Source organism: Diadema setosum (genome assembly GCF_964275005.1).
Source record: "Diadema setosum chromosome 20 unlocalized genomic scaffold, eeDiaSeto1 Scaffold_20_unloc_1, whole genome shotgun sequence".
NCBI lineage: Eukaryota > Metazoa > Echinodermata > Echinoidea > Diadematoida > Diadematidae > Diadema > Diadema setosum.
This window is the reverse complement of record NW_027307649.1, coordinates 299,393-371,481: the sequence shown is the minus strand read 5'-3', so window position 1 is coordinate 371,481 and position 72,089 is coordinate 299,393. Positions and strand designations below refer to the sequence as shown.

At 38.0% G+C, this 72,089-nt stretch overlaps 2 protein-coding genes and 1 long non-coding RNA gene across 3 annotated transcripts in view; 1 reads left to right on the top strand and 2 right to left on the bottom strand.

Moving 5' to 3' along the window:
- The window catches only part of LOC140245676 (uncharacterized), a 5,492-nt gene extending 4,089 nt beyond the window's left edge, over positions 1 to 1,403 (bottom strand). The window contains exon 1 of the mRNA XM_072325220.1: positions 530 to 1,403. Coding sequence (XP_072181321.1) covers positions 530 to 1,403 — 874 coding nt within the window. The remainder of the gene's footprint in view (positions 1 to 529) is intronic.
- Positions 1,404 to 14,815: 13,412 nt separating this feature from the next.
- LOC140245660 (uncharacterized) lies at positions 14,816 to 21,567 on the bottom strand. The gene is made up of 2 exons (XM_072325207.1): positions 20,916 to 21,567; positions 14,816 to 15,264 (listed from the first exon to the last, which is right to left on the bottom strand). The coding sequence occupies exons 1-2, from the start codon at positions 21,565 to 21,567 to the stop codon at positions 14,816 to 14,818; spliced, it is 1,101 nt and encodes a 366-aa protein (XP_072181308.1).
- Positions 21,568 to 42,620: 21,053 nt separating this feature from the next.
- LOC140245664 (uncharacterized) lies at positions 42,621 to 68,649 on the top strand. Its single transcript, XR_011902358.1, has 3 exons — positions 42,621 to 42,850; positions 61,772 to 61,993; positions 67,736 to 68,649. It is a non-coding gene; the product is annotated as an uncharacterized lncRNA (long non-coding RNA).
- The last annotated feature ends 3,440 nt before the right edge of the window (positions 68,650 to 72,089 follow it).

The following is a 72,089-nucleotide window of genomic DNA, read 5'->3' as shown; positions in this document are numbered from 1 at the left end:
GTACTGTCCAAAATTCCTTGAGTGCTGAAAGTTTGACATGATGTACTGTCAAAATAACATTAGTGCCAAGGAGAAGAGGAAGAGGAAGAGGAAGGAAATCGAGCGGTTGTAGCAGTTGATTTATATCTTCTACAACTCAACAATTGCACAAAATCCTTTCGAGCGGCTTACGAACGTCTTGTGGACGTTATGAGTCGTTCGTATGAACACCGTACGTACCAATCTCCGATCGTAAGACTATCTTACGAACGGCGTAAGAGCTCTTTGTGAACAACTTAAACGTTCGTACGATCTTCTCAGAATTGAGGATTCTAGACTTGTCTCGAGACCCTACGAAATCTACAAAAATCTTGCCTGGTTCTTACGTTGTTCTTACGACGTCCATACGGTTTCTTAGGATGTGAAAAAAAAAATGGACAAGACCGTCGACCAGGCTGCGGGCATAATACGAACGGCTTAAGAAAGGTCTTACTGGTTTTGTACGACGTACTAATGATGTACAGTATGCAACCCTTGTTATTCATCTTACCTGACAGAACTTCTTCAAGTTTTCTAAGATGAATAAGGCAAGTGCGAGCTGTGTCTTTCATAGCCTTGGACTCCCTGTCCATACTCGGGTTCGCCGACACTCGTAGATCATTAGCCTTCATCTCGTCTGACCACTGCCGGAAGTTTGTGATGATTTCCACCTCATTACACCGGGCCAGCATATCCCTTCCTCGCTTCAAGGATTTAGAAAACGCAACAGACTTCTTTGTCTCGACGTCCATCATCGTCTGCATCTGACCGTTCCATTCTTGCAGCTGGGTTGAAAGAGTACTGATTGACTCGTCGAATTCGCTCTTGCTTTCTTTGATAGATTCTTCAGATTTTCCCGTACTGTATTTCTTCTGCAGACCAAAGATGATTTCTTTATGTTGCCTTTGCTTGGTCTTACTGTCGCAAAGAATCTGTTTCATTTCCTGGGTTCTCGCAGAGACAATTTTCTTCACGCTACTAACTTTGCTTGCATGCTTTTTATGATTTTCTAAAGCACACTCACTGCAGATGAATTCCTTACATTCCTCACAGAAATGTTTTTTGCGGACTGGTCGATGCTTCTCGCAGACTGGTTCTTTCTCGTTTGTACTCTTATAATTAGTGGTGATATTCTTCTGTTTCAATGCCTCGGCCATCTTATTAACCAAATAATTTGGCTTGAGCATGGATATCCCGTAATACCCATCGATAATCGTTACTTGGCGGCACACTGGACATGTAATCTTATTTCCACCACTGGCAAGGTTTTGTATACACTTTACACAAAGGGTGTGGCGACATTTCAGGTCCCTGGCGTCTTCAAAAGTTTCCAGGCATACGGGACATTCGAGGTATCCTGCTATCACGTCGTCGTTGGCCGCCATATTGCAACTGCGAGATTTTCAGTAGGACGGCACATTTTGTCGTCAGACCGGTGGATCGTTGTAATCAGAGCACTAGAAATGGCTACTAACAATTAACATCTATAAATTAACATCTTTCAATACGAAGCATATAACACTAAAAACCGCTGCCACGAGACGTCTCCTTGCTAGCAGTGAACATTTTGAAGGGCTTGGTTTCGCCCTGTCCTCTACTCAATGAAGAGAATATCTGGAGATAGCGGGGTTTTTTTTCTCTCTCTCTCTCTTTCTCTCTTTTCTTTGCATACTGACGTACAAAGGGAATAGGCGTAGAGCCAATATATTGAAATCGGATTGGTTCAAGCACATGACGACATAGAACACCAAGGAGGAAAATGTGTGGTGTGAAACAACGTTGGGATTCCCCACAAATTTAATACTATATCGATCGAATAATGATCGCAGCAGCGATGATGTCTGGGAAGGGTCAAAGTCCAAGACTAACGATTTTTCACATTGATACTGTGTCGGTTTCGTTTCTCGACGTTTATGTGTGTGTGTGTGTGTGTGTATGTGTGTGTGTTTGTGTTTATGTGTATGTTTGGAGTGAATGGATCGGTGCAAGTGAGGAACAGGAGTGAAAATAGAGAGTTTTCGCAAGCACGACTCGGACGGGAGTTGAGCGTGTCGTGTGCAAAATTTGCTTCTGCGCATGATCAAATCCGAGAAAGCGTCTCTTTTTTTTATGTATACGGGGTCTATGTCTTAGACCCCATTTACACTGCCGGGCTCGGCCGCGCTTTTGATTCAAACCTTTCAATATTTTGTCGTAGTGGCGCTCTGCTTGTAAGCAAACGCAATTTGATATTGTCTGGTTTTCAGACCCTTCGCCAACTGAATTCCGTGGCGATGAAGTCGCCGTTCTTGCAAAGGCCTTTGCCGAAGGAAAAAATCCTTTGCAGCACAAAACCACCTTTAACTATACTAGTTTTCGACGTTGAGGGGTGTCACAAATGTACACACTAGTAGTTATGTACATGTATCAAGGCTGTATGCATGGTTGTTTTAATGTGTATGTACACGGGTGACCACATTAATGGAGAACATTCTATATGATATAGATATAGTACACACAGACTGACCAGATCAGTGGAGAATTTTCTACGTGGTATACAATGTAGATACAGTACATGTATGCATGTGGATGTGGATTTTACCTCACATTTCATGTGGAAATGTGGATTTTACCTCACATTCATTGTAAATAACAATGAGAAATTGTGAAGGTAAAAGAAACCCTTGCTACGGCAAGGCTTTCTTTTTCCCATGGGGGATGGTGTCACAAATGTACACACTAGTAGTTATGTACATGTATCAAGGCTGTATGCATGGTTGTTTTAATGTGTATGTACACGGGTGACCACATTAATGGAGAACATTCTATATGATATAGATATAGTACATACAGACTGACCAGATCAGTGGAGAATTTTCTACGTGGTATACAATGTAGCTACAGTACATGTATGCATGTGACAGGAAATACATTAGACGTTTATAGCTCACTCAATCTAGAATGATTTAACCCATTCCAGAATATTCTGGGAAGTGCTTACATATTTAGCTGAGTGAGGCACTGTCCCTGTAGCCCAATGTGATTGGTAGTTAATTTTGGCAATGATGTTATGCACATAGAATAGGCAGTGAGTCATCCAGGATTCCTGGAATTTGGACTTGCTAGTATGTTCATGTATGTGGCCCCAGGTTGGAGAAAATTACAGAATGTACTAGAAAGGGGTGAATGGATAGTATATAAGCAGGAGAAATTCTGAGGTAGGCAGAGTACCCAACACATCTGCTCTGAGAGTTACGTCACTTCTGTCTCTGAAGCGACTTGTTATAGTCAGTCCTGTGTTACCTGCTGACCTGCTATACAAATTGTGTTTGTGGAGATAAGGCCCGGGAGACATTTTGCCTGCAGAGAATTAATTTGCCTACGTTAGAGATAGACTCCATATTTTAGAGTCAACGGACATTATTACGGCAAAGCTGTGACGGGCTGGATTCTTTGCTGGACATTGTAAAGTGAATCATCATTCAACGCATCAACTGGACGTGGTCGTCATAACGTTTGGATTCTACACGTTTCCCTGTGAACATTATGCCGTGGACATATATCGCGGATTTTACCCCGGATTTATAATGTGGATTAATGCAACCTGCGTCTCTGGAATTACGCCGGAGGAATCATTCATCGGCACGTCAAGGATTATTCATTTGTGCATCGAACGTCGCAGTTGGACCTTTTCAATTAAAGGATTACCTGATTTCAGACACGTGTAAGTGATTCCATTACCGATTTTTAATTGTTTCTATTGATCATTATTGTACTGATGTGAAAACCGATTACGAGTCTGTACCCACAATATCACTGTTAATAAACCGCCTGAACATTAGTTGATTGTTTCTTTTGTGCGATCATTCTCAGAGTGATTTTGGTCGTAACAAAATTGGGGGCTTGTCCGGGAAGTGAATTTAAAGCCAAAACTTAGAATTTGGAACGTTCCGGAATCTAGTATATTGGTACAGACAAAATACCAGTGAGTTGATTGTTCAATTGTACATTGTGTGTAATACATTGTCAAAATGTCAATCAGTACAATGGATGTTCAGGCATTTGTTCAGAGGACAGATTTGTCCCTCAAAGATTTGCAAAGGTTACGCAAATGTGATTTGACTGCTATTGCACAGCATTTAAGTGTAGATGTTCCACAAGGTGTAAGAAAGGCAGAGATTCTTGATTTAGTAGCTGGTCACATGGAGCTCAAAGAAGAAATTGACACTCCAGCTCAAGCTCAAATATCAGATCAAACACGGCTTGATCTTGCTAAATTGCAAATGAAGGAGAAAGAAATGGAACTGGAGAAAGAGAAGATGAGGTTAGAAATAGAAAGAGAGCAAAGGGCTAGAGAAATGGAAATGAAGGAAAAAGAAAGAGAAAGAGAAAGAGAGAGGGAGAAAGAACAAATGGAAATGAAGAAATTCGAAATGGAGCAGCAAATGAAATTGCATGAGATGGAAATGGCTCATGCACAGACTGTTGGAAATCGTGAAAGGGCTCCCTCTGAATTTGATTTGGCCAAAAAACATTCGATTGGTGCCAAAGTCTGAGGAAAACAGAGTTGATGCATACTTTGTGTCATTTGAGAAGGTGGCTAACAGTTTGAGATGGCCACAGGAATTTTGGCCCATGCTCCTTCAAAGTGTGTTTGTCGGCAAAGCCGCTGATGTGTACTCATCTCTCTCTGAAGAGCAATCACGTGACTATGCTACAGTCAAGAAAGCAGTGTTGAATGCTTATGAGTTGGTGCCAGAGGCATACAGACACAAGTTCAGAAATTCGCACCGCAAACCAGGCCAGACACATGTTGAGTTTGCTCGTGAAAAAGAAATGATGTTTGATAGGTGGTACAGATCCCTGAAAGTGGATCAGGACTTTGATAACCTACGTGAGGTTGTTCTCTTGGAAGAATTCAAAAAGAGTGTTGCTTTCAGTGTGAGGTCACATTTGGATGATCACAAAGTGACAAGTTTGCATAAAGCAGCCTTGATGGCTGATGAGTATGAACTGACCCACAGAAATGACAACAGACCACCTTTCAGGAGTTTCTCTGGAAATAAGAGAGACAAAAATCAGTCGAGCAATCCAAAGAATGCTGGTTCTGAAAAAGGCACGAGTTCTGAAACTTCATTGGTACCAAAGCCTCAATCTGACAAAGGGTCCAGTACAAGTGCAAATGTCATCAAATGTTTTTACTGTAACAAGACAGGGCATGTGAAGTCACAGTGTTGGAAGTTGCAAAACAAAACAAAGAAGGACATGGGATTTGTCATGTCAAAAAGTGTCCTGCCCGAAAATAGTGTCCCGTTCAGTGAAACACAGGCCATTGAAAGTCGATCTCCCAAATTCAAAGATAGGCTGAAGCAGGTGGATGAGAGCTATCGTAGCTTTTTGTTTGATGGTGAGGTGACCCCATGTACTTCTGGTGAGGCAGGTAAACCAGAAGTCATCCTGCGGGATACGGGGGCCTCTCAGTCGTTAATGGTGGATGGTGGTATGACTTTTCCACCAGATAGTGCAGTGAATGCAAAAGTCTTGATTCAGACTGTTGATGGCAGTTATATGTCAGTTCCACTGTACAGAGTGGATTTGAAGTGTGACCTAGTTTCTGGTCCTGTGACTGTTGGAGTTGTTCCTGAGTTGCCCATGGCAGGCATTGACTTCCTGTTGGGGAATGACTTGGCTGGGGACAAGGTGGTTGCGTCTCCAGTTGTTTCGGATAAACCAGTGGTGGTTGCTGAAACTGAGCAGTTGCAGGAGGAGTTTCCTGGGATTTTCCTGGATTGTGTTGTGACTAGGTCTCAGGCCCGCAGAGCTGTTCAAGATGATGCGGATTCTGTTGATGTGGAGGAGAATTCCGGTGTTTGGTTGGCAGAAACCTTTTTCAAGGATTTGAATGATGGGGTTGCTGTATTAGGCTCCGAGGCTAACAGTGATGGGCTGTTTAGCAAGTCTTCCTTGGTTGAAGCACAGCAGGCAGACTCTGAGTTGAAAGGCTTGTCTCAGACGGCGTGTTCTGAGGCTGAGGCTGAAGAGGTCCCTGAGTGCTATTATGTCAAAGATGGCATTTTGATGAGGAAGTGGAGACCTCCCCATAGGCCAGCTGATGAGGATTGGACGGTGGTCCGTCAAGTTGTTGTCCCTCCCAGTTACCGCGGTGAGATCTTGAGGATTGCTCACGAGTTACCAGTTGGCGGCCATTTAGGCGTCAGAAAGACAAAGGATCGGATCATGAGGCATTTCTATTGGCCAGGGTTGAATGTGGATGTGGCTGAGTTTTGCAAGACTTGTCACACATGTCAGGTGGCTGGTAAACCACAGCATTCAGTGAAGCCGGCGCCGTTGATTCCGATACCTGCGTTTGAAGAACCATTCAGTCGGGTTCTGACTGTGTTGGACCTTTGCCTAGGACTAGGTCGGGTCATTAGTACCTCTTGACAATCATGGATATGTCTACACGGTTTCCAGAGGCTATCCCATTGCGAAATATCACTGCTCAGACTGTGGTAGATGCTCTAGTGCAGTTTTTCACTAAGTATGGGTTGCCCAAGGAAGTGCAGTCTGACCAAGGGTCAAATTTCATGTCAGGCATATTTCAAGAGATGATGTATCGTTTGGGTGTGAAGCAGCTGAAGTCGTCAGCTTATCATCCCCAATCCCAAGGTGCGTTGGAGTGCTACCACCAGACCCTGAAGACAATGATTAGGGCATTCTGTGAGGAGTATCCCGAGGATTGGGATAAGGGCATCCCTTTCCTCCTGTTTGCAACGAGGGACTCCCCAAATGAGTCGACGGGTTTCAGCCCATTTGAGTTGGTGTACGGTCATGAAGTTAGGGGCCCACTGAAGCTCATCAAAGAGAAATTCATGACTGAGGATGATGAGGTCCACCTACTTGACTATGTGTCAAAGTTTCGTGAAAGGCTTTCAAAGGCTTGTGAGGTAGCTAGGGAACACTCGAAAGTGTCACAAGACTCAATGAAGAGAAAGGCAGACAAAAATGCCAAAGCCCGAACCTTGACAAAGTTCTTGTACTGCTGCCCATACAAGGTGAACCACTGAAAGCCAAGTTCAGTGGCCCATACTGTGTCAAAAAGAAATTCAATGATGTGAACTATGTGATCAGCACACCAGACAGATGCAAAGAACAGAAAATGTGTCATGTCAACATGCTGAAAGAATGCTATGACCGAAAGTCAGTTGGTGTGACATAGGTAGTGGATACAGTAGCACAGTAGAATTCAAGGGTGAAAAGTTTTCACCGCATATCACTTACAGTGTATGTGCTTAGCATATCCATTAATGTATGCAAAACAGTTTGACATGATTACATGTGGCTAAGAAAATCCAAGCAATATCAATGTAACTGGTATCCATGAAAAGAGAACATGGAATTAATGCAGCTATTCAAAAGACATGTGATAGTATGTGATTATTGTTGCTTGACTTGGATTTTACCTCACATTCATTGTAAATAACAATGAGAAATTGTGGAGGTAAAAGAAACCCTTGCTACGGCAAGGCTTTCTTTTTCCCATGGGGGATGGTGTCACAAATGTACACACTAGTAGTTATGTACATGTATCAAGGCTGTATGCATGGTTGTTTTAATGTGTATGTACACGGGTGACCACATTAATGGAGAACATTCTATATGATATAGATATAGTACATACAGACTGACCAGATCAGTGGAGATTTTCTACGTGGTATACAATGTAGATACAGTACATGTATGCATGTGACAGAAAAATACATTAGACGTTTATAGCTCACTCAATCTATAATGATTTAACCCATTCCAGAATGTTCTTGGAAGTGCTTACATATTTAGCTGAGTGAGGCACTGTCCCTGTAGCCCAATGTGATTGGTAGTTAATTTTGGCAATGATGTTATGCACATAGTTAGGCAGTGAGTCATCCAGGATTCCTGGAATTTGGACTTGCTAGTATGTTCATGTATGTGGCCCCAGGTTGGAGAAAATTACAGAATGTACTAGAAAGGGGTGAATGGATAGTATATAAGCAGGAGAAATTCTGAGGTAGGCAGAGTACCCAACACCTCTGCTCTGAGAGTTACGTCACTTCTGGCTCTGAAGCGACTTGTTATAGTCAGTCCTGTGTTACCTGCTGACCTGCTATACAAATTGTGTTTGTGGAGATAAGGCCTGAGAGACATTTTGCCTGCAGAGAATTAATTTGCCTACGTTAGAGATAGACTCCATATTTTAGAGTCAACGGACATTATTACGGCAAAGCTGTGACGGGCTGGATTCTTTGCTGGACATTGTAAAGTGAATCATCATTCAACGCATCAACTGGACGTGGTCGTCATAACGTTTGGATTCTACACGTTTCCCTGTGAACATTATACCGTGGACATATATCGCGGATTTTACCCCGGATTTATAATGTGGATTAAAGGGAAGGTAAACCCAAAGAGCAATGTGGATTGAGTGAAAGCAGCAACATTAGTAGAACACATCAGTGAAAGTTTGAGGAAAATCGGACAATCGATGCAAAAGTTATGAATTTTTTAAGTTTTGGTGTTGGAACCGCTGGATGAGGAGACTACTAGAGGATATGACGTATGAGTGGACAACAATACAAAGAAAATATAAAGGAAATTCAACAAAAATTCACTTTTCTAGAATTATGAAAGAGCAGTGGACCAACCGCTTTCAGAAAGCAGGGGGAATAATTGCTACCCTTAACATATGTCAATATCAAGTTGATGGAATTTGTAATTTTCATGAAAAATGGATTTTTGTAGTATTTTCTTCATATTTTCTTGGTATTGTTGTCCACTCATACGTCATAACCTCTAGTAGTCTCCTCATCCAGTGGTTCCAACACCAAAACTTTAAAAATTCATAACTTTTGCATCGATTGTCTGATTTTCCTCAAACTTTCACTGATGTGTTCTACTAAAGTTGCTGTTTTCACTCAATCCACATTGTTCTTGGGGTTTATCTTCCCTTTAATGCAACCTGTGTCTCTGGAATTACGCCGGAGGAATCATTCATCGGCACGTCAAGGATTATTCATTTGTGCATCGAACGTCGCAGTTGGACCTTTTCAATTAAAGGATTACCTGATTTCAGACACGTGTAAGTGATTCCATTACCGATTTTTAATTGTTTCTATTGATCATTATTGTACTGATGTGAAAACCGATTACGAGTCTGTACCCACAATATCACTGTTAATAAACCGCCTGAACATTAGTTGATTGTTTCTTTTGTGCGATCATTCTCAGAGTGATTTTGGTCGTAACAGGGGGTTAATATCCTGAATAGCGAAATAGTACAGGCAGAGGGTTTCGAGCCATACTAAAATTGGCCGCGCATTTGGCCCAGTTTGCGTTTACACTGAGAAAAGGCCGGGCTCGGCCGCGGCCGCGACCACCTCCAGAGCGTGGCCAAATGCGAGGCCAATTTTGGCCTCGCATTTGGCCTTTTGTGCGTTTACACTGAAATGAAGGAGGGCTCGGCCGCGGCCGAGCCTCGCACTGTAAACGGGGTCTAGGACCCCGTTCACAGTGCGGGGCTGGGCCGAGCCGCGGCCGAGCCCCGCAATTTTGTCCGTTTACACTGCCGGGCTCGGCCGCGCTTTTAATATAACCTTTCAATATTTTGTCGTAGTGGCGCTCTGCTCGTAAAGAAACGCAATTTGGTATTGTCTGGTTTTCAGACCCTTTGTCAACTGAATTCTGTGGCGACGAAGTCGCCGTTCGGGTAAAGGCATTTGCCGAATGAAAAAATCCTTTGCAGGACAGAGGAGCATTTCAAGGGAAAGTGGTTCAAAAGCTTACCGTAACAGAACGCGCATAAGAAGAATGCGCGTAACACACTTCACGTCATGCCACAATTTGTGTGTGTGTGTGTGTGTGCTTTTTTCCCCTTTGTTTTTAGGGCCTACTAGGAAAACCTGGGACTTAAATTGTAGACAGAAACAATGCAGCAAGAGCACATAAGTGAAGTTTGAGGAAAATCAGGCAGTCTGTTCAAACGTTATAAATTTTTAAGATTTCTGTGCCGCCATCGTTGGATGAAAACACTACACTATTTTGTGACATCAAGACAAAACAACGATATAAAGAAATACAAAGAAAAAGAGAATTCCCTAGAGAACATGTTACTTACCTCTTTCAGAAACCACAGGAAATGATATCACACTTTGTCATAATATTATTGTAACAAGTCAAAGTAATGTTTACTTTTCATAAGGAAAAGAAATTTTGTGGAAGCTAAAGTTTTATAACTTTTAAAAAGGATTGCCTGATTTTCATGTTAGTTGATGTGTTCTAGCAATATTACTGCATTCATTATATCTACAAGTAAACTGTTGGGGGAACTTCTACTGCAAAACGTGAGTATCACGCAATACGCACACAGTATAAAGTAGACCAGGGCTAAAAAATCTTCGGATAATGAACCCTATAGAACATCTAGCCGGCCAAAGGGTAGATCTTTAAACACTTCCGCATACTTGTTTTTCGTTTTCCCCAAATATGCATGGATTATTATTTGAGTGTGTTTGTAAAGCCGATTGTCGCCATTTTTATGGGTTTCGTAAACGGTGCTCACACTCCCGCGTCCACACCAACTTACAAACATCAGGTGTGTGTTTTTTTTTCATGAAATACGACCAAAAAAGCAGGAATAATGTCATATATCAAAACTTTAGTATCGCAAATTATTACGACCTGCTTATCTTTTCATTCAATATATCCACGTGTCGAGAAAAGGACAGAACATAGGGGCCTACAATATGGAATTACTTAGTTCCGGATTAAAGAATCTTGGGAAGAACGAACATTGCCCTAAAGCACAGTTAGTCGATCAAGTTTGCTGGATATTCGTTCAGAACATATGATCCAAAATATAGGAATAGTGTCATGCTCAAGCATTTAAATCATAATTTAAAACAAACCTGTACAATTCCGAAGTGGTCCTTTCCATCTCATAGCTTTGTACTGTAGGCCCTACATCGTAGTAGGCCCTATTTCTTAATACATTTTCCGTAGTATTTCCACGGATGGGGCTTACTACGAATTTTCATGCATTACTAGTATCTACTTTCATACAATATTGTGCAAGGTTTTGTGTAATTCATGGCGTAGGCCTATTGCTAAGATTTGTCATCTCCGCAGCATTAAAGATAAAAGAAGAAATTTCACTCATCTATATGGTTTTGATTCACCATATCCCCTCTAATCACGATACTCTTTAGTTACATTATATGTGTATATATTCATATATATATATATATATATATATATATATATATTATGCGTGTGTATGTGTGTGTGTTTGTAAGTGTGTTGAAAATACATAAAGGCCTACATAAGTATATTATTGCAACGTTGTCAGTTTATCCATGGCCGTAATGCCACCTGATACATAAATCATAAATACATAAATCGGGAGAGGGCGTGACTGAAATTTAAACACTAGTGCTCAGCCATTAAACTCTTTATAAGGTTTGTAATGTCAGGAGTCTGTAATGAAGGAATATCCAAAAGCATTGCGGCTGCCGACAAACGTTGTCATTACAATCCTCTCCACCGTAATGCATGTAGTCTCAATTTTCATTTTCGTCATCGCCGTTAAAAAGTTTGTATCATATTATCGTCATACGTTTAAATTTTATTTCATAATCATGTTCCCTTTATTTTGGATAATACTAATTCCCTTTACCGATTACTGCGCATTACCTCTGCCATTTCCTTGAACAAGATCTGACAGACGAAATAAAAAAAAGAAAAAAAAGAAATTTGTACTTTTGACATGACAACAAAGACTAAACTTTCATTTTATTGCATAACCATGTTCCCTTTATTTTGGATATTACTATTCCTTTTACCGATTACTGCGCAATACATCATTTATTTTCTTGAACAAGATCTGACAAATGAAATGAAAAAAAAAAACGAAAACAAAAAGACATTTTAACTATTGACATGACAACCAAGAATAAATCAACCTGTCTTATGCACAGAGGAATCTGTGCTTCACTTGTTACATACGAATGTCTCATATTTCTCTGTTGTTTTTTATTCCAAGCGGTTTTGTAAATTAGTTTTAAATGAGAAGATCAAGCACAAGACAGGATCAGTTTCTGAACATGATGTGCTTGTTATAAAAATAGTCAACTGTGACGAATTTACGATACATGACTTGAAATAAGCTCAACACTTGCACTCCGCAACGTTAAATCTCTGTTCTATAGGGCCCCAGTATTAATGAAATACTCACGGGAACAACAACTCAAAGATAATCATGATGACTCAAGACGAGATAAAAATTTATTTTACAGGGTATCAAAACAGCTAAAGCTTGAAATACATTTTTAAAGAACACAAGGAGAATGAACTTAAGCGAAAGCAAATCTAATCTTAGGGAGAGTCGAAAGAATGAGAACTTTTCACCGAAATTATGACACTCTCATGAAATTATTTATATATATATTTTCAAAAACTTTTGTTTTGTTGTGACGGCACTACGTTGTGGTAAAATCTTATTCTACAGAGGGCGGCAGGCGTTTGAACATGGAATTCATCAACATTTTTGAAATCCTCCGATGTACTGTGGTGTGCTCATGGATGTGTGTGTTTTTCGGTTGAGATGGGGTTTGAGGTTTTCAACGATTTTTTGATGATTTGTTGAGATAACAAGAAACATCCTCAGATGTATGAAAAAGCATATAATTCTAACATCTTTGTCTAAGAGGAATTCAAAGCTTACTTGATGAAAATTAGTTTTTAAACGGCTAAGGTATCCAAAACAAAGCGATCCCAATAAAAGTGGCACCCAACTTTTGTCAGGATCGCTTTGTTTTACTTTGTTTTTGGATATCTCAGCCATTTCAAAACTGATATTCATCAAATAAACTTTGAATTCCTCTTAGAATTGTAGACTTCCTAACATTTCATAGAGTGATTTCTAAATATCTCGCAAAAGTTAAAAGCTTATTCTCACCTCAACCAATACCATTCCATCCCTTTAAATTCTCACCGAGCGGCTTACCCTCAGTAGTAATTGTCAGTGGTAACAGCATGCGAATCTTTATAGGCTGCTAACACTAGTTAGTGGCAGGAGTGGCAGGCAGCGTGAGCCATTTTTAGATTTGTCGTGTATTCCCGAAAAGGATGCCGTAAAATATATTCCCAAATAGGTTGGGACACTGGTATGATACACCTTTACTACTGCCATAAATTATTTTAGCGCTGAGCTGTCCCGCTGCATATTTCCCCACAGCCAATTATGACTTAACTGTCGAGCTGTTGTCAATAATTATTTTCATTAAAATTGTATTCTATGGGGTGTTTTAAGCTGTTGTCTATCTAGATTTTTATCTTTAGTAATTTTCATTCATGTAAAGATACGTGGATTGTTGTATGGTTTGAAATATAATTATTACTTGACAGGAGGTAACATTACTATAACTGACTAACCTATCAAGTTTAGATATTCTTTTAAAAGGTAACAGTGGGTGTTTTGTTTTGTTTTTTTTTTCACTTGAAAAGATGGCTGGAGTGCCCATTATTTAGCTGCCCGAGCTGGTCTTACATGGGGTCCAGTTGTATGCACTTTCCCCTGATTATATACCCCACCCTTTGCGAAGCCAAGAATGAAGCAGGATCTTTTGCGTGCATGAGTTGTGACTCTCTCACACACTGAACCTCCATTTTGATGTCCTATCCGAGGGATAGAGTGTGTGCCTCTATTAAATTATTTGCTTGCAGCATAAGTGAAGGAGCATTTCTTATATTCAGTTCTAGGTTTGGGTATATGTAATTGGCAAGAAAGGGCATATCGAGTGCTATAAGTAGTAGGGCGTTTGGTCACAAGTTTGACTATGTACGATGGGGCTAAATGAAAAGTGTAACAATTTGTACGCCAGGACACAGTAATGATATTGAATTCTTTGTTCAATTGACTGCCATTTGAGAGCATGAGTAAGGGGACGGCAAAATGACACACAACATTGCAAAAGTAAGGCTCACTGGGATTGGAACCCACACCCGAAACCGAGCCTTTCGATTGCAAACCAGACTCGCGCTCCCAAATGAGCCACCTTGCTCCTTAGAAACACTGAAAACGGTAACATAGTTCGAACTTTTATATGGCGGTGAGAGGTACCGGCCCTTCTCAATTTCGTGGAGAATACTGGGGGAGTTTCAAATAGCCAAACGAACAAATGGAATTAATAAATAAGTACCAAAGTGAACAAATAGATAGATTAATAAATAAACACACACACACACACACACACACGCATTCTTTAGTGAGAGTAAATCCCCTAGTCTGTCGTTGTTGAATATACAACGGCAAACGATAGTTGTCATGTCATCAAGCGCTGCTAATCAAAATTATCGGATCTTGAACTATGCACTTAAATTCAATTTATGCGTACAAAATTATATCCATGACAAAGTCCTAGCTTCAACATTATTCAGCTAGAGTATCATATCTTTTGACTTTTCACATGCCCCCCCCCCCCATACAAAAAAAAAATGTTTCACTTTACATTAAAAAAAAAAAAACTTGCAATAAGACATTTTGTAAACGTTTTCGAATAGGGGCAGTTGCCTGGGATGGTGAGATGGAGTTGGTAAAACTGACTTTCAATCCTGACTCATAGACATGGTGTCTGTGCGAGCTGTGTTCCTTACTCGATAAGGATGGCTCCGTTTGGCAGTGATATTTTAGGGTGAACGGAAACTTGACGATTTACTCGATAAAGCTTGAGATTCACCTTCATCAATACTTCTCGTTCTTGTCTGTGAAAGACTTGGGACCTGCTTTCTACGACGAGTTGGATTCGGAATGCTCAGCCAAGGCAGCTTTCATGCGCATGAACAGGCGATTCGTATAAATCTCACCTACGGGTTCCACAACAGTTTGCGCGGATACTGGGCTACCTGATGCATTTTTCGGTGGTTTCGTTGTAGAAGGGCGGATCTGCTTCCCATAACTTGACGGGGATGTCGATTGACTCGATAAAGCTTGGCGTGTACCTCCATAGATATTTCTAAATTGTGGCCTTACGGGTCTCTTTGTAGATGGGCGGGTCTCCCTCAAACTTGACGGAGATGTTGAATGATTCGATAATGCTTGAGGTGTACTTCCATCGATATTTCTCAGTTCTGGCAGTTGGTGCTGCTTGATGAGTGGCGATGATTTTGCCTCCTGCAAACCTTCTCCATTCCCGTCGTCTAGTACTCGCAATGGAGGGGTGTCGTTTGGTTCCAGATCTGAAAGAGTGGAACATACAAAATATATAACGGCTATGTTATGTCCCTGGATGTTATTTTATTTTTATTTTTTCATATAATATATTCCATGTGTCACCCAAAATTTTGCACCGGATTGTTGAATTTCAGTTCTATAGTCGCAAAAGCTCCCTGGTGTGGGGGGAGGATACCTCCTCCTACAGCCTATACCAACCTAGCAGGGGCACATATTCAGGCTGGATGAAAACGTCGTTAACTCACATAACAACAAAGATAATAATTATTTCATCCCATAGTTGCCGATGTTGGAATAATCATGGATTCTGTCGGAAAGTCATAGTTTTGTAGTCCTTAAGTAGGTTTTTTTTTATTACTTTGCTTGTTTTTTGCTCATTTGAATCTATTTTTTTTTTTATTCAGTACTAGTTTTTGTGGTCACAAGTGCCTTTTCCACTTCTGCAGTAGCCCAGTTACCGTATATTAAAGACTCTGTAGCTTGTGGACCAAAAGTTTACTCCAATGAATCGATCTGCATTCGCACCCTGCTGAAATGGAAACGCTCGTCGTCATCGGATTTTGGCGAACTTTAGATCGCTCTTGACGACATAGCCTCCTGGATTGGACAATGTAAAAAGCTGCGTCTCACGTGTGTGCAAAACATCTCTTGGGTTGTTATTCTTTACCCATTTTAAAATAAAGTTCGCGTCGCATAGCTTAAACTCGCTTTTATGTGAAACTCTCATTCTGTTTGACTTAAGTTGAGATTCTTTGCCAGTGTGCTTACTTTCATAGAAATAATTACAAAGCTGTACACACGTAGTTATGGGGATTTCAGAATATACTAAGTGTTCATGTTGGATCAGCATCCCAATACTTGGTCTACCCCGAGTCTTTCATTTCAGTAGTACGCTAGTAATTTTCGCGCATATGCAGGACATCTACGTAGTGGAAACGTTCAGCGATTGGATAGAATCCGTTCCCCTGAATTCCGAAAGTGACACAGCGCACCCTTTATTTGCACCGGTTATTAGTTGGATTCACATAATCTCTTATTGAAATTATTTATCGGACATCAAATTCAAGTTCAAAATCAAATGCAATTACACTTAAATACAGCTATATCAAAAATACGAAATAGTATACATAACGCTTACATGACCACATTTTTAAGGAATTTCAATCATACAAGCTTCAACAATACATTGTGTGCAATTATATCAGAACTATAATTTCAGTATGTCGTTAATTGAACAAGTAAGCAACTATACAATTTTATTTTTTTACCCTATATACTATGGAAAATAGGAATTAAAAAAAAAAGCATATGACTTGTAAATTTTGCGAATCATGAGGGCGTATCTTGCGAAAAGATGAGGGCGTATCAAGATCCGTCGAGGACTCTATGTAAGAAAATTTGATATTACGACGTCCCATGAAACGGACAGAAAAAAGGGACTAAGACAAGGACAAGAACAAAAGCAAGCACGGAACAGGAAGGAAAACAAACGAAAAGGTAGAGGTAACAAAGAAAGAAATGTAAACAAAAATAAGTGGTGTACAATCAGGTCTTAACCAAAGGGCGCAAATCAGGGGTAGAAACTTGAAATTCCATGAAAATGATGTGCCGAATCATAGAACGCGGGCTCTTGGAATCGGCCGGAACTCCCATTCTGACTTGTGATTGGGTGATGTGCTACTGCTATAGGACAGGACATGACGTCATGTTAGGACAGTGGTGAGGGTGATCTATCACTTGGTCTACTCCCACTTCGTCCAATATCCGTTTCATCTCAACCCATGTGGTCTAATAGTTCGACTACAACCAATTTGTCTGGTTACCATATAAAACTTCAAACTTTATTTTCACTTTGTTTTTTCAACAGAATGTACAAGAAACAATAATATGATAAATTTGACATTTGAGTCGTTGATAATATACATAGCCAGACAGGGATAACAACATGTTCATGTCTACATGTCCAGTACATAAAGAAACACACACTCTATTTATACACTCTGCAAAAAAAAAAAAAAAAAAAAAAGTGGAGGTACCCACTCAAAAGACTATGCTTGTAACATGTGAGTACCTCTGAGGGAAAGGGGAAAATAAGGGGGGGTGGTGAAAGCTCACAACTACACAGAGTACGGGAAACTGGGAAAGTCGGGAATAGAAAAAGAAAGAAAGCAAAAGTGTGAAAAAAGGGAACAGAAAATAGGTTCGTCCAATTATACATCTAAGTCTAATTACAAGTCCGTCTACTTACTAGTTGGGCTATGTCCATTTCGTTTAATATCCATTTGGTCTATTATCATTTGGTCTATACATTACATGTTATCATCACCTATTCGTCTTATAATAGCTTCGTCTATTTCCACTATGTCTAATACCAACGTTGTCTACCATTTTGTCTAATTTGCACTTGGGCTCCACTCACTTAGTCTATATTCACTTCGGCAATATATCGATTAGTCTAATAACCAGTTTGGCTACTTATGTATTAGTCTATCGACCATTTGGTCTAATGACCATATGCACTTAGTCTATAAATATCCAACTGGTCTACCACCATTTAGTCTAATGACCACTTAGTCTAATACCCAAATTGTCTACTACCATTTACACTCCGATGTTCACATGGGCTAACTACTATACGCATACCCGGCCAGATTTGAGCGGTTGTGTTTTTCAAATTGAATGCAAACGTTTAGTATTGATCTTTTTTAGATACGTCACATGCGGAGTGCAAGTCACAGAGAGAAATTATTATTTGTAGGATCTAGTTCGGTTGTATATCGATGATTTGATGGCAATTTATAACAACTAAAACTTCTAATATCTTAGGCATATAGTATTTTCATTACCTTTCCTCCTTTTTTCATTATTTCTGTACAACTTTGCTGTATACATGAGATATTATACTAAACATACAGAAAGAAGAGATTATTCATAAAATCCAGCGACAACAAAAGGATGAAACATGAAGCTTTCGTTTCTATTGCGCCGTGGTTCAAGATATAGTTTCTTTCTACCTCGAGTCCTTGATCTTGCAGGATTGAAATTGATGGCGCCCAAGTGTTTTCGTCAAAGAAAATCAGGTGGCAAGACTCCAAAGCTAAATTTGCTTCCGCAGTTATTGTATAATACATGTATATTTCGCATCTAAGGGTGCGTTCGAGCGCTGTAAAGCGAACCAAAGCGAACTGAACTAAAGCGTGCCGTACCGTACCATGCCAGTTTGGGAGCGTTCGAGCGCTCTGTTGAGAAAGCGAACCTCACGAGTTTTTTTTTAGAAAAGGTCACGTATTTTTGAATTAAAGAATGTCATCCACCTGGCGCTTGAACTAAAGTACTTACAGCTGTCCCGAACAAAGATAATGATGTATTTGCATTGTGACGTATGCGCATGATACGCGCATGCTTTACAGCGAACTTTTGGTACGCTTTTGGTACGCTTTTGGAGCACATCGGGAAGTGGTCCACTTTTGGCTCGGTACAGTAAGGTACGGTACACGTTCATGACGTTAGGAGCGTTCGAGCGCTCCTCTGGCGCGGGTACGGTACGGTACAGTTCGCTTTCGGAGATGGCTCGAACGCACCCTTTCCAATTGGTTTATCGTGGGGCTACATTTGTAGCTCCATGGTCATAAAATATGAACCCTACCATGGTCACATACTCGTATGAGTATTCATTCTTATATCACTCACAGAGATTTAGGCCTGAATTGTAAGACTGATATTAACTGACAGCTATTTCACTCTTTTGTTTGAAGCTCATTAGTTATGCATGATTCCATAGATTCCATGATTATACGATTGCGCTGAAACTATCAACAATTTAGACGCGGGGGCACAAACTACACAGGCACTTGTAGAATATAAGACGGAAGAAATCACAATTTGGTTACATATACCTCACATGAAATGTATTTCAGTAAAAGCAAAATGTATTTCAGTAAAAGCAAAGTTGGTAATATAAATATTTTGTGATAGCCCTATTTCTATCTTGTCTGTAGACGAAACGAGAGTGGCCCTATTGGAAGTTGCACCACATGAAAATTAGACTAAACAGTGTAGATGAAATGCTTATTGGACGAAATGGCTAGTGATCTAACCGGAAATTAGACGAATTGGAAGGAGACTAACTGTCTATTATAGACCTAGTGAAATATAGACCAAGCGGGCAGGGGACCAAGTGATATTAGCCGAAATGTCCATAGACCAATTGATGAAGAGACTAAATGGAATTTAGACGAACTTACAATAGACCAAATTATATTAGACGAGGTGGGAAAAAATTCGCGTAGACTTAGTGACAATTATACCGTCTGGTCATTAGACAAAAACACTTAATGATAACTATCCAAACCGGGCATTAGACCTAGTGAGGATTAGACCACGTGAGCATTAGACGAAATTGATATTATACCAAATGAGTTTAACCGTTGTGATGTTAGACGAACTGGGAAGTAGAACATCTGATAGTAGACCAAGTGGCAAATAAATCGTGGTGAGTCGCCACCAAACTCTTGAAGAGAATGAACGTATTTGCTCAGTTTGCCGAACACGTTTGAAGGAGGAAAATTGGGTTTATCGTCTCGTTCGACTGAGAGTCCCCCTCCCTATCCATCCTCGATACACATATACTGAAGAATTATTTGGGGTTACGCGTATTCTCTGAAAGCACCCCTATCTCGTCGCTGCCAGAATTTCAGACTCAACACTCGTGTCGAAGGTATAGATTTTCTGCCTTTGAGGTTCCTCTAAGTACGAAACGCTGCTCAACGCACCCTCTTTCTCAGGTGAACTTTGAGACCAGCTCTTCCCAGTGCCAGTCAGACAACCCACCATACATTGTTAGACATTCTGCCGAATAAAGGAAGCCGTCTTTTTGAAGACTGTAGGATAAATTGCTAATATTTTGCCATGTCATTGATTGTGATATATTGCCTTTCAAGAATTAGAGAATTATGTACTAATGGAATACCTCTGCATTTGGGAAAAAGATTCGTGACCTCAGTTCCTCAAACTATGGCTTGGTGTCGTACCATTCTATGCTGTACCGCCCCTTTTGATGGTGGTCTCTTCTTTAACGACCATGTAGGCCTATATGTACTTTGTTTACGTCTGACGAAGTTTCATCATTAATCATATTTCACCAATGAAATTTCAATCACCATAAATGATTGGATCACATAACCAAACGCTTCGTATATGAAATCGTATTTTTTTAAGTTAATCTTTTAACGTGATCACGTGCGTGAGCCCACGTGAGCTTAGATAAGAATTAGGTTAAATCAAAGAAAGAGAGTGGAAACAATTTCGTCAAAGTCTGATGTTACAATAAGAAAGCTCCACGTGTTTTCACAAAACATCTTCTCATAAGTGTCATACTAAGCAAAACGAAGGCTAAACAGTGCATCAAAGGTACTAAGAGATAATAAAGTGAGGAGCACTTGTCGGTAGGGTGCGCTCCACAAGTATTTTTTTCTTAAATTGAGGTAACGTGATGTTTTAAGAGGAAACATGATCCATCAGGTTGCACATTTTGCAATCTTTGGCTGTCCGTCAAGCAAGGTATAAGGATGACTGAAAATGTAATCGCTCAGTCATTAATACTTGAAACGTATTTCAAAGTGCCCATGAATGTATGTTACCTTGTTTTTCATCTTACCTGTTAATTGTGCTTCAATTTTTCTGAGGTGATAAAGGCAAATGCGAACAGTGTCTTCAATAGCTCTGAACTCTCTTCCCATACTCGGGATAATAGACTCTCGTAGGTCATTGCCCTTCATCTCTTCTGACCACTGCTGAAAGTTTGTGATGATTTCTTCCTCATTACCACGGGCCACCAAATCCCTTCCTCGCTGGTAAGATTTAGAAAATTTAGCCAGTTCCTCTGTTTTCACCTTCTGAAATTTACCGTGGAATTCCCGTTGCAGAATCGCAAAAGATCTGAACGACTCGTCAAATTTGCTCTTGCTGTCCATGATAGATGATTCGAGGAGAGATAGTGCCATAAGGCATTTATGTTGGAGATCATTGATCATCTGCTTGGTTTCATCACTGTCGTCAAGAATCTTTTGCATTGCCCTTGTTAAGCCAATTTTCTTTGCTGGCTTAACACCTTTGTGGTTGTAGTGATCTTCCATCAAACACTCGCTGCAGACAAGTTCCTGGCATTTTCCGCAAAAATACTTCATACGGTTGGGTCGATGCTTCTGGCAAACTGGTCCTGTCTCCTTTGTTCTTCCGTGATCAATGGTAGCAATATTATTTTTCATTGCCTCAACCATCCTATCAGCCAAGTTATTCGACTTAAGCATGGATATTGCCACTTTCTTTTCGATAAAGGTCTCTTGGCGACATTCTGAGCAAACAACCTTACATTCATCGTCAGCAATCTTTTCTATGCAGTTTGCACAGAATGTGTGTCCACACGCCAGGTCTTTGGCTTTCGAAAAAGTTTCCATGCATATGGGACATTCAAGTTGTTGAGCTATCGCATCCTGGTAAGCCGCCATATTGAAAATGTGATATTTTCAGTACGGTGGCACAGCCGGCGTCAGATGGATTTTTGTAATCAGGACACGTACAGATGACTGTTATAAAACATCAAATGTACTCTTGGCAAGGGCTTCCGAAGAGTTTGAGTGTTTTGTAGCTGTCCTCTCTTCCTTTCTCTGTGAACACAATGCCTGGTGCTTCTCTTTCGTGCGCACATGCTCAGAGTAAATACTAAACCATGATCCCATTTGTTGTTTTTTTTTTTCTTTTTTGTAATCTGCATTTACATTCCACATAGCAAAGAATTAAAGGGCATGTAAACAATAGTGGGATTCCCCACCGATTTGACACTGCGATGTTTAGGGAAGGTCAAAGTCCAGTGGTATATTAAGGTAATTTCATTTTAAATTTATTTTCATACATCTCTATGAAAAAAAACAACAACACATAAGATATAACAAAGTAAAGTGATACCAAATATCCGGCAAGGATGCACAATAAATCATTACAAGCATATAGAATGTGGCTGCCAATCTTTGTGAATTTGGCTCTGTGTATAATGTTTGAGACGTATGATGGAACTTCCTTTTATTATTGACAGTGCAGAATTCCCCATAGGGCACCCCTGAACCCCCGGCCCAAGACAACTGCTCAGAGGCAGTTCTGTCTGGGATGAAAGGTCATGGAGTAGCCGCAATATCCCATAATTACGTCTAGTTATAGACCCACATATATTACATTTATGTCATAAATTCATGAATACATTACTCTATCTATTTCGACAATGCCCATCACTGCCTCAAGATGTGTCTAAGGCTGCGTTCACATAGAAGTATACTATTCGGGCATACAGTGCTCGTTTTCGAGGGCACGCGAATAGCTTGAATCGAACGATAGGATTTCCTAACTGACATTCTGATGCAGTTTGGAAATTGTTAATAATATTGCTGGGATGGTTGGGTAGGAGGAAGAAATCCGGATGGTGCGGGTGATGGTGTACTGGGTCGACTTGGCGGCGCATAGCAAACAGCGAATAACGAATAACGAATAGCGAATAGCGAATAGCGAATACCGTATACCGAATACTTGTATGTGAACGCAGCCTAAGAGATTTTTTATGCTTTTTTCTGTTTATACCGTAGCATTCATTTCAGTATTGCCCTGCTGCATCATTTTGCATTAACCTCTATGATAGATTTTTAGCTACCACAGAACATAATTTCCGTTGAAAATTGCCCTTTTCTAAAATTAGGCCCCACACAATCACATGATTTCACATCATGTAGTATAGCATAAATCAACAGCCCCATGTATAGATTTGTGGAATTTATTGTGGCTCTTGAGCAAACAATACTTTGAAAAACCTTAAACAAATTACACTGAACAAGGATGATGACATTGAGGCTCAGTTATTTAAAAAAAATGCAGCAGGGTAATGACATTACAATGCCGCTTGCAGGGGCGGATTCAGGAATTCTGTAAAGGGGGGGGGGCGTGACTAATATTTCTGGTGCCACTTCCGGGTTTCATTTCATTTCATTTTTTTTTATTTCTTTTGTTTTTAACGAAAAATAAGGGGGCGTGCGCCGGTTGCGCCCCCCTCTGGATCCGCCACTGGCTTGCTTGCGAGTTCACCTGTGTATAATCCATGCATGCCTTCTTTTGTGCTGCTTCCCTGAGCCCTAACTCATGCATTCTCTGGTGACTCTGCCATGTCATCAGCTGTGTTCAGACGGAGGCAGTTTTGGTTGGAGTGCCTTCGGAGGAAGGGTCGGAGGAAGCTTGGTCGGAGTAACTTCGGAGGATAGGTCGGAGTAGTGCCAGTCTGAACAAGGTCGTGGTAACTTCCTCCGATCGGAGGAACTTACCACGACCTCTTCCTCCGAACGAGATATTCCTGAGTTTTCTCAGGAGTATCTTGCTACTACGACTAGCCGGTCGGAGTATATTGCCCGTGCGGACAAGCCCTCGGAGTATCTATGAACTTACATACCTTACGACCTAGGTAAAACTTCCTGGGTCAAATCGCAATGTTGACATTTTGCGAGTACACGTGCTCGATCGCGACGAAGATGCTAGCGCTCATGCAGAAATTTCCATCAACAAGAATGGAGAAGACAAATGCCACTGGTAAAAAAAAACAAAAACAAAAACAAAAACAATCGCATGGTCGACGTGCGCCGCGCTACCACTTCCTGAAGTTATACTGACCCTCGCACATAAATTGGTCGGAGTCTCTTCCCACGACCGTCGTGAGGACACAAGGGTCGTGGTAAGATATGCATTAATTTGAATTTCAATTGCCGTCCCATAAATTTTTACTCCGACTAGAAATACGTCTGAACATGGCTATTATCTTTGTTCACTGCAATTTGCAATTAGTTTCGAAAATATCCTTGTTATTCATTACAATTTTCGTAAATTCTGAAACTCTGTCCTCAGTATAACTAATTTATGGTTGTTCAAATGTTAAAATCTGAAATCATCGGGAGGTTTCCTTTAATTCTTAGTTTCTCTTCAATGATTTTGGTATTTCCGAGCCGCATCCGAGTCGATAATACATTCATTGTCTGTGTTTTTGTCTTGTCCTTTGCTTGCTTATTTGTTCGCTTGCTTGCTTTGCGGCCGTGGTGGTCATCAAAGGTTAACGCTCAGAGAACCCTATTTCTGCATTCAGGTCTAGGAATGCAATAGTGAAAGCTTGCTTGCTTTACAAATAATAATGATGGTACTAATATTAGTAATGATAATAATAATGACAATAGTAATAATAGTAATGGTGGCTATACTTGTGCAGCGCGCAGGTCCATTTTTTTTTTTCGATGCTCATGGCGTTTAAAAAAATCTAAAAAAGAAATATATATACAGTATCATACATGTTCAAACATGAAAAGACAGTAGAAAATGACCAGCAACAACAACAACAAAAAAAAAAACAAACAAATACCAGATAAAGAATGCAATTGTTCCAAATATTAAAGATTGCAGTTTTAGTCGTCAGTGTGAGGAGAAAAGATACGTTTTAAGGTTGGATTTAAATATTTTGTAGAAGACAGTTGCATCCATGCTACCTCTGGATTTTTGGAAAAACAACACATCTGCTGGTGAACGTATATAGACTTCGTGTCGGATTGTATTTTGGAATAGAGTTAGGTATACGGGATAAAGGGAATGAAGCGAATGATGTACTAATAACAAGGTCTTGAAAATGACTTCTGTTTCACCACAGGAAGCCAATGTAAAGAACGGATAATTGGTGATATGGAATGAAACTTAGTATAGTAAAAGTTAACAACCGGGCGGCAGCATGTTGCAACCGTTGAAGTTTTGTGACATCTTTTTTAGAAGATTGCACAACAGCGAATTCAAAAAAACCCAACCGAGAAGAAGACAACAGCTGCAGATTTCGACAAAAAAAAAAATCATATGAAATTTAAATTACCCGATTTATATCTAATATTCCGCTGAACTTGAGTTATATGACTTTGAAAAGAGATTTCGTGATCAACTATAACACCTAATTTAAGGGCTGTTTTTGAAGAAGTATACAGGTGCTACAGACAGGACCGATGTGGACATGACATCATTGACTTTACTTAACATATAATTCTTTAAACCAATGTATATTAAAAAAAAACAACTCAAGATTTATCATCATTCAGTTTAAGGCCATTGGATGTAGGCAAGATTCTGCAGGTCTTGCCAACATGCTTCAAGTTTTGCAATGGTGGATGACAGTGAGACACAGCAGGATTAAAAGATAATTAAGTTGTGTATCATATGCATAACAATGATAATCACAGGCGCGGTGGAGCACCCCAATTATCTCGCAGAAATCCATCGGCAGCCGAGCCTCATTTGCATAAAGTAAACAACATGTACTCGCGTAGTTGAGAAAAAGTAAACAACTTCTCACGCTAATAACAATTTAAGGAAACCTATTTTTGGATTAAAATTGAGTTAGTTTGAATTTGAAAACATGTCCGAATATTCACATATAACATATCAAAGGATTTGACAATGATAAAATGTAAAATTTTAGCGAAAACCTGGCGAGCAAAATTACCAAAAATATGCCTCGAAAATCATCCTAAGATTCACGAAGTGTGATTGCGGAACAAAAGCGCCGTTCGGACAAAGTACACCGACATTTATTTATCTGCTTGCATTTTAAATGTCATACCGTAATATTCCCGGCCATGGTTGTGTCGGAAAAAACCAGAAGGTGATGTCAAAAATGACACGAACGCTAAGCGTACAGGTCGGTCCCATGTATATATAATCGCGTCACTGTAGCGTTGCATGTCACAGCACACACAACGCATTGCTGCATGCAGCGTGCGCGGCAGCAGCTCAGCAGTCACCGCCGTGCGACACTCGGCCACTGCACTTTTATTTGATTGAATAAATGTAATTTCTTACCTTCTACGAAGGAGATATTTTAACAGAAACAAAAACACGAGAAAGTAGAAGTATGCAGACTGAACTGAGCTGACATGTTAATCTAAAAACTGAGAACTGTGTTCTGAGACAATATAGATCTAAATGCAAAAAATCTACTCCTGTGTCACATTACATGGCATGTGTGTGAGGAAGAAGAAAATTTGGCCTAGGGAAGGGGGAGGGGGGAGGAGGAAAAACTATTTGTTCATAAATATTCGATGACACAGAAAATCCAATCTTTATCATTTTTTTTTTAATTTATATGATTATTATTTAAATTATTATTTTTTTTGATTACCTTCTACTGGGTGGATGGCATAGTTGGACGAAAGCAGATGGGGGGCCAGTTTATGTAAATCTGAATTATTTTCAGCGGCATGTTCTTTATTGATGTACATGCAGGTAGGCATTAATTTTGTGTGTGTGTGTGTGTTTATCACTATCATGTGTGTGGTACTGTCTTTCTTCCTATGTACATTGTTTTAAAGTGTTTTTATGTATTAAGTACTAGTAATTTTTGCTACAATTATGTGTATGCACCTTCTTCCAACAAATCCTTCCATATTTCCTCTCAGATGTTGTCCACATTTACAAAATCATGTATCATCTCGAAGATCCTTCTCACACATTCCAATAGCAGCATCACTTTCCTCAATGATTGCCTCTTCCAACTCGGTGCACATCAATCGTACAGAAACGCATAAACAGAAGTATGCATCCCACTGAAGCTACGGTCACAGAAGTCCTTACGAACACTGTAAAAATGACCGATTTGTACAGCCCCAAATGGACAAAAATCTTTGTACGGCATTTGCAGGGATATCTGTGACCGTAGCTCTAATTCCGAGAGAAGTAATATTAGATTCTAGTTCACAAGTTAACAGAGGGATGATCTGCATGATTGAGTGCTTTGATTTCTACTTGAATTTTATTATAATTTAGAGTTTAAATGTTAGTGTTACTTAAATACGGTGTTATTCATTCAGCTTTGCTGGCCATGGTCATTGCTGAATTCATAACTAGGAATAGAAAATTTCATAACAAACACATTCCTGCTTATGATTTTTATGAAGAAGTTAATCGCATGTGCTACCAAAATCGCAAAAACAACGCGCAAAATCACAAGCTTCACACCCGGGCCTCACACATTCACAAACACAATCACAGGCTCCGCTCAGCTTTCTACCAACTGCTAAGGTCCACCGCCCGGGCCGGCCTGGCCGGGCCGAACCTCGAGCTCGGCCTCGACAGAGACGCGCCGCAGAGTCCGATCAAAACCACATCATGTCAGACCGTTACATTATTATGATTATTTTACTCATTTAAACGAAACATTAAGATGTTTGTAAGAAATACAACATTCAAATATGATTATCACGAATGAAATTTCATCAAACTTCCTACTTACCAAATCACACAGCACGAGAATCCCAGCTGGCAAAATTGACTGCGGCCGCACAGCGTCACATGCAAACCAACAACAACGCACGAAATCCTGAATCTCACGTATCCACGCACGCATCCCCATGTTACGGGAAAAGAAATGACGTCATTTTCAAATGTTTCGCTGACTACAATTTTCTATTCCAAACCCTGTAGAAACAAGTTGATTTCTCAAAAAGTACAGGTGGAATCAAGCGAAAACTTTCACCATACATGGATTGAGGCCTGATGAACTTATGTTGCCAATTTCGGACACATTGGAGCCCGGCCATGGTCCAGTCGTAAAAAAACAGAGAGCATGTTTTGCGAGAGGTGATTTTCAAAAAGCTTTAATATCTCAAGTTCTAGTGCAGCAAATTTCATAATTTTTTCATCAAAAGGAAGATTTTTAAAAACTTAGATAGTGTGGGAAGTTTGAGTTTACTAGCGGCACGCATAGCGGCACAAGGAGAAGGTAAAGATTTGACTTTTTCATGCACTCAGTTTCGGGCAGCCGTGGATGCCCGTTGGAAATTCAAATAGAACGGGGCGATAATGAGATGCAAATTGGGGTGCTCCACCGCGCCTGATCAATGCAATGTTTGCGGAATATTTTACTGATTAGTTACATAAACAGACCAAACATGAAAACAAAAACAACTAGAAATGTCGCTATATGGCGACTGGTATGCCTCCCCCACAATGCATGATTCTCCTAATAGGTCTAGATAGTACATGTGGACAACGTGTGATTACATTTTCACAAAATTGGCAAAATATTAAAATGACAAGTTTGTCACAAATGTGTTGAATGTCCACCTTCCTCGACCTAGGTTTGATTGGATGAATAGGAGAGCATGTATTTGGGATTTAATGATTTTAACTTGACTTTGACCCATTCATACGTTTATGCACTGAGTAATTTTCAAGGTATGGAGAAAAACTGAAATTTCTGAATTGAACAGTAAATTGTTATGATTTTCGTCTGGCCTTTGACCCTAAAATTCAGAAGACAATCACTGTCAGGCAGAACATGCATAAATATGCAACACGTTTCAAGATAACTTGAGCCCCTTCCGAGATATGGAGGAAAAAATTAGTTCAGCACTTTCACTTGAGCTTTGACGTTTTTAAAAAAAATGATACGCATTTTGCAGTGGGCACAAGTAATGAATGTTACCTTGTTCTTCAGCTTACCTGACAATACTACTTCAAGTTTTCTTAGGTGAGTAAGGCAAGTGCGAGCCTCGTCTTTAATAGCTCTGTACTCTTTATCCATACTTGGAATAGTCGACACCAGTAGGTCAGTAGCCTTCATCTCTTCTGACCATTGCTTGATATTTGCGATGATTTCCACCGAATTACCACGGGCTATCATATCGCTTCCTCGCTGGTAAGATTTAGACAATTTAGCCAGTTCATCTGTCTTCACCTCGTGCAATTTACCACTGAATCTGCGCTGTAGGATCGCAAGTGATGTGAACGACTCGTCGAATTTGCTCTTGCTGTCTGTGACAGATGATTCCAGGAGAGAGTGTCCCTTGGAGTATTTCTTTGGCAGATCATGGATGATCTGCTTGGTTTCATCGCTGACACGTCAAGAATATGCTGCATCGTCGTGCACAGCGCAACATGCTGCTCTGAAGTACGAGTTCAGGTCAACACTAAGCTCGATTCATTTTCAGTTCAGAATAAAAACAAATCTTACCAATCTAAATTTTGAAGCATATCTGGCATTTGTCCTGCGTCACCAACATTGTCCCCTGGCCTGCCGTGTGACAAGGGCTCGTATTGCCAATCTCCACTAAGTCCGTCCGCTTCAACCGGACCGCCCTGAGCCTTCCCCACTAGCTCGCCCGCAGCGTCTCCCTCCTGCGCCCCGCCGTGCGGCTCGTCATCAACATCTATCTCTCCAACTTCACCAGGGTCATCATCACTAGTTTTTCATCGCTATCATCACTCGTGTGTACTGTATCACTCAGTTCATCACCGCTTCCACATTCAAATTCCACCAAGAAATCATCCTGATCATCACTGGCCTTAACGTACGATGTCGCGCATTATCGAAAAATAAACTCTCAAAACTTATGGAAATACTCTCTACAAGAACTTGTATAACACAATGCATGCACTATGCGCGCGGGGGCCTGCGGCGCTCGAGACCTTGCGCGATTCCCTTCAACCCATGACGTCATCGGCAAAGCCTCGAAATTTACGGGGGGGGGGGTGACAGGTGTATATCTTCAATATCCTCTAACTCCACTTCAAAAAGGCAATTTTAAACGATGTAAACGACAAATTGTTCTACGTGTCCCACTCTTTGACTTCATATGTGACCCTGCACCTCAAAACAAACAAAAAGTCGCCAGACATGGATTTTTAGTTAAGACCATAATCTGAAAGAGCAGACTTTAAGCTTTAAAATGATGTATAACTCAAATCAAATGGACTCCTAACCTATGTAAATATTGGAAAGAAAGCACAAACTCAGGAAAAGTGTGAACTGAGAAAAGAGGCTCAGAAGTACAATGTCTATTCAAGCGCTTAATCTTTACCAAACCGTGCTGGCTGTGCGATGAATGGGACAAAAAAACAGGAAGTAAACCACCAGAGTAACAACAATGAAGGGATTATCAGATTAAACTGAAATTAAACATGCCTCATTAACACATTCTGTCCATAATTAATGCCAACTTCCAAAGCAGTAGCACTATCCTTCCAAAAGTTATTAGAGTTGAAATTGAAGAGTGTGGACAAGGTTTTTCAGAAATGAAAAAGGGATTCTAAAGACACACCTAATCACACTATTCTACCAAAAATGTTCGAGATAATCTGCTAAAAAAAACCACACACTTTCCTGCCCGTTTTATGATACCAAATTTTAGCATAATGTAAAAGAAGACCCGCTCTTTCAGAAAATATGAAAAAGTCAAGTTCGGCTAGGTTGACCCATTTCACTTATTTTCAGTCCTCACGCAAAATCAGTGTGTGCGACTTTATGTTCGTTTTGAGGTGCACGGTCACATATATAATTTTATTTTTTCAATATTCCCCTTTAAGCAATAAATGGGTTTTTGAATGCAGGCCCCTTTTTTGCCCCTAAAATTAATCACATCTTATAAGCAGGAATATAGTGCTAAGTCACACTTTTCAAGATGGCGACCACTATGGTAGTAAACAGAAGGGTGTCTGAAAAATATCTAAACGTGAACAGTGAGGAAACTTTTTCATCTACAAAAATGAGTGATTCTGATTCATCACATAACTTGTACTATTCTGCCAGTTATAAAAATGGAGATGAGATAAATATTAATGAAACTGGATGCATTTAATGAGTGTTTTTTGTTAATATTTGTACTATTGGGGTTAGCACTATTTTCATTCTAATTCTACTGATCATGAAATTTTTCACCAGTTCACAGGAAAATACCACAATCACTGGTTTTAGGAGTATTTTAGCATTCTGCCATATGACCTACTAGAAAATTAATCAACGCTCATATCCTGTCTCAGGACCTTTAAGTTTCATTAGTGGGTTAGCACTTTATTCATGCTGACATTTTGATTCAAAAGGAAACCTTCCTCAAAATTAATTGGTAGTTAAATGACTGATGAAAGATTTGTGGAAATACAAATCTTCATAAATTTTTATCATCAAAAAGGTGTATTGTAATAAATGTATTGTCTGTAAATGATTTTTTTTTTTTAAATTCCAAGTGTGATCAGAAAACTTTCATATCCGGGTGAAAAAAAAAATACTGATAGCTAGATACTTGGACATGTGCCTTATCTGTTAGTAATTCTTACAAGGTTAGATAGCTAGTGTAACATTTGAAATTGTCATTGATTAATTTGTAACTTCGTTTGAATAAAATGCAATTTTGCTATGCTTTCACAGCCATATTTTGGGGGGTTAGCTGTAGACAGTAGAAAATGGATGAAAACAAAAAGCATTTTAATATCTATTAATTTACCTCAAATTTGCAAACAATCCCCGCCGCTCTCAATGCAGCAGTGCTTCCTTGTAGTTTCTTATATAACAGAGACACGATATTTGCATGTTTAACATCCTTTGAAAGGATGTTACCTTTATGATATAACTACAAACATTATTTTCAAATCTGAATAAAATGTAAGGCGTTGTTCCACGTTGTGGATACCTCTACGGTTTCTCAATTTAAATCAATAAATGTTGAAAGCAATCAAAGCGGAATTTAAAACATCAGTTCTGATAGTAGAGTGTTTTTTTTTTCTCAAACGTAATTTACTTTTGAGTCAATAGCTTCCTTTTTCCACTGCTGAATTAACCTTTTAAACTCGGTACATATCATGCATTTTTATGAAGAAGTTTCAAGTTTCTTTATTTCACCAAAGCAAGGGACATATTAAAAAAAAAATACATACATCAATATTCGGATACGATTACAAACATATCAATAATAGAGTGAAAAGGAAAAGAATACAACAGAAATAGATTGATAATTACACATACATAGGTTTAACAGATATGCTTTGGTAGGTAGCAGCCAGAAAGGAAATGTCCCTTATTTTTAGCTGACCTAAAATCATTCGTTCAATTTCAAAGAAGTCTCCATGTTGGAAATAACATTTCTTTGCTGTATTCTGTTTCAAATTTCGGAGTTAATTTTTTCACATGGTTTTTTTCAAGATTAATTTACAAAAAGAAATTTTCCTTTAAATTAATTTGGAAATTTGTGATTGATGAAACTAATGAAAGCATAGATTTGCCAGTTTTTCGTGTGTGCTTTTTGTCATAACAGCTTTGACATGAAAACATTTTTTTCCTAAACAATATTCATGATCCAAATGTTGTCTGAAAATGTGCATATGTGACCGTGCACCACAAAACGAACATAAAGTCGCACACGCTGATTTTGCGTGAGGACTGAAAATAAGTGAAATGGGCCAACCTAGTCGATCTTGACTTTTTCATATTTTCTGAAAGAGCAGGTCTTCTTTTGCATTATGCTAAAACTTGGTATCATAAAAGGGGCGGAAAAGTGTCTTTTCTGGCAATTTATCTCGAACATTTTTGGTCGAATAGTGTGATAAGGTGTGTCGTTTGAGTCCCTTTTTCATTTCTGAAAAACCTTGAACACACTCTTCACTTTCAACTCTAATAAATTTTGAAAGGATAGTGCTACTACTTTGAAATTTGGCATTAATTATGGACAGAATGTGTTAATGAGGCATGCTTAATTTCAGTTTAATCTGATAATCCCTGTATTGTTGTTACTCTGGTGGTTTACTTCCTGTTTATTGTCCCATTCATCGCACAGCCAGCACAGTTTGGTAAAGATTAAGCGCTTGAATAGACACTGTACTTCAGAGCGTCTTTTCTCAGTTCACACTTTTCCTGAGTGTGTGCTTTCTTTCCAATATTTAGACGGGTTAGAAGAGTGCATTTAATTTGAGTTATACATCATTCTAAAGCTTGTGGTGCAGGGTCACATATGGGGTAAAATATATGTGTATAAATACACCAACTGGGTATAATAGGTACATTGGCATTTACCATGTATTTGGTCTTCTTCAGCACATGGGCAATTCCGCGAAAAATGTTACTTTGCATAAAACTCCTAAATCTGCAATAATTTGGACAAATATATGAGGGGACAGATTTAGTATCAAAGGCTAGAACTTGCCAAGTTCTTTGATTTGAGTGGTATTTTGATGCAATTGAAGTGCATTAAGACATTCGTTCTTCCAAAAAAAAAATTGCGAGCAAGTTTTTTTGATAATTTGTGCAAAAACACACAATCTTTGACTTTCATAATTCCATATTCAGTAACTCTTCACCACTTGTTTCAAAGTGGTTTATGGTTAAGAATGAACCAAAAAGCACTAATATTAGCCTTGTCTGAGATAAGAATTGTGTTGAAATATGAATATTTGGACTTTAAAAAGTGGACAAAGTTTTAATTTCCGTAACGCTAAAAATGTAATGTCCGTAATGCTATACATTTGTGAACCTGTAGAATAAATTAATGCTGAATGTGATGTACACAATTATCAATCTACAACTTAACAGGACCTGATCATTCATTTCAGAAGAAATTTCCTTTTACTTTATGCTCTGATTCAAAAATTTCTCGACATATCCACATAGAGGTAAATAATCGTGTCCAAAAAATGAAATACCCGAAACGGTCAGCATTTTTTGTAATTTCTACCAAATGATTAATAGTAAATGATTAACACTTAGACTGTTAACATTTCAGGATGACTGGCGGGTTAGAATAAACCATAAATGGATACAGAATGATTATGCTGAGTTGTTGAAATAAGCCCACAAAGTCACACACACACACAAAATCTCAAAATGTAATGTCCGTAGCGCTGGAATTGCCCACATTGTTTTTTCAGCATGTATGGTCTATCTGAATATCGAGATTTATAAGTGTTCAGATTCCAAAGAGACTTTTTTTTTCTCACTTTTTGGAAATGTTCTTTTCAAGGATTTTTTATTTGTCATTAAGAGTTAGTCATTCATTTTGTGATAATAACTTTCACACAGCTGTATTTACCAACGAATACGGAGGAAGGGGATTCATTGAGGCATGTACATTCTCATAAAACACTATTCTTTTTTTTTTTTTTGAAAATTCGTTGTCATACAAAGAAGAATCGTAGAGGAGTATTGGTGATATTTATACCCCAGTACGTCTTTCAAGATGGCGGATACGATAATTGCACGTATGGTGTACATGTGTATGGTGCAAGCATTACGCAATGGCATCCACACGCCATGACCATGTGAATGTAACAGGAGCGACTGGCGAATCCACACATTTACAAATCGCGTTTTCATTGTTGTTGATTTGACATTATCATTGGCGACCCTTTTGAAGGCAGAAAATTGTCAGTGCTGGCAAGGGTCACTCTTCTTGTTTGTTTTGCTTTTACAAGCCGTGCATACGTTGCCTTGTTCGGTGGTGTTGATTATATTAAAACAAACAAACAAACACGACTCGTTAGTTTGGTGCGATCTTGATGTGTAGTATTTGAATATAACTGGCTACATGTGACCTCTCCTTTCCTCTCATCTACCTTCCCTTGAGTTAGTCTGCTGTCATAATTTTTACTACATGTACAAGTAGACTAATTGTTTTTCTTTTCACACGATTATGTCGTGCTACATGATTTTTGTGTCACTTCCGTAGTGTCGAACATTGCGGAAGAATAGTTTGGATAGAAAGCCAAACGAAGAGCACGCACTACAGAGCGAGCGTATAAACCACTTAACAAGAACAATGGAGCATGTAATCATGCACGCGTGGACAAAGCATTCCCCAAACGCTGCAACTGGTGTCTCCGAAACCGAATTATGTAAATGTGTGCGACGCACCAGCCAATCGCATGCGAAACCGTGCGCCGTAGCGACGCTGGGGATATTGGCGCGGCGTTCGAAAGAAGCTCGAAACTGACGAGTGCGATCCAACAAAGAGTGCTTAAAATTCTATTTTCGATAGGAAAAACCTAGTCTTATGCTATGAAATTTAGTGTAGATGTAGAAAATATATCAAGGATTCGATTTCTGCAAAAAAAAAAAAAAATGACAAAAATAATGGTAAAAATCTTTGTACCCCGCCTATAGGAGGGAATTTGCTCTTGCGACTTTTGCCTGAAACCGTTGTCGCGGGTCACAAATGCTGAATGTGTTGTACACAATTATCAATCTACAACTTAACAGGACCTGATCATTCATTTCAGAAGAAATTTCCTTTTACTTTATGCTCTGATTCAAACTTTCTCAACATATCCACATAGAGGTAAATAATCGTGTCCAAAAAATGAAATACCCGAAACGGTAAGCATTTTGTGTAATATCTACCAAATGATTAATAGTAAATGATTAACACTTGGACTGTGAACATTTCAGGATGACTGGCGGGTTAGAATAAACCATAAATGGATACAGAATGATTATGCTGAGTTGTTGAAATAAGCCCATCAAAGTCACACACACACAAAAAAAAAAAAATTCAAAATGTAATGTCCTTAGTGCTGGAATTGCCCACATTGTTTTTTTCATCCGAATATCGAGATTTATAAGTGTTCAGATTCCAAAGAGACTTTTTTTTTCTCACTTTTTGGAAATGTTCTTTTCAAGGATCTTTCTTTCTTTTTTTGTCATTAAGAGTTAGTCATTCATTTTGTGATAATAACTTTCACACAGCTGTATTTACCAACGAATACGGAGGAAGGGGATTCATTGAGGCATGTACATTCTCATAAAACACTATTCTTTTTTTTTTTTTTTTAGAATTCGTCGTCATACAGAGAAGAATTGTAGAGGAGTATTGGTGATATTTATACCTTAAACAAGAAAACCAATCTACCTAAACAAGGCCTTAATGTCTTCTCTATGGTATTTCACTCCCTTTATCAAAAGACATGATAATCTCTGGAATAATGTTGCTACCTTTTTACTTAAGATTTTTTTTTCTCTCTGATCTAGATACTATAAATTTAAAATGCGTTATATGCATAATGTATGTTGAAGACGGGACCCCTTCCCTGCTTTTAGGTACACAGAAGATGTTAAGTCATTAATGAGACAACCCCCCCCCCCCCCCCACGACAAATTATATTACTCGCATGACACTGATTGTTGTATCTTTTAAAACTTGAATTGTTGAAACATTGTTTAATATCCATATTTCAAGATGTCTTTAAGCGTACATGATGGACTCGTGTGCGCGTCTGAAATATATGCAAAATCATAATTCACACAAATTATACAACAAGACGGTTAAAAACAATTATACTTCTTTTAAGGAGGGACACTCAAATCTTACATTAATTTTTCATTTTGAGCGAGAGATACCGATATTTTTTGAGTTTTCATAGAAAAAGAATATTTGTATACAATATTAATTTGGCTGCAATAAAGTGCTAAGCCACATATTCGAAATGTGACTTCAAAAATCCTCTTGAATCCACCAAAATATCAACGTAGTAAATTTTTCTAAGACACTATTCAATCCTGAGTATGTAGAGATTCATATATGAAAAAAATGGTCTTCTAGAGTTATCAACCTGATTTATGGATTTTTTCAAACTTTCAAAAGCGATTATCTCAAAATGAACATTGTGTGGGTTAGTACTATATTGGACCGAGTTTGTTTGCAAAAACCGATAAGTCCATATTTGCCAAATGGACTACGATTAAAGGTCAAGAAAAATAAGGAGAATTATAAGAATTTTTTTGCTTCTTTTGACCATAACTTCAAAAATGTACCTTTATATGTAGTGACCAATATGTCATTTAAAAGGTATCATTTTGTACCTTATGACAGAGACCATACTTCAAAATCTTCAAAAATGGACTTATCGGTATTTGCAAACAAACTCTTCATATGTCTACATCAATCATTCTCTGCAGTTTACGGAATCTTTGTTCCAAGCATACTTTTTCTTTTTTTTTTTTTTTTTGAAGCTTTATCTTTGCAGAACTTCTGCGTGGACTGACGTACTTTAATCTTTATGAGTTCCAATACCTGTGTAAAAGAAAACATGCGTCACCTGAAATACTTCTGATGAGAGATTTAATTTCTTGTTGATATATTTCATCTTTTAATATTTCTGTATTCATTTTAAAACACCCTGGCCCTTTAGAAATATTTGAAAGCTTTAACTAAAGAGAAATAGCCTTATGATCAGCTTCATAGCATGATCTTATATCATTTGATAAAATTTTGGTCTTGCGCACCTTTACTGACTACGCAGCAGTCAAGTCTTGATGCTACATTTAATGACAAATTGTTCTAAGTGAATTGTCTGATATCGGCATGAGTATTTCTCCACACGTCAGTTAGATTTCCTTGTTTACAAAGTTGGCGCAAACTTTGTGGTGTCTTATAATATGAGCTTTTACTACAACTTACATCCTTCTTTATATTGTAACGTCACCACTTTCACCTCTTGGGTTGGGAATTCCAATCTGGATCCCGTGTTATGTCATTGCAGTTATCTCTCTCGCGCCTCTCTTCACTCTCTTTCATTCCAGTAGAGTCAACTCAGACGCTGGATTAATGCATACAGCACAGGTAATGTACCTTGCCGTTCCAACTTCAACGTGTATTCCTTTCGGTCTCGTCTTCCCTGCTAGTCACACCCTATCCCTTGGCCTTCTGTCTACAGCCTACTGTGTACACTCCTCTCCAGCCTACGCGCACACACAACCAATCCCTGCAAGGCTGGCTACGCGCGCATGTGCTGTAGGTCTGCACATGTATGTAACACAAATAACACACCCTGTGTGTATAATTTTGTACAATGTATTTTGTACATGTATTTTGTATAATGTATTTTCATTGAAATTAGGGCCCCAAATAGAAAAAGCATTGTTGTAGGTGAAATATACAGACCTCCAAATACAAACCCCACTGAATTTATTGAATCATTATCCGTACTTCTAGCTGATACATATTTTGAGAACAAGAGTTGTTTTATCATGGGTGACTTTAATTTTAACATTTTAGATTGTCATACCAACTCCACATGCCAAGATTTCCTCAACGTGATGTTATCCGAGTCTTTTTCACCTCTTATAAAGAAGCCCACTCGAATTTCTGATGTCACAGCAATTCTAATTGACAATATTTTTGTTAATAGTTCCCTTTCTAATATCACGTTTGGTGTAATAGTGTCTGATGTATCCGATCATTTGCCGATTTTCGCTGTTATGCCCAATTTTAACATAAGTAATGCCTCTTTTCATTCGCCCAGTTTTGGTTTTCGAGAAATGAAGTTTGAAGTTTGAAGTTTTATTAGCAACAATATTTGAACATGTACATTTTCAATCATAATACATATATGAAAAAAAATACTTATCTATTACTCCTTTACAATAACATGATTAAATGAAAACATTTGAGATTTAAATGTGATACCTGTAGCGTAATTCTACAAAGTTGTTGTTGTTAACAAGGAAACCAAAAGTTAGCACACGTGCTAGTCGAGATTGGTCACCTTGATCTTCATACTAAAAGCTAAACACAAACGAAAATTTTTTGCATGGTTGGTTGAAATGGCTGTTAATACTTAAATACAATGTACATTATATATTTTCTAACATAGAAAACTAATTATACTTGATACAGTATATAATATCTATTAGAGAAGGAAATCTGCAAGGCATTTACGAAATATAGATCTTTTGCTTTGTTCACGCATTTCTCGTGGCAATGTGTTCCAAAGTTTTGGTCGTAAGTAAGAAATCGAAAATTGTCCCTGTGTGGTTCTAAATTTTGGTAAGTACAACATTCTTTTTTCATTTGTTCTTGTCCTGTAAGTATGATGCACAGTTTGGCAATAGTCATACAGAGGGTGCGGAATAGTTCCATTGCAGAGATCGTACATAAATGTTAAAACTGAGAATTTATGTATCCTAACAACATCTAGAAGTTTGAATCGTTGGAACAATGGTTCTGAATGTGTTTGTAATGTCGAAAATGTTATAGCTCTCAGGGCCATTTTTTGAGAAATATGTATACAATCTAAGTGAGATTTATAAGTACTCCCCCATACCTCAATACCATATATTATGTGTGGTTGTATAAAAGATTTATACAAAAGCACAAAAAATGCGCTGCGGAACATACTGTCTTAATTTATACAATACACCTACTTTCCTTCGAACACATTTATTTACCAATTGAATGTGAGGTTTCCAAGTGAGATGACAATCAATCTGAGTTCCGATAAAGGATGCAACACTCACTTCATCAATGTCTGTGTCAGATAGTTTTATTGCACCCCTCATCGCAACTAACTGGCGTTTTCTTCTGATTACCATATAATTTGTTTTCTTTAAATTGATTGTAATTTTATTGGCATTACACCATGTTTGAACTTTGTGCAGGTTTTCATTTACTTCATTCACATCTATTTCTTTTTGGCGAGCAGCATAAGTATGAAAAATATTTGAATCGTCAGCAAACAATCTGAATTTAAAGAAAGAGCAAGAGCGTGGCAAATCATTTATAAATATCAAAAAGAGTGTAGGCCCCAAAACTGACCCTTGCGGGACACCACAAGTTATAGTCTTCGGTGTCGAGACCATTCCTCTATAAGATAGCAGCTGAGATCTGTTAGACAGATAATCAGCAAACCATTGAAGTGGAATTCCACGTATACTATAATGAGCCAGTTTACATAGAAGAATATCATGATTTATCGTATCAAAAGCCTATTTAAAATCTATAAAGATACCAAGTGTTACTTTTCCTTCATCAAGTGATGTCATTAGCGTATTTACAAGATCAATTAAAGACAATTTCGTACTGTATCTTTTACGAAAGCCACACTGGTGTTTATAAAAAATATCATTTGACTCAAAAAAATCAACCAGTCTATCATTTACAATTTTCTCTAAAACCTTTCCAATAATTGGCAGAACGGTCGGTAATTTCGAGGGTCAGATTTTGGTCCTTTTTTATATATTGGTGTTACTTTGGCCATCTTTAAGGCTTGAGGATAAATTCCAGTTTCTAAGGACAAATTAAAAATGTAAAGCAATGGCTTGCAAACAAAACTTGCTGCATCCTTTAATAATCTTACTGGTAAATTATCATATCCATGTGATTTCTTAGAGTCTAATGCGAATAAAATATCGAACACTTTTTTTTTCTGTAACTGGCTGCAAAATAACGATTTATTATTCTTTTCCCCCCATGAATTCTTTTAGATTAATTTGTGTTTCAGGAATCTTAGTGGCCAACTTTGGTCCTACAGTAACAAAATAGTCATTAAGCTCTTCTGCTATTTCTTTTGCAGTAAAAACAGATTTAACTTCATCAACGTTATTAACCACCAACTCTTCAATTTCTAAACTTGCAGTTTGTTCTTTACCAAGATTTAACAACTCATTGACTATTTTCCATGTTTTACCCGAATCTTGCTTATTATCATTAAACATACTACTATAATAAACCCGTTTGGCATTTTTCAAAACAGTACTTAATATATTTCGATATACCTTGTACTCATTTCATTTCATTTTATTGTTACTGTATGGCACAATATAATCAACTCTGATCACTTTCAGAAATAAACATATGATTCATAATAATTCATGGCTGATTTTGCACATGACAGGTAATCAAATCTTAGTGACAAAGAACGAAGACATAATGATAATAAACAAAAAGTCAAGGTACCATACAGGAGGATCCCCAGTAAGCCGAGCTTGATATTGGGGCCTCATACACAGATAAATGAATAAACAGTTTCAACCAACTGTCGGTTTACTTAACTACAACAAGACAAACTAGTTTTACACAACAAAAACAGTTACATAACAAAACATACACGGACATGTACGCAGGTGATGCTAAGAAAGAAAAACAAAGAAGAAGGGGACAGCGATAATGAAAGATGGTGAGAAAGAACAGGAGAGAGAGAGAAATAGAAAGACTCCTCGTTCACTGAACAATAACACACTGTGCAAATACAACACTATTGCAGGTGCATACACCCTGTTGCCAGGTAACGGCTGGGTGTAGCAACGTACGGACCAGTTACATCTGTATATAAAAATAGAGAAACATTCCATGGCATGCCTACAGCAGAAGGCAGAGTACAACATAGAATGAAGATGCTTCAAGTAACAAAAGAAATTCATGTTCTGGATATGTTAATTAAGTCACTGATATTTAGCAACAAGCATATGTTTAACAAATCTTTTGAAGGAACCAATCGTGCGAATTGCACAGGACTGAGATGGTAAAGAATTCCATACGTCTGGGCCAGTGTGCCGAATTGATTTTTTAGCTAAACAAGTTCTGGGATTTATAAGATGAATATTGGAGGCATTTCTTGTAGGGTAGGAGTGGATTTGTTTATTGAGTTGGAAAATATTCATGAAATAAGAAGGTAAACACTGAATGTTGTAGCGAAACATGAAGGTAGCAGTCTGTAAAAAATTAATGTCATCAATTTTCAGAATTCTATGCTTTTGAAATATTGGGTCTGTGTGAGCTCTATAATCAGTCCCAGCACAAATACTCATGGCTTTCTTTTGGAGCAAAAATATTGAATTTGTACTACTGTATGAAGTTGCCCAGACAATGTTGCAATAATTTATATATGGCAGAACGAGTGAGTTATACAATACAAAAAGAGTTTCTACCGGAAGAAAATACCGTAATTTACGTAGAACACCAATATTGCGTGCAATAGGATTTGATATATGTCTGACATGATCAGACCAATTTAAATATTCATTAATAACAACACCCAAAAATTGTATACATGATTTTTGTTCAATTGCAATATCATCCATGAGTAACACATTATTTTCTGGATCATGATTTGTTCTTCTATAACCTTTAAAATGAATAAAACTCGTTTTCGACAAGTTGAGAGATAACACGTTGCTCCGGAACCAACGTGACAATTTCGGTAGTTCAGTATTCAGTTTCGAAATAAGACTATTGTAATCAGCATGGGAAAAGAATACATTGGTATCATCGGCAAAGAGAATATATTGCAATGAATCTGACACATTAACCAAATCATTTACATATATCAGGAATAAAAGCGGGCCTAAAATGCTGCCCCCCCCCCCCCCCCCAGGAAAAACGCAGTATCTAACATTTTTGGCGATTTTCACTTTTTTGCATAAATATAGTCAGTGGGCAATCCTTCTTCATATGACATATTCAGATTTTTGAAAAAATGTTTAGAAAGCCACTTTTCCGTAACTGCCAAACGCAGTATCTACACTTAACTTGCACTTTCCCCAAGGAAAAACGCAGTATCTACATGATGAATATTTCCCCAAGGAAAAACGCAGTATCTACAAAGCTAGTCTTAATTACCAGACACTGTTATTTATATATGTGAATACTTTGCCGGTTGTTCTTTAATTTGAACGTAAATTACTTTCTTTAGATATACTTACTCAATAATAAGACATAATGTTCAAAATATCTAACCGAAACAATGCTGATTAGTAAATATTTTGATGAGATCGTGATCCTAATATAAAACACAGTGTGTGATTAAGACTAACCGAGTGCACATTAAACAATACAACACAACACTGACAGCTTGCAGCTAGCTGCACTGATGCTGTGCAGCAGTCAGCACAGGGCCCGGCTAGTCAGCATACAGTGGGAGTGTGTACTTGGAATAAAACAAAATGTTGTCGTGGGGAAAATTACTCGTGAGCCTAGCCCTCAAGAAAAATTTATCTGCAGATAATGAGTAAGTTATTCAAAACTATTTCAATATTGAAAGAATAAAGCTGATTGTTTGTCACACGAAGCGAAGTAAACACAAATGCATGTTTGTCACACGAAGCGAGGTAAACACAAATGCATACATTTGTGTTTACTTCGCTTCGTGTGATAAACGATCAGCTTTATTCTTTCATATTCTACCTCAATGATGAACATTATCCGTACTATTTCAATATTAACTTGTTGTGAAGTAACTTTGTTATGCCTAGACCCTTGTCAAAATTCCTCAGGCTCCGAATCCGAAAGTTTCGTCGAAAGGCAATAGATCTATTTGTGTTGTATCGGATAAACGTCAGGTTATGTAACATGTTACACCCTCCCTTAGATCTAAGTCTAAGTAGGCCTATTTTAGACTTGTCTAGACAGTAACGTTTGAGTCTTGCGTCTCTTTTCTAATGTTAGACTTAACGTTAATCAGAACTTTCAGGGTCCGTATTCCGAAAGCCTAAAGAAAGATCTAGTGTAGGACTTGAATAGGCCTACTCTAGGGCAGGCCTGTAGTAAGAAGTCTAAAACTTAACCACTTTTTAGAATCCTAGACCTAAGTCTAGTGAAGTGTCAGTGTTCAATTATCTACTCCATACCATACTGTCTTAAAATTACATAGTTGACAATAGATTAGGGTCCACGATATGTGATAAATAGGTACCCACGGTAAATGGACAAAATAGAGACAGTTAAGAATAAGTTGTATTTTAATTCTTATCGGATCTAGACAGTGTCTAGACCCTAGTGAGACTGGGTTGCGTAAAATGCATGCATGATCCCATGCTGCATGCTGCATAACTTACAACTAAAAAAAAAAAGTTACATTACAAATTTACATGACGTTAAACTTAGGTTCAATCCAGAAGGAATAGGCCCTAGGCCTAGAGTCAGAGAGTGGATGTCACTTCATTCTAGACCGGTTCTAGATGTATTTTTTTTTTTTCTAATCAAAGAGTCCTGGCTCGTGTAGGGCTTAAACCTTCTGCAGTTCTAACGTTAGGCTATTTTTGTTTTTTCTGTGAGCATCGTGCATGGTATCAGTTCGGGAAACCCACTCACAAGGGGGGCCCCTCCTTATAAGTAACCCGTCCACCTTATAAGTAACCCCGTCCCCCTTATAAGTAACCCCCGGGGCACCCCTTATAAGGAGTCTCCACGCTTTTTTGCAATGCAACGCGAAAATGAAAGGACTGCGGCAATTCGCTTGATTATGTCCATAAAGCTTCACAAGTTTCCTAGTTACTCACGAAATTTGAGCAAAATCGGTTTGAGGCATCATATCTAAAATCATGGATTTAAATGCGATGTCAAACGACCCATGCGAATGCTGAAATGCGAGCGATTACTGGCGTGAGTGTCGCCAGGCGCGGCGGCGCGGCAATGTTTGAGTGCAGACGTGGCGACTGACCTCCGTACTCAGTCGCCACGTCTGCACTCGAGCATTGCCGCGCCGCCGCGCCTGGCGACACTCACGCCAGTAATCGCTCGCATTTCAGCATTCGCATGGGTCGTTTGACATCGCATTTAAATCCATGATTTTAGATATGATGCCTCAAACCGATTTTGGTCAAATTTCGTGAGTAACTAGGAAACTTGTGAAGCTTTATGGACATAATCAAGCGAATTGCCGCAGTCCTTTCATTTTCGCGTTGCATTGCAAAAAAGCGTGGAGACTCCTTATAAGGGGTGCCCCGGGGGTTACTTATAAGGGGGACGGGGTTACTTATAAGGGGGACGGGTTACTTATAAGGAGGGGCCCCCCTTGTGAGTGGGTTTCCCGAACTGGTATAGCCTGAGCGGTAGACTCGTGTAGCCTGCTACGTAGCCAGCCTAGAATAAACGATATAAAAACTAGACCTAGTCTAGATCGATCTAGGTCCAGACATCCGATTTAGATTTATTTTGGTCTAGACAGACTGTAACCTAGACTGTACAGATCTAGATCTAGTATTCTAGATGCTAGTTAGCGGCTAGGCCATGTAGCATCACATTACAGCCCTGGCAAGCTTCATATTAAACACGTATCGACGTAACGTTAGGCCTACAGCAAGATCGGTCTGGGATACACTTTTAAGCAAAACGTTCCAAGAACGATCTGTTATTTAATAATCTTATGAAGCCTGTTCTGTAATTAGGGCATAAATGGGGGGGGGGGGGTGGAGGATGCATCCGGGCCCCAGGAACAATGATGTATACATGCATACATAATTATGGCAGAAGATTAATCCTAGTCATTCCGCTGTAGATACTGCGTTTTTCCTTGGGGAAATTCGTTCCATTGTAGATACTGCGTTTTTCCTTGGGGAAATCAGTCAATTGCGTGGGGTTTCCCCAAAGTATCTACATTTTCATCAATAACTGAAAAACAAAACAAAAACACAAAATGATATTTTCCAGGAAAATTGGTAGCTAGATAGACTAAAATTCCACAATGAAGGAATTTTTCAAAAGAGTATATTTTCCAGGGGCTTTGGCAAAAATATAAAATGGTGAATATCTCGGTTGTTTAGAAATGGAGCTGGATGTAGATACTGCGTTTTTCCTTGGGGGGGCAGATTATGGATCCTTGGGGGACACCACATGTTAACGGAAGCAAAGTTAACATCCACATTTTACAAACAGGTATATTTATGTACAAGTACGCAACAAATCAACTTCCCTTTTTATTTCATAATATTTTTCAATTAAATTCGAATATACACACATATCCAACTCGCCGTTCGACAGACTTCCACCTTGTAAACCACAAAACTGTCTTAGCTCAGAAATCAATTAGACATTACGGTCCCGATGTTTGGAATAATCTACCTGATCAATTAAAGCAGTGTACTTCACTTTTTCCTGTAAAGCTCATTTAAAAAAAGTATTTATTACTGAAATATGTTTCCAGTTAGTAGTCTTTGATCAATGTTTTTTTTTTTCTTTTTTTTTCCCTTAAGTCTCAGTCAGGCCTGATCCATGCAAAATGTGTTTTTTTTTTTCGAATTTTTCCATTCCCTCCCGTTCCCTTCTTTGATAATGATATTGCATACATTAAGTAAAGCCCATACCTTACCCCCAGAATAGGCATGCTACAGCCTTTATTCTCTCTTGCACTGTCACCTGCACACACGACGCACTGTCACTCGCACACACCTACACTTTTGTAGTCTACTATACCATGCAGTAGTCAATGGTGCAGCGTGCTGTTTTTTTTTCTTGTTTTAAAGCGCCAAGTCACTATTTTCTTTTCTTTTTTTTTCTTTTTTCTCTAGCTAAATGTGTTTCGTGTATTAAGATTAAGAGTTTTATGAGTACATATATAATTGGTGTTGTATTATATTGGTATCACATATTCAGATAGGGCCTCATCCACGTCAAGCTCTGCTTATGATGACGGTCCCCTGTATTGATTTCTCCTTTGTTAATAGATACAGTATGCCTTAATATGTTATTTTGATTCATATGTCACTTCAGACTAATGTTGTTACGCAAATTATATTTTTTTTTGTATTGATTTTTATGTTATCTGTATCATTCTGTTTTCATTTGCAATTGTATTTGGAGAAAGAAAATGCAAAAATAAACCAAACAATAAAAACAAACAAAGTAGATGAATGAGAATCGTGAACAGTATATTGATATCTATTTGATAAGTAACTAAGAAACCAATCAAGGGCGACGCCCCGTACACCATAATACTGCAATTTGGAAAGTAAGATCCCATGATCTAGAGTATTGAACGCCTTGCTGAGGTCCATAAACACGCCTATCACGTGCTTATGGTCCGCCAAGGCGCTCGATACTCTGTCGTATAGTTTCAAGAGTGCAGCATCAGTGGAATGGGCTTTACGGAAACCATACTGATCAGGATTAAGCAAATTATTGCGTGTGATAAAATTATCAACTCTGTTATACACAATTTTTTCAAGAATCTTTGAAAAGGCAGGCAGAATAGAAATGGGGCGGTAATTCGATATATTTGAAGGATCATCCTTTTTATGGATTGGTACCACCTTAGCTACTTTAAATGACTGTGGATATACACCTGTAGATAATGAAAGGTTGAATATATATACCAGTGGTGTTAAAACATATCGTATTATTTTCTTCAATAAATATGAGCTGATTTCATCATGACCAGTTGCATAACTATTTTTCAATGATTTTGTGATTTTTAATATCTCACTATCACTTACAGGATAAAAAAATAACGTTTTGTAAAAACTTCTATTCAAAAAATCTCGAAAATCAATTCCATTCCTATCAATTTTCTTAGCTTGATTTTGACCAATTCCGGTAAAATACTCATTAAATTTATTTGCAATTGTTAATGGTGTGTCATATGACACTTCTTCAAAAGATAACATATCAATCTTATTAACACGACCTTTATTCAAAATTTCTTTAATTACTTTCCAAGTAGAATTACAATTATTTCTAACTTTTACAAGTCTATTATGAAAATATGATTTGCGAGATGCCCTTATTATTTCTGTCAATTTATTTCTATATTTCTTATATCTGTCAAAACATTCTAAATCAAATCTATTATCTATATGCAATTTATACAACATATTCCGTCTCTTAATTGACCTCAGAATACCATTCGTGATCCACGGGTGCTTTTTCTTCTGTTTAACATTCATTTCTTTTAAAGGAATATTCTTATCAAAATAATATAAAAATTTATTCAGAAAACAATCATAGGCAGAATTAACTTCCTCGCATGCAAAAACGTCTCTCCAAGTTTCTACTGCCAAATCATTTTTCAATCTATTAATTGAATCAAAGGTTATTTTACGTTTAACATATTTGGCAGACTGAGAAAATCTTTTTGAAATCAAATTGGTAAAGATCAAAAAGATTGGAAGATGATCAGATATATCAGCATAAAATATACCTGACTTTAATATATCTCGTTGCATATTAATAAAAATGTTGTCTATCAGAGAAGCTGACTGAGGTGTAATTCTTGTCGGTTTATCAATTGTATTATAAAATGAATGTGATAATAAAATATTAAGAAAGGTTGAAGTTGAGTCATTTTCAGTTGCCAGATCAATATTGAAATCACCCATTAAACAACACATCTTATTGGAAGAGTTAATTTTCCTAAGCAGGGTTTCTAAGTCCTCAAAAAATAATTCCAGGTTTGTATTTGGGGGTCTGTAAATTACACATTTGAGTATGATAAAAGAGTTACCAGGTGTTACATCAACTTGAATAGAGAGTATTTCAGCACTGGATAAAGAAAATGTCAAATCATTTCTAATTTTTGGGACCAATGAATGGGTAACATAAAAACCAACACCTCCACCTCTACCACATTTCCTGTCAGCACGAATAAATTTATAACCATCAAGGTTTACAAGATCAGGAGATGTATCATTCAACCACGTTTCTGTTACCCCAATGATAGAAAAATTTAACTGTGTGGAGGACAGAAAATGAGAAAAATCATCAAAGTTTTTTACTGTGCTACGAGTATTAACATGTAATAAGCTTAAATCGGAAGATACACTATAATCTGACATTTGATGATAAAATTCGTGAGGTAGAAAATATCTGCAGTTGCCATCTATATCAAATTGTTGATCATTTGTGTTATCATTAAACATAGTGAACATGGGATATCAATGACTTATCAGTTATGGAAGTACAGATGTAACGAAAGCATGGCTTTGCTACAGAGAATCGAACGAGGAGGAAGTAAGAGGGATAGGAGAAGGATGCATCACAAGGCACATGAACTAGACTTACAATACAAATAGAAACAGAATATATCGTCAACATGTAATTATAAAGTATGATAGAATGAATTGTTCCTCTCCACTTTGTACAGAAACAGCGTAAAGACAAGTACAAGGACTGTGTGGCTACTCCATGTTGGGTTATGCAGAATAGAAGCAGTTCAGAGTAAAGCGTACAAAGAATGCAAAAGGGCTGAGAAGAGCAACAGTGTGAATGCAAGACACAGGCAAAGGAGGGCAGACAAGCATACAGATGTTACGAAGGAATGCACGTTCTACTCAATAATGCATAACAAAAGCATTGGGAAATTGAGATGGCTTAAAGCTACATTGCACTAATGAGTCAAAAGTCATAGGGGATACCATTGTAGGTGCGCCATTTCCCTGCAAAGAAACGTAATTTGGTCCCTTTCGCGTACAACTCCTTCACTTCTTTCCCCCACTTTTTCTTCTCCTCCAGGTCAGGCTTCGTGAGATCGTCGATGACGTAGAACGACTCCCTTGCGAGATTTTTCCGTGCATTTTTCATGATCTCAACTTTCTCACGATACGACAACATTTTCACCAGAATGTGCCTTGGTCGATCATTAGCTTTCCTGCCGTCGCGATGAGCTCGCTTAACTTTCGTATCCATGCCAAACTTCTCCTTCATGATTTTCTCCACAATCTTAGGGCAATCCTCCCGGGCGTTATCCTTGGCTTCAGGGACGCCAACGATGCGGAAGTTGTTCCTCCTGGAGAAGCGTTCGGCCTTGTTTACCTCAACTGCATGGCGGCTTAGCTGATCCTTCATGGATGAAACTTCCTTTTCCATTGCTGCTACCCTTTCCTCCAGGTGTTTGTTTCTCTTTTCCAGTTCGTCGGCTCTAGCACTCTGATATTCCACAGCCTTTTCCACATTCTGTATGCGATCAATGAGTGAGTCGACCGCTCTCTTGATCATTCGTTCGAAATCGGCGGTTGCAGCTTTAAAGTAGTCGTTAATAGACTGTGTAGAGAGTTCAGGTGCTTTCTGCTGCTCAGGCGTATCGGGGATCTCATCAACGTCAGAACGGGCAGCTTCCCCGACAGCAGTGGCGCCAAATCCTGTCCCAGACGAACTGTAGTCGCTACAGGTGCCGCCATCTTCCAAATCCAGCAGTTTCCCACGTTTTGGATACCTTTTGCGTCCGTCCTTGCTCATGGTGGAATTAGCAGATGATGATATGATAATAAATCCAGGTAAGTATTCCGAGAAATTAGGCTAAATCCAGGAAATGGAATCTAAAAGTGGAGAGGACGATTCGCGTTTCTACCAATGACGAGGCGCCATCTTAGTTATGATGTCGATTTATTTCATACTTTTATATTTTAGATCAAAATTTGATGACCTATACTTTTTATACAATTTGTATTTCTTTTTAATCGATTTTAAAATCGCCTTTGTTACCCATGGATTTTTAGAGTAACATTTTGAATGACTAGTACTATTGTTCTTTCATAACGGAGCATGTTTATCACATATTTCCCGAAATATACCATAAAATACAGAATATGCATCATTCACATCTTTACACTTATACACATAATCCCACCTTGCATTTGCTAAGTGTGAACAATATAAATCGATATCATAATGTTTATACGATCGTACAACTTTCCCAAAAGTTGGGACGATACTTTTAAAACTAAACATACTTTCAAAGACAGTAAAGATTGGAAGATGGTCTGAAACATCAGCCTCGATAACACCTGCATGTATATTAAACATGTCCATATTTGTATACAAATGATCAATCAAGGAAGCAGAATTTCGGGTTAATCTAGTTGGAAAAGAGATCACTTGAGACAATCCAATACAATGCATGACAGTTAGAAAGTTTTCTGAGTCTTTTCCAATATCAATAAGATCGATGTTAAAATCACCCATAATCAAACAATTATGTCTATCCAATTTTAAAGAATGCAATACATTCAAGAAAGATTCTTGGAATTCTGTAATGTTGGTATTGGGTTTACAATAAACAACACCAACAATGACCTTCTTTTTATCACATAAAAGCTCAAGCCACAGGGATTCTGCATATGCTATCGCAGTGAAATCAAGCCGTTTATATTTTAATGATGAGTGAATGTAAGCCCCTACACCTTCACCCCTAACATTTCCGTGGCGGCATTCAGTCTCAAGATTATAGCCCTTTATTCCCAGTAAAGATGTGTTACTCACATTCCACACTTCCGATAAACCAATGATATCAAAATTTGAAATTAAACTACATTTGTACAAGTTTTTTAACTCATCAACATTTTTATTTAAAGAACGAATATTAACATGTGTTACTGAAAAAGATTTTGTCATATGTCCCTGTAAAACATTATCGAAAATACTAGGAGTTAGACGGTATGATTTAACATTCAGATTACTTTCGTGGTCAATGGGAGGGTTATCGGCCATGTGAACATATTATGTGTACTTTTAGTACAATACAGTGTTAATGTGCTTTCTTAGGCAAGAACATGAAGTTTGAAATCACCGTAATCAACATCGTCGATTCCAATGTCAAACAAGTCATCAGGGTTGCGTAAGATCTTTTGTTCACCATTATGCAGTTTGCAGATGATGTTCCCTGATTTGGTTTTCGTTTTCATCACACTCTGTGCATCCTTGGCCCTGGCAAGCACAGCTAACCGCATCGGGGTGAGGTCCTCGTTGATGAACAGGCCTTTGTACTGGTCTCTCCCCTTGAACTTGAACCGTGCATCATACAGCTCATCCCTCCTCCTCCTAGCCACAAACCTGACGATGGCCTGTCGAGGTTTGCCGTCGGTTCTCTGTTTTTCAACCCGATTGCACATGGAGATGTCATCGGGTTTGATGTCGACACCAACTTCTTTGGCTATGTTGCATACTTTTTGGATGAGAGCCTCACCTGTCTCCTCCTCATTCTCAGGGAGGCCGTTCACCCGCAGGTTTTCCCTCCTCATCTCCTGCTGGATCTCGTCTTGTTTGAATTGCGTACGAAGGAGGTATGGGTTTACGATCTCTGTCACACTCGCCATGCAGGCATCTTTTACAGTCTGCACATTTATAGCAGGTACTGCAGCTTTAACCGCTGCTTGGACAGCAGTAGAAACAATTGTGGACATGTCACCCTGGGCAGCTCTCGCCCCCATTTGGCTGACACCCTCCAGCTGGTCAGAAACTAATCTTAGTAGACTTAGGGAGAGACTAAGATCCGTTGATTGGTCAATTGTTAATAACCAAAGCGATGCGAACTTAGCTTTTGAACACTTTTTCACAAATACTGTCATCCGCATACGATTCCATTATACCCGTTAAGCCATTTACTCGTTCAAACCGTAAAAAGGTTCCCAAAAACCATGGATTACAAAATCTCTCCTAAGGTCTATTGACAGCAAAAATACCCTTTTCTATAAATACAGAAGTGATCCTAACAGTCGAACTCGGTCTCGGTATGTGCATTGTCGTAACGTTATTACATCATCCATACGTTTAGCCAAACGAATGCAGGTTTCAAAGCAATTTATCAAGCATAAAAGTGACATCAAGAGTACGTGGAAGGTGATAAATGAAGCGCTGAACACTGAAAATAACATCGAACCCCCTAGGCATATTATTAATAATGATAAGTATATTGAAGATCAAGGTGATGTGGCATAAGTATTCAATGAATACTTTGTAAGCATAGGACCTAAATTTGCCAGCAGTATTCCGCATTCAAACACTGATTTTTATTACTTTCTAAAAGACCAGAATCAGCAGTCTCTTTTTTTCGAACCAGTCATTGAAGAAGAAATCAAAGATATCGTGCACAAAATTTGAACACTAAGAAAAGCTCTGGATGTGACGGAATCACCAATTTCCTCCTTAAAAAACATCATTCATGAAGTATCAAGTTTCACCATTAACACACATTTTTAATTTATCGTTTTCTACTGGCATAGTTCCACAAAAAATGAAAATAGCTAAGGTAGTACCAATTTTCAAAAAAAGGACAAAAAGAATCTGTGACAAATTATCGCCCTATTCTTTTGTTAACTTCATTTTCAAAACTTCTTGAAAGGTTGGTATATACGCGCACACACAAATTTCTCGAAAAGTGTGAAGTTTTTTGTAACTCCCAGTTTGGTTTTAGGAAAAACCACAGCACGACCCATGCCTTACTCACTTTTATCCATAAAGTTGCTCATGCTTTAGATGATTTCTCTCACACTATTGGAGTTTTTCTTGATTTTTCAAGGGCCTTCGACACAATTGACCACGATATTTTGATTTACAAGCTACGACATTATGGTATACGTTGGAAGGATTTGGACTGGTTTCGAGATTATTTATCAAACAGAAAACAATTTGTGAGTATAAATGGCCGTGATTCTCAGTTAAAGTTAATTTAATGTGGTGTTCCACAGGGCTCCTTACTAGGCCCACTTTTGTTCATTTTGTACATAAACGATCTTCCTAGTTCCTCGCCAATTCTTTCCTTTATACGTTTTGCTGACGATTCCAATCTGTTTTTTACACACAGAGATCCTTATACTCTTGTTAACACAATGAATAAAGAACTTAAATCTGTGCAATCTTGGATATACGCCAACAAATTGTCACTTGATATTGATAAAACTCATTGTATGCTTTTTAGCAACAGTCTTAAAACCCTTCCTTTTAACATTAAGTTTAATGAAATTGAATTAAATCAAGTTTGTAGCATACAATTTCTAGGGCTTTTTATTGATAGTGATTTATCTTGGAAATCCCACGTCAGTTTAAGTAATATTCTTTCTAAAAACACGGGTGTTCTTAATAAACTGAAGAGTGTTTTTCCAAGTCAAATTCTGCTTAATTTTTATTCTACTTTGATTACTCCTTACCTTAATTATGGTATTCTTGTGTGGGGGAATGCCCCTAGAAATCTTCTTGATATACTGTTCCGTATTCAAAAACGCGCCATCAAAAATATCAACCATGTTGGATAATTGTCCCACACGAATGATTTATTTTTCAAAAATAAGATACTGAAAACATCAGATTTATTCAGTTACAACGTCGGCATATTTATGTATAAATTTTCTGCCAATGAGTTACCGGGTGTTTTACTCGCATGTTCAGGACAAACTATTTGATTCATAATTATCCTACCCGCCAAAGTGACGCATTTCACCTCCCACGTACTCGAACAATTTTCGCTAAAAAACCGATAATGTATACGGGCCCTAGATACTGGAATGACCTCTCCCCGAAATAACACGCTGCTCGTCTTTATATTCCTTTAAACGCAAATTGAAAGATTTTTATTGAGTGCATATCTTGCAGAAACTGAATAATTGCAATGTCTTATGTAATATTGTGGTATGTTATTGTCCGATCAAACATTCTTGTCAACACGCTGCAGATTCTATTTTGAGTCTTGCCGTCAGGCTCTCCGAGTTCATCATTAGCAATTCCACATTCTACTTCGTTTCCCTCTCTTCCTCTTTCCCTCTGCCCCTCTCTATTTTTCTATCCACAGCTTGACGGCAAGCACCAAATGGCTTAATAGCTGTACATGTTACTTTTTGTGTCTTACTGATCATATCCTGGCGATAGCTTTAATGCAACAGCAATTTATAATGTATATACCAAAGTGGGCTTTATAATTATGCAAATCATGCTGTACTCCGGAAACCAATGATAGCTCGGTCACAGTAATGATTCACATTTTAGTATATTTTTTTTCCTTCTTCTTCTTGTTTTATCACATAGACATACCGCGCTTTGTTATTTGGCACCATTACATCATCTGGTCTTATATTCTATCCGTTCTCCGTTTCTTTTTCACAAACACTGATTACTCGGGGCTTACAGCCAAACAAGCTAGCTTTCATGTAGGTCCCGTCATACTTCTCTTTGATCAAACCCATTTCGATTTCGATTTTGACCAGTTATCATTAAATGTAATTACTGTGTTATCACCATGTATATTGTTTGTTTTCTGCACATTGTTTACAAGGTAAAAGAACTTGTTTGATTTCTGTTGTAATGTTCATAAAATTAGAAGTATGACTAGACTTGGAATTTGTCAACACTGACAAATTAGGTGATCCGATCTTTTCGAAAATCAATGATTTGAGTCCTGATCCCAATATAGGCATGACCATACAGGTTTCATCTATGTTTAGCGACATTGGCCTTGTGATGTTTGGATTCTCATTTAGAAAAGGGAGTCAGGTCTGCCATCTTTGGTACCAAAGTCCGTACACAATATAACGAAGATACAGAATGAAGAATATTTGACCATTGACCCCACTTTGCACAGCCAAGATGGCATCTGAGCAAAAAGTGATTATTTTGTGAAATGATCCATGTAACATGGTCTTTGCGTGTGCAAAATATGGGAAAGATAGGACATGTATTCACAAAGATACAGGATGAAACATTTATAAACTTTAACCCTACTTTACATACCCAAGATGGTGTTCGATCAAGTAGTTATTATCTTACGAAATAATGTACGTGACATGAACTAAACATGTGCAAAATATGGGGGTGATAAGGTATGTTTTTCCTGAATTATTGCAAAGAAAGTTGCAGAAAGAAAGAAATATCTCAATACATCGAAGATAAGCTTTAATTTCAACCATGTTTTTGACGTGATTCTGACACCGTATGAAAAAGAAAGGGCACAGTAACGATAGCGCAAAGTCTCAGCTACAACATATTAAAATCTGAGAGAAATTCACCGAAGGGTAAGTGAGCTAGTGCTCGATAAAGACAATCATGTCAATTTTCACATCTAGAAAAATTAGCTCCCATAGAGATAACACGTCATAACGAAGATAAAGAAAGAAGTACATATGACCTTTGACCCAACTTTGCACAGACAAGATGGCATCTGAGCAAAAAGTAGTTATTTTGTGAAATGATCCTTGTAACATGGTCTTTGCGTGTGCAAAATGTGGGAAAGATAGGACATGTATTCACTAAGATACACGATGAAACATTTATGTTTTTTCACCGTAATTTACATACCCAAGATGGTGTCCGATCAAGTAGTTGTTTTTTTTTATATGAAATAATGGATATGACGTGAACTAAACATGTGCAAAATATAGGGGTGATAGGGGCTGTTTTTCTTGAGTTATTGTGAATAAAGTAGCAGAGAGAAAGAAATATCTCAATACATCGAAAATAAGCTTTAATTTGAACCAAATTATTTTGACATGATACCGACATCATATGAAAAAACGAAGGGCATTTAACGATGGCGCAAAGTCTTAGCTACAAAATATTAAAATCTGGGAGAAATTCACGGAAGGGTAAGTGAGCTAGTGCTCGATAAAGACAATCATGTCAATTTTCACATTAAAAAAATTCCCTCCCATAGAGATAACACGTGATAACGAAGATACCGAAAGAAGTACATATGGCCTTTGACCCCAATTTGCACAGAGAAGGTGGCATCTGAGCAAAAAGTAGTTATTTTGTGAAATGTGACCGTGCACCTCAAAACGAACATAAAGTCGCACACACTGATTTTGTGTGAGGACTGAAAATAAGTGAAATGGGTCAACCTAGCCGAACTTGGCTTTTTCATATTTTCTGAAAGAGCGGGTCTTCTTTTACATCATGCTAAAATTTGGTATCATAAAATGGGCAGGAAAGTGTGCATTTTTAGCAGTTTATCTCGAGCATTTTTGGTAGAATAGTGTGATTAGGTGTGTCTTTAGAATCCCTTTTACATTTCTGAAAAACCTTGTCCACACTTTATTAACTCTAATAACTTTTGAAGGGATAGTGCTACTGCTTTGAAAGTTGGCGTTGATTATGGACAGAATGTGTTAATGAGGCATGCTTGATTTCAGTTTAATCTGATAATCCATTCATTGTTGTTACTCTGGTGGTTTACTTCCTGTTTTTTGTCCCATTCATCGCACAGCCAGCACGGTTTGGTAAAGATTAAGCGCTTGAATAGACACTGTACTTCAGAACCAGAGCCTCTTTTCTCAGTTCACACTTTTCCTGAGTTTGTGCTTTCTTTACAATATTTATATAGGTTAGGAGAGTCCATTTGATTAAAATTATACATCATTTTAAAGCTTAAAGTCTGCTCTTTCAGAATATGGTCTTAAATAAAAAATTCATGTCTGGCAACTTTTTGTTTGTTTTGAGGTGCAGGGTCACAAATGATCCTTGTAACATGGTCTTTGCGTGTGCAAAATATGGGAAAGATAGGACATGTATTCACCAAGATACAGGATGAAACATGTGTGACCTTTGACCCTAATTTACATACCGAAGATCGTGTCCGATCAAGTAGTTGTTATTTTATGAAATAATGTGCGTGACATGAACTAAACATGTGCGAAATATGGGGGTGATAGGCTGTTTTTCTTGAGTTATTGTGAAGAAAGTTGCAGAAAGAAAAGTATCTCAATACATCGAACATAAGCTTTAATTTCAACCTAATGTTTTGACATGATACCGACATCATATGAAAAAAACGAAGGGCACTCAACGATAGCGCAAATTCTTAGCTACAACATATTAAAATCTGGGAGAAATTCACCGAAGGGTAAGTGAGCTAGTGCTCGATAAAGACAATCATGTCAACTTTCACATTAAAAAAAATCCCTCCCATAGAGATAACACGTCATAACGAAGATACCGAAAGAAGTACATATGACCTTTGACCCCACTTTGCACAGACAAGATGGCATCTGAGCAAAAAGTAGTTGTTTTGTGAAATGATCCTTGTAACATGGTCTTTGCGTGTGCAAAATATGGGAAAGACAGGACATGTATTTACCAAGACACAGGATGAAACATTTATGACCTTTGACCCTAATATACATACCCAAGATGGTGTCCGATCAAGTAGTTGTTATTTTTTGAAATAATGTGCGTGACATGAACTAAACATGTGCAAAATTTAAGGGTAACAGGGTCCGTCTTTCTTGAGTTATTGCAAAGAAAGTTGCAGAAAAAAAAAGGATCTCAATACATCGAAGATAAGCTTTAATTTCAACCAAGTTTTTTGACGTAATCCCGACACCGTATGAAAAAATGGAGGGCACACTACCGATAGCCCAAAGTATCAGCTGCAACATATTTAAATCTGGGAGAAATTCACTGAAGGGAAAGTGAGCAAGTGCTCGATAAACTTAGTCAAGTCAATTATCATTTCCAGAAAAACTGCAATCCCAGAGAGATAAACACGTAAACTGGTCAAATTTGACAAGGTTACTTTAAATTTATTTTTACGAGGTGATGCCGTCATCCAATAAAATTCTGTAATTACATTTATGAAAGACCATTTTATTAGCTACAAGATACTGAAATCTGGGGGAAAGCTCAATTACCCTTCGGTGAATTTCTCCCAGATTTTGATATGTTGTAGCTGAGAATTTCCGCTATCGTGTGTTTGCCCTTTGTTTTTTTTTTCCACATACGATGTCGGGATCACGTCAAAATACTTGATTTCAACCAAGTATTTTGACGTGATCCCGACATCGTATTAAAAACAAAGGGCACAAAAACGATAGCGCAAAGTCTCAGTTACAACATATTGAAATCTGGGTGAAATTCACCGAAGGGTAAGTGAGCTAGTGCTCGATAAAGACAATTATGTCAATTTTCACATCTAAAAAAATTTCCTCCCATAGAGATAACACGTCATAACGAAGATACAGACAGAAGTACATATGACCTTTGACCTCACTTTACACAGACAAGATCATCTGAGCAAAAAGTAGTTATTTTGTGAAATGATTCTTGCAACATGGTCTTTGCGTGTGCAAAATATGGGAAAGATACGACATATATTCACCAAGATACAGGATGAAACATTTATGACATTTGACCCTCATTTACATACCAAAGATGGTGTCCGATCAAGTAGTTGTTATTTTATGAAATAATTTACGTGACATGAACTAAACATGTGCAAAATATGGGGGTGATAGAGGCTGTTTTTCTTGAGTTATTGCAAAGAAGTTGCAGAAAGAAAGAAATATCTCAATACATCGAAGATAAGCTTTAATTTCAACCATTTTTTTTAACGTGATCCAGACATTGTATGAAAAAATGAAGGAACTTTAACAATAGCCCAAAGTCTCAGCTACAATATATTAAAATCTGGGAGAAATTCACCGTAAAGTAAGTGAGCTAGTGCTCGATAACTATAGTCATGTCAATTTTCATTTCCAGAAAAACTGCACTCCCATAGAGATAACACGTAAACTGGTCAAATTTGACAAGATTACTTTTAATCCATTTTTACGAGGTAATGCCGTCATCCAATCAAAATTTTGTAAGACATTTCTGAAAGAACATTACATAAGCTATAACATACTGAAATCTGGGTGAAAATTGGCAAAGGATTAGTGAGATACGCTCGAATGAACTTGAAATTTGATGACGTCCTTTTGAAAATTTACTTTTTTTATTTCATTAAGAAATTTGATATCTTTTAATCATTTTTTCAGCATCGCCAACCCATGAAATGACATGTACAATTCATCAGCTTTTAGAATATGTAAAGAAAATGGGGGGTCATCGTCCATCCTGACGAGTAAAATCGGATTTAAAATTGGCGTTTTTTTGGCATATTTGCACTGTCTACCGCCATTGACGCGCGCGCGGAATTTCAACTTTGACGGGCCCGTATGACGTCATATTGAGTCGGATTGACTTGAAACTTGGTAGAAATATTCCTTGACATTTTAGACATCCGATCAAAGTGAAAAAAACGGGAAATTTCAATTGCATATGAGCTGTGCATGCGTATATGCGCGCGCGCGTACGCGTTCGTCCGATTTTTTTTTCAATTTTTCAAAAAATGCTCCAAATGGTCTGAAACGTGTGAAAAAAAAAATTGAGCTCGATTGGAGCATACAAATATTTCAACGCGCGCGTACGCGCACTTTTTAAGGTATAAATGAATTTTGAGAACATGAGTAGAATTAACTTGACTTGAACTATATTTGACGTAAATTTCATTGAAAAATTCCATTCCATTAATGAGATATAAATGAGAATGTGTTTTCATATAATGACGTCATAGTGACGTCACGGTCGACTGATCACTATGATTTTACTAGATCTTTCGTCTTTGGGACATGACACATGTATGGTATAATTTTGACATTGATAGGAATAGGACTTTCTGAGCTGACCGCTACACAACTTTTGTCCAGAAATAAACAATCAGTACAGATACAGAAGGTGATCCGAAGGATACTCGGATCACCTAAAAATAAATGAATTGAATTGAATTGAATAGTTAATACACACAGCAACTACAAACACACAAAGACGGGCCACTCACACACACATACACGGAGGGAGAGAGAGAGAGAGGCAGAGGGATAGAGAGGGAGAGAGAGGGTTTGGAGAATGGGAAGAGAGGGAGGGAGGAAAGTGAAGAGGTAGAAAGCATCAGAAGAGTGTGTAGTGGCCAATACAATGTTCTTACATTACATGTACATGTACTGAATCTCAAACCAGGCCGGTAGACTTATCAATTTTGTTACAATGTCGAGTACGCAATTCATATCCCCACCTACAATAAGATGGACTTCATTTTCTGAAGTATAATAACTCAACCATTTATCAATTTTCATAAAAAAGCTTTGTCTTTTCTCTTTTTAGTCGATGCATGAACATTTACTAGGATAACATCATAACCGCCTATCTTAGCTTCTAAAACTAGAGTTCTTCCATCATTTTGTGAATCTTATTTATCTATTATCTTTAAAAATTTTCACCCCACAAATTCCTCTACATCCATTTTGAATAACTGTTTCTATATCTTTGTCTAGTATGTTTCTTGCAAAACATTATATTAACTTTTTTTTTTGCTGTTTACTCCATTTATATATCTGACTTCGTTTAAGTTAGTTCCTTAATCACATACAGACTAAGCAACAAAAAAATAACAATAATAATGAATACTGAGTCTAAATCGCACGATTTTCCAGGCTCAATTGCTTCAAGTGGTATTTTGAATTTGTAATTGATAAAATTCATGTAAAATGGATCGTAAAGTCCGGAAATTTATTGGTTTTTGGCATTATTGTCAGTGCTATGTAAATTTGGTATTACGCAGGGTCACCAAAACATCAACACATTATAAAATGAGGCCAAGTTTGCCAACATAAATTATCGTTAAACAGGCTTGTTACGTGAGGATAGAAGAGGATAACAAACACATTGTCACACAGAGTATACATCTATCTCACATTACATGTTTCTTCAGACAAATTTCTTCATGCCAAATTTTGACTTTAAGAGTCTCAACACTGTACTTTCCCTGTCAAACTTGTCAGCTTATAAGTGACCATGCATCACACAACGAACAAAAAGTCGCACACATTAATTTTGCATGAGGACTAAAAATAAGTGAGATGGGTCTACCTAGCCGATATTGACTTTTTCATATCTTATGAAAGAGCAAGTCTTCTTTTATATTATGCTAAAATTTGGGATCATAAAACGGGCAGGAAAGTGTGATTTTCAGCAGTATATCTCGAACATTTTTGGTAGACTAGTGTGATTAGGTGTGTCTTTAGAGTCCCCTTTTCATTTCTGAGACCTTGTACACACTCTTCACTTTCAACTCTAATAACTTTTGAAAGGATAATGCTACTGCTTTGAAAGTTGGCGTTAATTATGGACAGAATGTGTTAATGAGCAATGCTCAATTTCTGTTTAATCTGATAATCCTTTCATATTGTTGTTACTCCGGTGGTTTACTTCCTGTTTTTAGTCCCATTCATCGCACAGCTAGCACGTCTTGATAGAGATTAAGCGCTTGAATAGACACTGTACTGCAGAGCCTCTTTTCTCAGCTCACACTTTTCCTGAGTTTGTGCATTCTTTCCAATATTTAGATAGGTTAGGAGAGTCGATTTGACTTGAGTTACACATCATTTTAAAGCTTAAGGTCTGTTCTTTCAGAATATGGTCTTAACTAAAAATTCATGTCTGTTGACTTTTTGTTTGTTTTGTTTTGCAGGGTCACACAAAGAACAAAAGTATGCACACCTTTCCCGATATGGATCGTACTAATATTATTATGTCTGCTTACTCAATTATTTGAAGCAATGGTAAGGTACATTACAACAATTTGTTTTTGTGATTAAGATATCATGTTGGTTATAAAATTATCTATATTATTTCTATTTGATAGCATCAGCAACAACAGGGTGACGTCTCTGAAGAAATGGGTGGAGGAGTTCTTAGTTCGCCCGGTTGTGGGCAAGTCTGGTGGAAGGCGTCTCGCTCTCTCTAGATGAGTCGAAAGCCGCCGAACGTTAACTTCATCTTCATCTACAACGCTGTGTCTCCACCAGGACGCGTCCCAGGTTCAGTCGCATCGATGTACGACCAAAGACTGCAATGGATGAAGCAGGTAACTAGTCACTTTTGCTCATTTGAGAAACTGAAAAGTTAACTTATAAAAATGTGTATTTTGAAGCGTTTGTATGAATGTTCACAAAAAGGTTTGAAAATGGCAGTCCCTGAAAATATCTTTAAAGGTACGTGAGTTGCATTTACCATACAATCTTAATGTTTCTTTCGTTTTGTTGTTACTCCTGCCGTCAACCGGGAACAAAAATTTGTGAAGACTATATTCCTATTTATATAAATATCACGATATGACAATGTTGGTCCTGATAATCTCGTTTGCATTATAAAATGGGGCAGAATGCATGGACATTTGTCAAAGCGGTAGATGCGAGAAATTTCATATTTCAGAAGAAAGAAAGAGAGCACATAAAGAGGAAACATTATACTGTTGTAGCGTTTTGGGGTTAATTCTTTCGTTTCTTAACGTCAAGGTAAACATCATTTTATTTTATTTTATTTTATTTTATTTTATTTTATTTTATTTTATTTTATTTTATTTTATTTTATTTTATTTTATTTTATTTTATTTTATTTTATTTTATTTTATTTTATTTTATTTTATTTTATTTTATTTTATTTTATTTTATTTTATTTTGCTTTGCTATGCTTCAGGACAACGCGCTATAGGGCAGAGCACGTTCCTGAAGGCGTGGCGAAAGTACCAGCCCAATATACTCGAAGCCGATTAGCGAGCTGTGTTGGCAGTGTCACCGCAACAACAATCTCTTGTACAGGAGCGCCAATCTGCGCGGGGAGAAAAAACTGACATTTTTAACTTTTTCACATTCCTTTGACCTCACGACCCGAACTCTCTCTGGAAATCTTTATTTGGTAGTTCCTGTATACACTAAGTTTCAACAAAATACCTTCAGACATTGCATATCAATGGGGGAAATAGTAAAAAAGGTGATGTGATAGGAATAACTTCGTCCATACATACAAGTTTAAAGGAAAAGTCCACCTCCATACTGTACATGTGGATTGATTGAATGCAACAACATTTGTAGAACACGTCAGTGAAAGCTTGGGGAAAATCCGACATCCCGTTAAAAAGAAATGAATTTTTAAAGTAGCTGCGCAACCACTGCTGGATGAGCAGACTATTACGTTGTATGATGTCATATGCGTACACTTCGTGGCAGAGGCATAAAAACATGCATAAAATTTCACCATTTACGACATCAAAATGCAAAAGGTTCTCACTACGGGAGGGGCACCTCCCTCCCGCACGCGTGTTTTTTTTTTTAGACAGCACAGAAATCCCTATCCCTAAACCTAACCCTAATCCTAATCCTAACCCTAACCATCAAACCCTAACCCTAACCCTAACCCTAACCCTAACCCCAAACCTAACCCTAACCCTAACCATAACCATAACCGTAACCAAAAACCCTAACCCAACGTTTTTCCCATAGGTTTAACACGCGCCATGCCCCAATCTGTGCCGTCTTAAAAAAAAAAAAAACGCCTCCCGCACACCACTCCAACTCGGTCGCTCTGCTCGCTCGGGCTCGGACCCCCCCCCCCCCCCCACACACACACACACACACACACACCCGGTCAAATTCTGGCTATGCCGTTGGTTTAGAGTGTGAAATACTAAGGTGTGATGCTCGACCAAACGTTAACGTGGCAAGACCATAAACTATTACACATCTAAGAATACATTTTCCAGGTTAGCTCTCTTTCGAATGAAATGCTTTTAATCCGGAGAGTGCGAAATTACTTGGAAAATCCCTTTTATTGCTTACTTCCATTATTGTTGCAATGTCTTTGATTATTACTGCTGCCAATAGAACGGGGTAATCCTTGTTAAAGAACATACGCAAATGGCCAGAATAGCACTAAAAAGAAAACGTGCAAACTCTACCTATTCAACTGCTGAAAGTACGAGCATGGATTCCTATAAATTCACGTATGATGTAATTTGAGGAGGTTCACCAACTTACCTCACAGACTTATTTCGCCAGTTCAGATTAACTCATGCATACAGTATAAGAAATTCACTAAATAACGGACTCTAAAAAGTCTGCGTTCAGACCAGAGGAAAGGCTTTTTCATTCTCCGGATAGGAACTTCTGGAACGAAGAACCCATATTGATACGAAATTCAACGGTAAGAGTATATTTGGAACATGATATTTTTGAAAGTAGACTCCATTAATTTTGCACTACCTAAATTCTTTTTCTCTTATGATTGTAATCCTATTTCTGTGCTTGATATGAACAGGATCCACTCACAGAACAATGCTCAGATCACGTAAGTGGTTATAGACCCAGTATGGATAACACCAAACTATAATGATAACAATAATAATGACAATAATAATGATTGTGAGAGTGGATGGGTTTCAAAAATATCGGGTCACGTAAAAATTCATCCACTTATGAGCACCCAAGTTGGGGAATGCATCCCCCTCCCCGAAGAAATGAAAGGGGAGGGTGGCCTGTACAAACATCCCCCACCTTTGAATTTGAAGAAGAAAAATTGAGGCAGAAGAAATGTGTATTCATTTTGCCATATTACGTGACGCTCTTACGCCTGGCTTGAGAGAGATAAACAGAGCTTAACAGTATCCTATCTTTTAGGATTTGTAGACATAATTTTCTCAAGCACTCGCTCGCGAAAATAGTAGTATCGACATAAAGTATGGTCAAAATGTTGAAAACGTCAAATAATGTAGGCCAAAATGTATACATGCTACGACGCGCGAATGTCAGCACCATTTGCACATTACGTACGAAAACAAGCAAACAAACAAAAATCTAAAACAATACCGCCATAAATAAACCTCTCCATTTCTTTAATCACTAAGCAAACAATGATGACTCGGTCACGATACATCTATGGGCATACACGGGGATGACCAAAGTGGCATTTGCCCCGCCCCCGTGGAAAAGTTGAGGGCAAACAAATCATTTGTTCCCCCCCCCCCACCAAATAATTCCCGACATGTGGCCAAATTTCGAACGTTTTCGATGGAAAATTGTCCTAATACCACCAGAAGCATGCAACAGATAGTAGCATTGCAGTCATAAAAACACAAAAGCTCCCCTTTCGGTCCCTTTCGACAGACTTTTGAATACACTTTGAGATTGACGTATTCCATAATTATTTCATCAAAGTCTGTGCTGCATTTTTTTTTCACTTACAAAATGCCGAAGTTCTCTCGTATGAAGAGGCGTCGATCGGGTCCCACCCCTCCCCCTCCCCAATAAAAGTATTGGGGGACAAGCAAATCATATTGCTCCCCCTAGTAATTTCCTAGGTGTGGAAATTTCCTTGCTGTTTTGACAGAAATCTGTCCAAATATTTCACCCAAAGATTTCTGAATTTAAATTCTGAAAATACCATACCTTTCTCGCGTGACAGGGGGATACCCCTCCCCCTCCCATACTCTCCCCGTTCGGTCCTTTCTACGTAATACACTTCTAGATTGACAGATTTTCCAATATATCATCAAAAGTGTGCACCAGATATGTCATTTCAGTTCAAAGAATGCAAAAGTTCCGTACGGTGGGTGGGAGGGCTATAAATACTGTCGATTAACGCTTATTCCCACTGCTTGGTTTTCCTCCATCAATGTCCATTACAAACTCCTCAAAAAAGTTTGGAAATCTGACGTCAGTTGTAAGGTTCTCCAGTTTGTAAGCAATATACAATACATGCTTGATATTAATGGAAAATTATTAGATTCTCTTTGAAATTATATTCTATAAATATGATTATGCTATCAGGTAAAGGGCTGTACTCAAAAGTCTTTGATAAGGTCTGCGTTGAAAAGTTGCAAAATGAACAAGAACGGTCCTTATGAATGAGAATGGTCGTGAAGAGCAAAAGGAGAACATGTCCTTTTGTGTTTTGTCTTTTGTTCACAACTGATAAGTCATGTAGGCAAATTTCAATAGACATCTTAAGTTCACATTCAAGTTTTCAGTGGTGCCATGCCAGGTAATTTTGAAAGCTCATCAAGTTTTATATGGTTGTACATCATGCCACGTGTAAGCAATGTTCAAAAAGCCCGCGCCATAGAGCAAATTAAAGCTGGGATGCTTCAAAAAGATGTGGCAGAGAGACTGTAATATAGGTGTGAGCTCTGGCCCAAGGGTGGAAGGGAGTATCCCCTCCCATACGACGGAGCTTTTACATAATTGAAGTTAAGGTCAACAATCTGAGGCATATTTTGGCGAATTTTGAAAACTCTCTCGCGTGCAAGGATGATACCCCCTCCCTCCCCCGTTCGGTCCTTTTCCTATAGACTTTAATAGTGCACTTCAGTGTGACAGATTTTCAACTGTTTCATCAAACGTTTGCACCAGGTCTGTCACTTTAGTTAAAAGGAAAAACAAAAGTTCCGTTGTGTGTGAGGAGATATCTCCTTTTAATTAACCCTTTCCTCGCTTGGTTCCCCTTTAACGTTAATACACTTTGGTGATTGACAACCTCCCCCCCCCCCCGAATCCCAACAAAAATATGTGTACAAGATATTTTCATTTGAATTCTAAAAAATGCAAAAGTTCCCTTGTAAGCAGAGACGTCGATGCTGGAGGGCGGGGGTTTGGGAGTAAACATGTCATTTTGTCCCCCAATAATTCCCGAAATGAGGAAATTTTCTTGCCTTTTTGATAGAAACTCATTCAAATATTCTGCTCATTAATTGTGCAACATATTGTTGAATTTCGATTCTGAAAAATGCCAATTCCCCCTCACGTGGGAGGGGGATACCCCCGTTAAGTCCGTTTCCATACACTTAGTACACTTGGGAGATTGACAAATTTCTGAATACCGTAAGCCTATTTCATCAAAGAGTGTGCATCAGATCTGTCACTTAGAAAGATCCTCATTCTCTTTTGATCTGCCTTTCATTTGCTGGGTTTCTATCAATTGATTTAGACTCTTCATACTTTGGGGATAGACGCCGATTGACAATTTTCTGAATCTACTACAAAAGTGACTGTGCATCAGATCGTTCTCAGATGTCAGTCCTCAAAATTCAAAAGCTCCGTAGTGTAAGAGGGGACTACCACACGTCCTCCTCCGACACCCTCCTCCTTCCCCATGACAACTTCAATGTATCACTTAGTAGGCCTATACACAGTGATGTCGCACACGCGGAGCAAGAGCTGAGATACCGAGATTTAGTCGCTCAATTATCTGTGAATATTCATTTTTATGCCTCCGCCACGATGTGGTGCTGGATGTATTATGTTTTCGGGTTGTCCGTCCGTCCGTAATCAATTTTGTGGACAGAGTAACAAAAAAGCAACAAAAAACATTTGAGGCACATAACGAAACTTTTCATGTCCATGTATGAGTGGGCGAAGGTCAAAGGTCAAAGATCAAGATCAAATGCTCAAAATATCCCTATTTCTTCCATGTCTATGCAATGCCAGAAGGTCTTTTCGTGAAAGTTAGTGTGTAAATGTATTATGCAATAAAGGAAATGGAAACTCCTATTACCATTTCACTGATTTCATTTCATTTCATTTTTGTAAGTAGACCTACACGTCGCGGGCGAGTGCACATTATTCTGGACAACGCTTCATTTTTGAAAGTAGGCTGGGGGTCAAAATCGTTTGTCAAGCAAAAGAAAAAACTATATAAAAAAGAGAAACAACAACACCAAAAAAGTCATTATGTTTTTGAGGTGAAATTTTCCGCATAAAGTAGGCTGACAAGCAAAAACAGAATAGTAAATAAAAAGTCTTATTTTCTTTATTTTCTTCTTCCCACCTTTCATAAGGGTGAGGCTGTGGCGGCAACTCCTCCTCCGAGGCTTCACCGGTCCAACTATGGGCTCGTAATTGTGATTGCCTTTGATGAATATCGTCGATCATCCTCCAACTCCTCGGTACGGGTCTACGCCGGTGACGTTGGCGGATGGTGTACCTTGGGATGCCCCTTCCGGTTGTTCCGTGAGAGAAGGCAAGGCCTGGATGATTCCAAAATGTAGGTACCGGCGTAGGTCTCACGAAAGCAAAGGAGGGAACTTCACCGGCAGGTTCCGTACGTGACAATAAACTACTAGTACTTAGCAGGTTTCTCGCGGGTAGCGATGATCCTACCTCCTGCCAACCTTCTCCAGAGGCTACGTCTGGTGCCCTCGATGCAGAGATGTCGTTTGCTTGCAGTTCTGAAAAGAGGAAACACACAAAACAGTACCTTGTTATCAATGCCTTTCTTGCGGCCTCTGTGCTTGGCATGGCAAAAAGTTTTATAAATGATTTCATGTTTGAGCTGGGGTACTTGGAAATGACGGGCCAATAGTAACGGAGAGGAACTCGGGAAGAACAAAATATAGTTGTTGGTGTTTTTTTTTTTTTTTTTTTGCACAGGCTACATCATTTTTTTCTCAGTAATAAAACACAAAGGCTATGAATTAAGGTTATGAATTGAATTAAATCGAATTGAATGGGTTTATCTATTATGAGATTTGGCAGCCCTGTGGCTGAATTGCGTCTTGTTTGCAAGCAATGATGAAAATACAGAGAGAAAATAATCATATTATACACAAAAGAAACGAACCAGCAAATGCATGAGTACGGAAACAAGACGCATATTAAAAAGAAAGATACCTATTGCATTATGTTAAAAAAAATGGCAACCTGATTATAAGACTGAAAACATATCGTTATTTATGTTTGTAACATTATAGCTCTCCCAGTTGACAAAGTAAGAGATGACGGAAAAAGAGAGAAATATTGAAAAAAAAATTAACATCGAGCGAGTGAGAATGATGGCGGAGATCTATGGGAGGGCGAGGGAGATGGAGAGATGGGTGAAGAGAGAGAACGAAGAAGTAGAATGGTATGGGGGATAAGCAACAAAAAAGTCCAAAGGAGAACATAATAAATCATATGAGTACACGGTGAAGTTGTTGTTGCTGTTTTTAAAGAAAAGAAGAGAAAAAATTGGAGCCCTATAAAACAAAAGCAAAAATGCCCCAGACAATACTGGCATAAAATCAAAACATAATAGATCTGAGAAATATTACACATCACTATTAAATATACTTTATAATATCTCCACGAGGGAGCTCATGCAAAATATCTCCACAGAGGAGCTTATACGAAATTTAATTTTTTGCTATTAAAATTCGTATAATAATAATATTATTCAGTACCAAAAATAAGTCATGTCTCAAAAAAGAGCTCGAAATAAAGGAATACTTCAAGGTCACGGACAGTATCTATGCTAATGCATTACCTCACTTCTATCACTCAAACTCGAATAACTATTCAACACCCGCTCGCGAGTAAGCCCTACCGCACACTCACTCACACACGCACACACACACACACACACACACACACACACACGCACACACTTACACTGTATATAAGGGATCGGCCCAAAGTGATATACAGTATTTTGAATGAGGCACACATACATTTATGTGTATAGCAAAATAGAGGGAAATACTATAGCAAACATTAATTCTATTGAAAAGAAAAAGATATATATTTACACGTTTATACAGCAAAGTAGTATATACACCGTAAGACTGACAGACTGGAGAAACATTGCTTAGAGGGGTAGTTTCAATGTTACTTGCTTGATTCGAGCCGAAATGAGAAGATGGAAAATCAGTGCCAGGGTGGAGCAAAGGAGAACGAAAAAGGTCGGGGGTCGGGAGGAGAAACTAAGTAAAACAAAAATTAATACAAAACATGTTATTCGAATTAATGAGTTCTGGATTACTGCACTTTTGCATTGTGTTTTATACAGATGTACCATAGATACCCCCCCCCCCCCATAAAAAGCCTTGAAATTAAACATGATACACATCATGCATAATTAAACTATGACTTTATCACATGTTGAACGTAGTTGAAGGATTACACTCTGGAAAAGAAAAATACAAAACAGGCCATTTGAACATGGTGTAGATTCATAATCATTACACTTTGATACTGCATTAAACATATTCCACCAAACATTATGCAAATATAACAATAAAGTCTGAACCATAATACATTTCGTTTTACTTATGTAACAATTAATCATAAAAATGATGCGCTGTATTACATATTCAGGAAGAACTCTGTTACTTCATTATCAAAAGAAGTCAAAAACCTGGCTGCATCATAATACACATAAACCACAAACTTACAGACATGGTAACAAAGAGAAAACGCAAACACAATATTATACATATTTAAAAAGCGTACAGGAGAAATGGCTATACACAAGCCATGAAAACAAACAAACAAACAATCAAAACAGAACAAAACAAAACACGACAAAAACCCCAAGATATGGAACTCGACACTTAGAGATCAGCCTGGAAAATTTTTACAGAAATCTGCCGAGTTTACGTGCTCTTTCTATGGAAGGTAATTTTTTTTTCCCAATCACGCATTATCTTTAAATGGCTTGGAATGGTTGTATACAAGCCATGGGATCAAACAAACAAGCAAAACAAAAACAAAAGAAAAAACGAGATATGGAACTCGTCACTTGAAGACAAGCCTTGAAAATTTTACAGAAATCCAAACAATGCAGCCTCCAATACAAACGCAACAAAACAAAAGGAAATTGCGTGTGTGCGCTTTTGGGTGGGTTTCCATGACAATGTGATTTCAAAATGAACAAAAACGGCATTACCTCAGTAACAAAAAGAAAAAAAATGAAAGAATCCCAAGATGTATTTTCATTATCTTATATATTTTATTATTGATATATGTAGTTGAAATGTTACTTACAAGTCATATGCTTTTGGAATATGCAAAACAGAAATAAGGTCCCTGTTATGGGGTAACAGTTTGTTATTCCGAAGGTTCATTATTCCGATCATGGTTCCTTATTCCGAAGTTTCGTTAATCCGGATATGAAATGAGGTTTGTTATTTTCAAGTTTCATTAATCCGAAGATGAAATATGGTTCATTATTCAGAATGTTTGTTAGTCGGAAAATAGAATAAGGCTCGTTATTCCGAAGATTTGTTACGGACCCTATTTCATTTTCGGATCAACGAACCTTCGGAATAACGAACTCATTGCATTACCGGATAAACGAGCCTTCTCAATAGCGAACCCTATTTCATTTCCGGATTAGCAAATTTGAATAACGTCACGAATGTTTGGATTAACGAACCCTTTTTCATTTTTGAAATTGATAAGAAAAATAAAAGAAACATTAAAAATCCTGGATAACAAAAGCATTTTTTGGATAAATCAAGAAAAGACATATGTTACATGAGTAAAGCTTACGATATCCTTATGTTGATAATGTTAATCGATGTAAATTATATAGAAATAAATTGACACTATAAGGCTTCCTCGTAGGATGTATTATACAGAGGCCTTTAAAATTTCTACGGGAAATATGTCAGCCACTTAGAAAGTTATGAATGATGTTATTGGTAAGCAAAATAACTTGTCAATATTTCAAAGTATACGTGACGGACAAACACTCTGTAACCCTACAGATGTACCATGTTGTTGTAATGAGTACTTTGGCAATATAGGTCCTAGTCAAGCTTCAAAAAATAGATCCCACATAAAATGATTTCTCGCAGAATTTAGGTGCGTCAAAATAAATGATAGTTCATTATTTTTAAACCTACAGGTTTGAATTTTAATGCATTCATTAAAATCAAGTTATACAATTGGCCACGATGAAATGACCGCGTATCTTTTGAAACAAATTGTTGGTAGTACAGCGTGTCCCAGAAAAAAACAAAACAAAACCGAGTTTCATTGTAATTCTTTGCGATCACAAGCATATATTTGCTCTATGAGATGTACATGGATTGAACGATACAGTTCTCTTCTTTCATTTGATGCACAACACATTGTTCATAATTCATGCATGGCTGAGTTAGAACAATAGACAGTGGTGCTACTAAATTTTCATTTGCACGTGGAAATGACGACTTTGAATGAATTTTTCAGACTTTTTCAGCAATCTTTTGCCAGAAATAAGATCATAGCTTTAATATTCATACTTTTTCCTTTCATATGATATCCCATACTCAAAAAAAAAAAAATGATCAACACCTGCTCGAGAAAACTTAATTTGAAAATGTCCTTACATTTTACCGAGATAGATAGATAGTAAAAAAGGAGCAGTAACATGTGTAGCTTTCCCGACGC

Coding starts and splice junctions, on each gene's coding strand:
- LOC140245660 (XM_072325207.1), bottom strand. CDS start 21,567: ATGCTTAAGTCGAATAACTTGGCTGATAGGATGGTTGAGGCAATGAAA. Junction 15,265..20,915: donor AATTGAAGCACAATTAACAG/GTAAGATGAAAA, acceptor CCACTCTTTCAG/ATCTGGAACCAAACGACACC.